Source organism: Triticum urartu, chromosome 5A (assembly GCF_056163025.1).
Source record: "Triticum urartu cultivar PI428250 chromosome 5A, HENAU_Tu73, whole genome shotgun sequence".
Lineage (NCBI taxonomy): Eukaryota > Viridiplantae > Streptophyta > Magnoliopsida > Poales > Poaceae > Triticum > Triticum urartu.
In genome coordinates this window covers 355,140,244-355,212,332 of record NC_141877.1, presented here as the reverse complement: position 1 = coordinate 355,212,332, position 72,089 = coordinate 355,140,244, and the positions used below count along the sequence as shown (strand labels likewise).

Genomic DNA, 72,089 nt, shown 5'->3' with positions numbered 1-72,089 from the left:
ATGTGGACCAAACTCGTAACTTAAATATTCTCCTCCACGATCAGATCGTAGAAACTTTATTTTCTTGTTACGATGATTTTTCCACTTCACTCTGAAATTCTTTGAACTTTTCAAATGTTTCAGACTTATGTTTCATTAAGTAGATATACCCATATCTGCTCAAATCATCTGTGAAGATGAGAAAATAACGATACCCGCCGCGAGCACTCAATATTCATCGGACCACATACATCAGTATGTATGATTTCCAACAAGTCTATTGCTCGCTCCATTGTTCCGGAGAACGACGTTTTAGTCATCTTGCCCATGAGGCATGGTTCGCAAGTACCAAGTGATTCATAATCAAGTGATTCCAGAAGTCCATCGGTATGGAGTTTCTTCATGCGCTTTACACCAATATGACCCAAACAGCAGTGCCACAAATAAGTTGCACTATCATTATCAACTCTACATCTTTTGGCTTCAACATTATGAATATGTGTATCACTACTATCGAGATTCAATACAAATAGACCACTCTTCAAGGGTGCATGACCATAAAAGATATTACTCATATAAATAGAACAACCATTATTCTCAGATTTAAATGAATAACCGTCTCGCATCAAACAAGATCCAGATATAATGTTCATGCTTAACACTTGCACCAAATAACATTATTTAAGTCTAAAACTAATCCCGAAGGTAGATGTAGAGGTAGCGTGCCGACGGCGATCACATCGACTTTGGAACCATTTCCCACGCGCATCGTCACCTCATCCTTAGCCAGTCTTCACTTAATCCGTAGTCCCTATTTCGAGTTGCAAATATTAGCAATAGAACCAGTATCAAATACCCAGGTGCTACTGCGAGCTCTAGTAAGGTACACATCAATAACATGTATATCACATATACCTTTGTTCACCTTGCCATCCTTCTTATCCGCCAAATACTTGGGGCAGTTCCGCTTCCAGTGACCAGTCCCTTTGCAGTAGAATCACTCAGTCTCAGGCTTAGGTCCAGACTTGGGTTTCTTCTCTTGAGCAGCAACTTGTTTGTCGTTCTTCTTGAAGTTCCCTTTCTTATTCCCTTTACCCTTTTTCTTGAAACTGGTGGTCTTGTTGACCATCAACACTTGATGCTCTTTCTTGATTTCTACCTCCGCAGCCTTTAGCATTGCGAAGAGCTCGGGAATCGTCTTATCCGTCCCTTGCATATTATAGTTCATCACGAAGCTCTTGTAGCTTGCTGGCAGTGATTGAAGAACTCTGTATGACACTATCAACCGGAAGATTAACTCCCAGTTGAGTCAAGTGATTATGGTACCCACACATTCTGAGCATATGTTTACTCACAGAACTATTCTCCTCCATCTTGCAGCTGTAGAACTTATTGGAGACTTCATATCTCTCAATCCGGGCATTTGCTTGAAATATTAACTTCAACTCCTGGAACATCTCATATGCTCCATGACGTTCAAAACATCGTTGAAGTCCCGGTTCTAAGCCGTAAAACATGGCACACTGAACTATTGAGTAGTCATCAGCTTTGCTCTGCCAGACGTTCATAACATTTGGCGTTGCTCCTGCAGCGGGTTTGGCACCCAGCGGTGCTTCCAGGACGTAATTCTTCTATGAATAAACGAGGATAATCCTCAAGTTACGGACCAGTCCGTGTATTTGCTACCATCATCTTTCAACTTTGCTTTCTCAAGGAACGCATTAAAATTCAACGGAACAACAGCACGTGCCATCTATCTACAATAACATAGACAAGCAAAAATACTATCAGGTACTAAGTTCATGATAAATTTAAGTTCAATCAATCATATTACTTAAGAACTCCCACTTAGATAGACATCCCTCTAATCATCTAAGTGATCACGTGATCCATATCAACTAAACCATAACCGATCATCACATGAAATGGAGTAGTTTTCAATGGTGAACATCACTATGTTGATCATATCTACTATATGATTCACGCTCGACCTTTCGGTCTTAGTGTTCCGAGGCCATATCTGCATATGCTAGGCTCGTCAAGTTTAACCTGAGTATTCTGCGTGTGCAAAACTATCTTACACCCGTTGTAGATGAACATTGAGCGTATCACACCCGATCATCACGTGGTGCCTCGGCACGACGAACTTTGGCAACGGTGCATACTTAGGGAGAACACTTTTATCTTGAAATTTAGTGAGAGTTCATCTTATAATGCTACCGTCAAACAAAGCAGAATAAGATGCATAAAGGATAAACATAACATGCAATCAATATAAGTGATATGATATGGCCATCATCACCTTGTGCCTTTGATCTCCATCTCCAAAGCACCGTCATGATCACCATCGTCACCGGTGCGACACCTTGATCTCCATCGTAGCATCATTGTCGTCTTGCCAACTATTGCTTCTACGACTATCGCTACCGCTTAGTGATAAAGTAAATCAATTGCATGGCGATTGCATTGCATACAATAAAAGCGACAACCATATGGCTCCTGCCGGTTGCCGATAACTCCGTTACAAAACATGATCATCTCATACAATAAATATAGCATCATGTCTTGACCATATCACATCACAACATGCCCTGCAAAAACAAGTTAGACGTCCTTTACTTTGTTGTTGCAAATTTTACGTGGCTGCTACGGGCTGAGCAAGAACCGTTCTTACCTACGCATCAAAACCACAACAATAGTTCGTCAAGTTAGTGTTGTTTTAGCCTTCTCAAGACCGGTCGTAGCCACACTCGGTTCAACTAAAGTTGGAGAAACTAACACCCCCAACCACCTGTGTGCAAAGCACGTCGGTAGAACCAGTCCCGCGTAAGCGTACGCGTAATGTCGGTCCGGGACGCTTCATCCAACAATACCGCCGAACCAAAGTATGACATGCTGGTAAGCAGTATGACTTGTATCGCCCACAACTCACTTGTGTTCTACTCGTGCATATAATATCTACGCATAAACCTGGCTCGGATGCCACTGTTGGGGAACATAGTAATTTCAAAAAAAATCCTACGCACACGCAAGATCATGGTGATGCATAGCAACGAGAGGGGAGTGTGTCGTCCACGTACCCTCGTAGACCGTTAAGCGTAAGCGTTATAACAACGCGGTTGATGTAGTCGTACGTCTTCACGATCGGCCGATCCTCAGCACCGAACATACGGCACCTCCGCGTTCAGCACACGTTTAGCTCGGTGACGTCCCGCGAACTCACGATCCAGTAGAGCTCGGGGAAGAGTTTCGTCAGCACGACAGCGTGGTGACGATGTCGATGAAGCTACCAATGCAGGGCTTCACCTAAGCACCGCTACGATATAACCAAGGTGGATTATGGTGGAGGGGGCACCGCACACGGCTAAGAGATCAACAGATCAATTGTTGTGTCTATGGGGTGCCCCTGCCTCCATATATAAAGGAGCTAGGAGGGAGGCGGCCAACCAAGGAGGAGGGCGTGCCAAGGGGGGAGTCCTACTCCCACCGGGAGTAGGATTCCCTCTTTTCCTAGTTGGAGTAGGAAAGGAGAAGGAAGGGAGAGAGGAAGAGAAGGAAAGGGGGGCGCCGCCCCCCTCCTTGTTCAATTCAGACTAGAGGGGGAGGGGGCTCGCGGCTGCCCTTGGCCGCCCCTCCTCTTCTCCCACTAAGGCCCATTAGGCCCAATAAACTCCCCTGGGGGTTCCGGTAACCCCCCGGTACTCCGGTAAATGTCCGAAACCTCCCGGAACCCTTCTGGTGTTCGAACATAGTCGTCCAATATATCGATCTTTACGTCTCGACCATTTCGTGACTCCTCGTCGTGTCCGTGTCATATATGAGACTCCGAACTACCTTCGATACATCAAAACACAAAAACTCATAATACCGATCGTCACAGAGCTTTAAGCGTGCAGACCCTATGGGTTCGAGAACTATGTAGACATGACCGAGACATGTCTCCGGTCAATAACCAATAGCGGAACCTAGATGCTCATACTGGTTCCTACATATTCTACGAAGATCTTTATCGGTCAAATCGCATAACAACATACGTTGTTCCCTTTGTCATCGGTATGTTACTTGCCCGAGATTCAATCGTCGATATCTCAATACCTAGTTCAATCTCGTTACCGGCAAGTCTCTTTACTCATTCCGTAATGCAACATCCCGCAACTAACTCATTAGTCACATTGCTTGCAAGGCTTATAGTGATGTGCATTACCGAGAGGGCTGAGAGATACCTCTCCGAAAATCGGAGTGACAAATCCTATTCTTGATCTATGCCAACTCCACGAACAACATTGGAGACACCTGTAGAGAACCTTTATAATCACCCAGTTACGTTGTGACGTTTGGTAGCACACAAAGTGTTCCTCCGATATTCAGGAGTTGCACAATCTCATAGTCATAGGATCATGTATAAGTCACGAAGAAAATAATATCAATAAACTAAAATGATCAAGTGCTAAGCTAACGAAATGGGTCAAGTCAATCACATCATTCTCCTAATGATGTGACCCCGTTGATCAAATGACAATTCATGTCTATGGCTAGGAAACTCAACCATCTTTGATCAATGAGCTAGTCAAGTAGAGGCATACTGGTGACACTATGTTTGTCTATGTATTCACATATGTATTATGTTTCCAGTTAATACAATTCTAGTATGAATAATAAACATTTATCATGACACGAGGAAAAAAATAATAACTTTATTATTGCTTCTAGGGCATATTTCCTTCATTCACGTAGTGCTTAGGCGAAGCTCTGCGTGGATCACTTCACCATCACCATCACCACACCGTCGTGCTGACGGAACTCTCCCTCGACAATTTGCTGGATCAAGAGTTCGAGGAATGTCATCGAGCTGAACGTGTGCAGAACTCGAAGGCGCCGTACGTTTGGTACTTGATCGGTCGGTGTAACATCCCAAATTTTCAATTTGGAATGTTATACATAGATCATCCATGCATATCATATTTTACTGCATTTCATTTCACGATCCTCGAAATCCTAAGCAACTCAAGGACCCTCGAAGAGAGTTGGGGATTTCCCTATTTTCATATTTGGGTTTTACCAAATATCGAAACGAGGATTTTTTTGGTTTTAATTATTTTTCTTTCCAAAAATATTTCATGTTAAAATATATGGAGGAGATAATATGACTTCTCCAAAATAAATGAGATATTGGAGGGAAAATATTAAAATCAAATATTTGGTTTTTATTTCGAGTTTATTGCTATTTTATTTGAATTAGAAAAATTGCATGTTTTTCAAAATTGCATTTTAGGGCCAACAAAATGTTCATCCTATTCTAAATATTTTATTTAGACGACGAAAATTTGTTTTGGCATTTTTAGATTTTTATTTTATTTTTTAGAATTTTTTTAGTTCGGCGGAATTATTTAAAAAAAAGTTCTAGCGCCCGACTGGGCCGAAGCCCAGCCGAGCCGGCCCAAGCCGCCGCGCCTCGTCTCCGCTTGGGAGACCGAGAGCGCCACCGCCGCCGCGAAGCGGAGTCCGGCCGGGACTCCCACGCCGCCTTGTCCCTTCCCCAAGTCGCCGCCCTCGCCCCCCTCCTTATAAGCCGTGTCTCGCCCCCCCCTTGGAGCCCGAGCCGCCCCGCCGCCGCAAGCCGCCGCCCCGCCGCCTCGCGCTGCCACCGCCGCCGCTGCCCCGCGCCGCCATTGCACCGCGTCGCCCCGCCCCGCTCGCCGGACCTCGCCAAAGGTATATCGCCGTTTGTTTTCTTATAAAATTCGATTCGGTTTTTGTTAGAAAGCCCTAGTTTTTTTGGATAGATCGGTTCGCCGATTTTCCCCCGGTTTAGTTACTTTGCGGACGTTCGTCCGTACCTTCGTTTTAACGAACAGAGTTCACTCGTTAGCCGCAGATAATGAACGCTCGTTTGTTAGCCTGTTCATCAGTTTTCTTTTTCTCGGATTTTCCGCGATTATTTTCAATCGCGATTTCTGATCCGATTTTCGTTTTAGTTTATCTTTTCGCTCGTTTGTCGGAATCAGGCGATTCAAGCACCTAGATCTTCGTCTCGAAACCCTCTTTCTGTTTAACCAACTTGAACAAGTTTTTGCTACTGTAAAATTTGACCTTAGTCCAGATTAGTAAACGGATCTTGTTTCTTTCGCAGTTTGAGTTTCGTTGCTCCGTTTGATTTGATTCTTTTCGCAAACTGGAGTTCTTAAGTTGAACTTTCTGGTTAGATCTTCTTATTTGAGATTTACCCATGTTTTCTTTGCTTGATTGCTTATGTATGCTATTGTTTGTTTGCGATAGAACACCCGGAGTGCGAAGCGTGCTACTACGAATCCCTAGGTTTTGCGGATCATCAGCAAGGCAAGTAACACTTTGATCATACCCCTTTACCACCCAGTTTTTATGCATTAGTTCCAATCCTCAAACATTGCATGATTAGGATGTGATTAACATGTGAGTTGGGAAGTAGTTGATGAGGTAGAACCTATTGCCCTGTTATATTCAAACCCTTGGGAGTTACTTGTACGAATTGCTTATATTGTTATGCTATGCTCGTAGACGTGGTTTGGGTGAGTGAAATCCATGACAGATGTGAGGTTGTTAATTAATGGTTCAACTTAAGGTGGCAACTTGAATACACATCTGGGTGGATTGTTTGTTGGGCACATGGAGAATCCAGTGTTGTCCTAGGATATCCCGGAGTACCCGTGTGATAATCCTATGGTCCGCCACCCAGGCTCAAAGGGATCTGAGATATTTTCATGCTAGAAACTTCTGTATGCCGTCACAAGCTGTTGGGGAACGTTGCAGAAAACAAAAAATTTCCTACTCGTTTCACCAAGATCATCTAGGAGTTCATCTAGCAACGAGTCATCGGATGCATCTACATACCTTTGTAGATGGCGCACGGAAGCGTTCAAAAGAACGGTGATGATGTAGTCGTACTCGACGTGATCCAAATCACCGATGACCAGCGCCGAACGGACGGCACCTCCGCGTTCAACACATGTACGGGACGGGAGACGTCTCCTCCTTCTTGATCCAGCAAGGGGGAGGAGAGGTTGATGAAGATCCAGCAGCACGACGGCGTGGTGGTGGATGCAGGGTGTCACAGAAGCAGGGCTTCGCCAAGACTACAAGGGAGAGACGTAACGGGGAGAGATGGAGGCGCCAGGGGCTGGTGTCAAATCCCTCCTCTCCCCCCACTATATATAGGGGTGCCATGGGGGGCGCCGGCCCTAGTAGATGAGATCTACTAGGGGGGCGCCGGCCAAGGGGAGGATTCCCTCCCCCCCAAGGCACCTAGGGGTGCCTTCCACCACATGGACTCTTCCATGGTGGAACCCTAGGCGCATGGGCCTATAGGGGCTGGCGCCCCAGCCCACTATGGGCTAGGTTCCATCCTATTTCAGCCCATGGGGCCCTCCGGGATAGGTGGCCCCACCCGGTGGACCCCCGGGACCCTTCCGGTGGTCCCGGTACAATACCGATAACCCCGAAACTTGTCCCGATGCCCGAAACAGCACTTCCTATATATAATTCTTTACCTCCGGACCATTCCGGAACTCCTCGTGACGTCCGGGATCTCATCCGGGACTCCGAACAACATTCGGGTTTCTGCATATACATATCTTCACAACCCTAGCATCACCGAACCTTAAGTGTGTAGACCCTACGGGTTCGGGAGACAAGCAGACATGACCGAGACGACTCTCCGGTCAATAACCAACAGCGGGATCTGGATACCCATGTTGGCTCCCACATGCTCCACGATGATTTCATCGGATGAACCACGATGTCGAGGATTCAATCAACCCCGTATGCAATTCCCTTTGTCAATCGATATGTTACTTGCCCGAGATTCGATCGTCGGTATCCCAATACCTCGTTCAATCTCGTTACCGGCAAGTCACTTTACTCGTACCGTAATGCATGATCCCGTGACCAGACACTTGGTCACTTTGAGCTCATTATGATGATGCATTACCGAGTGGGCCCAGTGATACCTCTCCGTCATACGGAGTGACAAATCCCAGTCTTGATCCATGTCAACCCAACAGACACTTTCGGAGATACCCGTAGTCTACCTTTATAGTCACCCAGTTACGTTGTGACGTTTGGCATACCCAAAGCACTCCTACGGTATCCGGGAGTTACACGATCTCATGGTCTAAGGAAAAGATACTTTGACATTGGAAAACTCTAGCAAACGAACTATACGATCTTGTGATATGTTTAGGATCGGGTCTTGTCCATCACATCATTCTCCTAATGATGTGATCTCGTTATCAATGACATCCAATGTCCATAGTCAGGAAACCATGACTATCTGTTGATCAACGAGCTAGTCAACTAGAGGCTTACTAGGAACATGTTGGTGTCTGTTATTCACACATGTATTACGAGTTTCGGATAACACAATTATAGCATGAATAAAGACAATTATCATGAACAAGGAAATATAATAATAATGCTTTTATTATTGCCTCTAGGGCATATTTCCAACAGTCTCCCACTTGCACTAGAGTCAATAATCTAGTTACATTGTGATGAATCGAACACCCATGGAATTCTGGTGTTGATCATGTTTTGCTCTAGGGAGAGGTTTAGTCAATGGATCTGCTATATTCAGGTCCGTATGTACTTTACAAATCTCTATGTCTCCATCTTGAACATTTTCACGAATGGAGTTGAAGCGACGCTTGATGTGCCTTGTCTTCTTGTGAAACCTGGGCTCCTTGGCAAGAGCAATAGCTCCAGTGTTGTCACAGAAGAGCTTGATCGGTCCCGACGCATTGGGTATGACTCCTAGGTCGGTGATGAACTCCTTCACCCACATTGCTTCATGTGCTGCCTCCGAGGCTGCCATGTACTCCGCTTCACATGTAGATCCCGCCACGACGCTTTGCTTGCAACTGCACCAGCTTACTGCCCCACCATTCAAAATATACACGTATCCGGTTTGTGACTTAGAGTCATCCAGATCTGTGTCGAAGCTAGCGTCGACGTAACCCTTTACGACGAGCTCTTCGTCACCTCCATAAACGAGAAACATTTCCTTAGTCCTTTTCAGGTACTTCAGGATATTCTTGACCGCTGTCCAGTGTTCCTTGCCGGGATTACTTTGGTACCTTCCTACCAAACTTACGGCAAGGTTTACATCAGGTCTGGTACACAGCATGGCATACATAATAGAACCTATGGCTGAGGCATAGGGGATGACACTCATCTCTTCTATTTCTTCTGCCGTGGTCGGACATTGAGCTGAGCTCAATTTCACACCTTGTAACAAAGGTAAGAACCCCTTCTTAGAATGATCCATATTGAACTTCTTCAATATCTTATCAAGGTATGTGCTTTGCGAAAGACCTATGAGGCGTCTCGATCTATCCCTATAGATTTTGATGCCTAATATATAAGCAGCTTCTCCAAGGTCCTTCATTGAAAAACTCTTATTCAAGTAGGCCTTGATGCTGTCCAAGAGTTCTATATCATTTCCCATCAAAAGTATGTCATCTACATATAATATGAGAAATGCTACAGAGCTCCCACTCACTTTCTTGTAAACGCAGGCTTCTCCATAAGTCTGTGTAAACCCAAACGCTTTGATCATCTCATCAAAGCGAATGTTCCAACTCCGAGATGCTTGCACCAGCCCATAAATCGAGCGTTGGAGCTTGCATACCTTGTCAGCATTCTTAGGATCAACAAAACCTTCCGGCTGCATCATATACAATTCTTCCTTAAGGAAACCATTAAGGAATGCCGTTTTGACGTCCATTTGCCATATTTCATAATCATAGAATGCGGCAATCGCTAACATGATTCGGACGGACTTCAGCTTTGCTACCGGTGAGAAAGTCTCATCGTAGTCAACCCCTTGAACTTGTCGATAACCCTTAGCGACAAGCCGAGCTTTATAGATGGTCACATTACCATCCGCGTCTGTCTTCTTCTTAAAGATCCATTTATTTTCTATGGCTCGCCGTTCAACGGGCAAGTCAGTCAAAGTCCATACTTCGTTTTCATACATGGATCCTATCTCGGATTTCATGGCTTCTAGCCATTTGTCGGAATCCGGGCCCGCCATCGCTTCTTCATAGTTCGAAGGTTCACCGTTGTCTAACAACATGATTTCCAAGACAGGGTTGCCGTACCACTCTGGTGCGGAACGTGTCCTTGTGGACCTTCGAATTTCAGTAGGAGCTTGATCAGAAGTATCTTGATCATTATCATTAACTTCCTCTCTAGTCGGTGCAGGCACCTCAGGAACATTTTCTTGAGTTGCGCCATTTTCCGGTTCAAGAGGTAATACTTCATCAAGATCTACTTTCCTCCCACTTACTTCTTTCGTGAGAAACTCTTTCTCTAGAAAGGACCCATTCTTGGCAACAAAGATCTTGCCTTCGGATCTGAGGTAGAAGGTGTACCCAACAGTTTCTTTTGGGTATCCTATGAAGACGCATTTTTCCGATTTGGGTTCGAGCTTTTCAGGTTGAAGTTTCTTGACATAAGCATCACATCCCCAAACTTTCAGAAACGACAACTTAGGTTTCTTACCAAACCATAATTCAAACGGTGTCGTCTCAACGGATTTCGACGGAGCCCTATTTAAAGTGAATGCGGCAGTCTCTAAAGCATAGCCCCAAAAAGATAGCGGTAAATCAGTAAGAGACATCATAGACCGCACCATATCCAATAGAGTGCGATTACGATGTTCGGACACACCGTTACGCTGAGGTGTTCCAGGCGGCGTGAGTTGTGAAACTATTCCACATTTTCTTAAGTGTGTGCCAAACTCGTGACTCAAGTATTCTCCTCCACGGTCTGATCGTAGAAACTTGATTTTCCTGTCACGTTGATTTTCAACCTCACTCTGAAATTCCTTGAACTTTTCAAAGGTTTCAGACTTGTGTTTCATTAAGTAGATATACCCATATCTACTTAAATCATCAGTGAGCGTGAGAACATAACGATAGCCACCGCGAGCCTCAACACTCATTGGACCGCACACATCAGTATGTATGATTTCCAATAAGTCGGTTGCTCGCTCCATTGTTCCTGAGAACGGAGTCTTGGTCATCTTACCCATGAGGCATGGTTCGCATGTGTCAAATGATTCATAATCAAGAGACTCTAAAAGTCCATCTGCATGGAGCTTCTTCATGCGTTTGACACCTATGTGACCAAGGCGGCAGTGCCACAAGTATGTGGTACTATCATTATCAACTTTACTCCTTTTGGTACTCACACTATGAATATGTGTAGCAATACGCTCGAGATTCATTAAGAATAAACCATTCACCATAGGAGCATGACCATAAAACATATCTCTCATATAAATGGAACAACCATTATTCTCAGATTTAAATGAGTAGCCATCTCGAATTAAACGAGATCCTGATACAATGTTCATGCTCAAAGCTGGCACTAAATAACAGTTATTGAGGTTTAAAACTAATCCCGTAGGTAAATGTAGAGGCAGCGTGCCGACGGCGATCACATCAACCTTGGAACCATTCCCGATGCGCATCGTCACCTCGTCCTTCGCCAGTCTCCGTTTATTCCGCAGCTCCTGCTGTGAGTTACAAATATGAGCAACGGCACCGGTATCAAATACCCAGGAGTCACTACGAGTACTGGTAAGGTACACATCAATTACATGTATATCAAATATACCTTTGGTGTTGCCGGCCTTCTTGTCCGCTAAGTATTTAGGGAGTTCCGCTTCCAGTGACCCTTCCCTTTGCAATAAAAGCACTCAGTCTCGGGCTTGGGTCCATTCTTTGGCTTCTTCCCGGCAGCTTTCTTGCCGGGCGCGGCAACCTCCTTGCCGTCCTTCTTGAAGTTCTTTTTACCCTTGCCTTTCTTGAACTTAGTGGTTTTATTGACCATCAACACTTGATGTTCCTTCTTGACTTCTACCTCCGCTGATTTCAGCATAGAGAACAACTCAGGAATGGTCTTTTGCATCCCCTGCATGTTGAAGTTCATCACAAAGCTCTTGTAGCTTGGTGGAAGCGACTGGAGGATTCTGTCAATGACCGCATCATCCGGGAGATTAACTCCCAGCTGAGACAAGCGGTTATGTAACCCAGACATAGTGAGTATGTGCTCACTGACATAACTATTTTCCTCCATCTTACAGCTGAAGAACTTATCGGAGACTTCATATCTCTCGATCCGGGCATGAGCTTGAAAAACCATTTTCAGCTCTTCGAACATCTCATATGCTCCATGTCTCTCAAAACGCTTTTGGAGCCCCGGCTCTAAGCTGTAAAGCATGCCGCACTGAACAAGGGAGTAGTCGTCAACACGTGTCTGCCAAGCGTTCATAACGTCTTGGTTCTGTGGGACGGGAGCTTCACCTAGCGGTGCTTGTAGGACATAATCTTTCTTGGCAGCTATGAGGATGATCCTCAGGTTCCGGACCCAGTCCGTATAGTTGCTGCCATCGTCTTTCAGCTTGGTTTTCTCTAGGAACGCGTTGAAGTTGAGGACTACGTTGGCCATTTGATCTACAAGACATATTGCAAAGATTTTAGACTAAGTTCATGATAATTAAGTTCATCTAATCAAATTATTAATGAACTCCCACTTAGATTAGACATCCCTCTAGTCATCTAAGTATTACATGATCCGAGTCAACTAGGCTGTGTCCGATCATCACGTGAGACGGACTAGCCAACATCGGTGAACATCTTCATGTTGATCGTATCTTCTATACGACTCATGCTCGACCTTTCGGTCTACTGTGTTCCGAGGCCATGTCTATACACATGCTAGGCTCGTCAAGTTAACCCTAAGTGTTTTGCATGTGTAAAACTGTCTTACACCCGTTGTATGTGAACGTAAGGATCCATCACACCCGATCATCACGGCGTGCTTAGAAACGACGAACTTTAGCAACGGTGCACAGTTAGGGGAGAACACTTCTTGATATTGTTATGAGGGATCATCTTATTTACTACCGTCGTTCTAAGTAAACAAGATGCAAAAACATGATAAACATCACATGCAATCAAATAATAAACGTGACATGATATGGCCAATATCACATAGCTCCTTTGATCTCCATCTTGGGGCTCCATGATCATCTTGTCACCGGCTTGACACCATGATCTCCATCATCATGATCTCCATCATCGTGTCTCCATGAAGTTGCTCGCCAACTATTACTTCTACTACTATGGCTAACGCGTTTAGCAATAAAGTAAAGTAATTTACATGGCGTCTCTCGATGACACGCAGGTCATATAAAAGAATAAAGACAACTCCTATGGCTCCTGCCGGTTGTCATACTCATCGACATGCAAGTCGTGATTCCTATTACAATAGCATGAACATCTCATACATCACATATAGATCATTCATCATTCATCACAACTTTGGCCATATCATATCACAAACCACTTGCTGCAAAAACAAGTTAGACGTTCTCTAATTGTTGTTGCAAGTTTTACGTGGCTGATTTAGGGTTCTAGCAAGAACGTCTTCTTACCTACGTTAAAGCCACAACGTGATTTGTCAACTTCTATTTACCCTTCATAAGGACCCTGTTCATCGAATCCGCTCCAACTAAAGTGGGAGAGACAGACACCCGCCAGCCACCTTATGCAACTAGTGCATGTTAGTCGGTGGAACCGGTCTCACGTAAGCGTACGTGTAAGGTTGGTCCGGGCCGCTTCATCCCACAATACTGCTGAAGCAAGAAAAGACTAGTAACAGCAAGAAAGTTGACAAATCTACGCCCACAACTAATTGTGTTCTACTCGCGCAAGAAGAACTACGCATAGACCTAGCTCATGATGCCACTGTTGGGGAACGTTGCAGAAAACAAAAAATTTCCTACTCGTTTCACCAAGATCATCTAGGAGTTCATCTAGCAACGAGTCATCGGATGCATCTACATACCTTTGTAGATGGCGCACGGAAGCGTTCAAAAGAATGGTGATGATGTAGTCGTACTCGACGTGATCCAAATCACCGATGACCAGCGCCGAACGGACGGCACCTCCGCGTTCAACACACGTACAGGACGGGAGACGTCTCCTCCTTCTTGATCCAGCAAGGGGGAGGAGAGGTTGATGAAGATCCAGCAGCACGACGGCGTGGTGGTGGATGCAGGGTGTCACAGAAGCAGGGCTTCGCCAAGACTACAAGGGAGAGACGTAACGGGGAGAGATGGAGGCGCCAGGGGCTGGTGTCAAATCCCTCCTCTCCCCCCCACTATATATAGGGGTGCCATGGGGGGGGGGCGCCGGCCCTAGTAGATGAGATCTACTAGGGGGGGCGCCGGCCAAGGGGAGGATTCCCTCCCCCCCAAGGCACCTAGGGGTGCCTTCCACCACATGGACTCTTCCATGGTGGAACCCTAGGCGCATGGGCCTATAGGGGCTGGCGCCCCAGCCCACTATGGGCTGGGTTCCATCCTATTTCAGCCCATGGGGCCCTCCGGGATAGGTGGCCCCACCCGGTGGACCCCCGGGACCCTTCCGGTGGTCCCGGTACAATACCGATAACCCCAAAACTTGTCCCGATGCCCGAAACAGCACTTCCTATATATAATTCTTTACCTCCGGACCATTCCGGAACTCCTCGTGACGTCCGGGATCTCATCCGGGACTCCGAACAACATTCGGGTTTCTGCATATACATATCTTCACAACCCTAGCGTCACCGAACCTTAAGTGTGTAGACCCTACGGGTTCGGGAGACAAGCAGACATGACCGAGACGACTCTCCGGTCAATAACCAACAGCGGGATCTGGATACCCATGTTGGCTCCCACATGCTCCACGATGATTTCATCGGATGAACCACGATGTCGAGGATTCAATCAACCCCGTATGCAATTCCCTTTGTCAATCGATATGTTACTTGCCCGAGATTCGATCGTCGGTATCCCAATACCTCGTTCAATCTCGTTACCGGCAAGTCACTTTACTCGTACCGTAATGCATGATCCCGTGACCAGACACTTGGTCACTTTGAGCTCATTATGATGATGCATTACCGAGTGGGCCCAGTGATACCTCTCCGTCATACGGAGTGACAAATCCCAGTCTTGATCCATGTCAACCCAACAGACACTTTCGGAGATACCCGTAGTCTACCTTTATAGTCACCCAGTTACGTTGTGACGTTTGGCATACCCAAAGCACTCCTACGGTATCCGGGAGTTACACGATCTCATGGTCTAAGGAAAAGATACTTTGACATTGGAAAACTCTAGCAAACGAACTATACGATCTTGTGCTATGTTTAGGATCGGGTCTTGTCCATCACATCATTCTCCTAATGATGTGATCTCGTTATCAATGACATCCAATGTCCATAGTCAGGAAACCATGACTATCTGTTGATCAACGAGCTAGTCAACTAGAGGCTTACTAGGGACATGTTGGTGTCTGTTATTCACACATGTATTACGAGTTCCGGATAACACAATTATAGCATGAATAAAGACAATTATCATGAACAAGGAAATATAATAATAATGCTTTTATTATTGCCTCTAGGGCATATTTCCAACACAAGCTATTATGGGCTCTAGCATAGTTGAGTAAGTTGCGTGAAGCTCCCGAAGGGGTGGATCAGCAGGTAGAGGGATATAGGTTGGTATGGTCTGCCCGGAGTAAGGGGTTAATGCTTCTGAAAGACTGTGTCTCGGTCATCCGTTTCTCAAACACCATGTAGTGCGAGAAATCCAACGGAGGAGATCGGGTCTTATGGGGAAAAGTGCGCAGACCTCTGCAGAATGTATAAACTAATTATGGTTAGCCGTGTCCCCGGTTATGGACATCTTGAGTATGTAGTACTTGGAGTATCATAAGTATCTCATCACTCTAAACTAATATTGTTGGGTTGTTAATTACTTTAATTGGGATTGAGTTGGAGGAACCTTCTCAATGATGTTTCAACTACCATGATAGTTAAATAAAATCTATTCCTTTGTTGCAGGGAAAAATTGACTTTTCGCAAAACTGTAACCATAGAGCTTTCCACCAGCCAAATATGCATGTAGCGATAGTATTATTCTGTTCTTGCTCTACTGTGTTACTTTGCCAGCATATTCCATGTGCTAACCTGTTTTCGGGCTGCAACGTATTATGTTGCAGACTTTTCAGACGAGGAGTAAGGTTCGTTAGGTCATTGCCGTGCAGCTCAGCTATGTCGTTGGAATTGATGGACTCACTTTATCTTCGAAGCCTTCCGATGTTATCGTATTAGATGGCCTTAAGCCATATTTATTGTAATAAGTTCTCTTTTGAGACATTCGATGTAATAAGTGTGTGATTGCTACACTGTTATAAATCCTCGAGTACTGTGTGTGTCAGCATTACCGATCCAGGGATGACACTGAAGCACAGAGACTTGACCGTTTGAGGTCGGGTCGCTACAGTCGGAACGAGAAGAAGTTCGACTACATCAACCGCGTTGTCAAACGCTTCCGCTTTCGGTCTATGAGGGTACATGGACACACTCTCCCCCTCTCATTGCTATGCATCTCCTAGATAGATCTTGCGTGAGCGTAGGAATTTTTTTGAAATTGCATACTACGTTCCCCAACAGATGCGTGTCCATGATGTATGAGCTTTATTTGCCTAGTGTATGTAATTTGCTGTTTGTATACGCTTTATTATCACTGGTGCCGAACTATAATGCTTAGTGGGTATAATCGGCTGTAATTTTTTATTGTATGGTGTAGGATTATTCTATATTTCTATGCATTAGTCTTTTTATTGTATAGTGTATGTTTTTTTAGAGGCGATAGTATAGAGTAGGATAAATCTTTGAATATGCTTTATCATTGAAACGGGGGCCAACACGCCCAAATATTTCCTACACGCCATACGAATGAACACGCATGTGTAGTCAAAGTGGGCCTTAATTGGGCTAGTCAAATTAATAGTTAGTGGATCGCAAATGATGTGGCCCACCATAACAACGGCTCTTAGCAGGCCGTCAACAAGCCAAAAGCTCGATAGGGCCGTATGAATGGAAATGGCCCGCGGGCCTCTAGCAGGCCGAAATAAAATGTCAATTTTTTCTCAGCTCTTTTACTTTACAGGCCAGTAAGAAGGTGAAAGTGTTATGGGCCAGAGGAGGCCCAATTTGTAAACTAGGCTTTTAACGGGCCGAAAGTCGCGTCGGGCTGAAATTTTGCCCTGCGGAACATGGGCCCTAATGGACCCAAAATTAGGTTGCACAGTCAAAGGCCCAATTATTGTGCGGGCCGTTAACAGGCTGAAAGACAAAAACGGCCTAGGATTTGGCCTATTTACTGAATGGGCCAAGGACAGGCCTAAAGTCACAACTGGTTAGAAGTTGGCCCAACTGTAGAATGGGCCAAGAAAAGGCCGAAAGATGTTCCGGGCCGTTAACGGGCTGGAACTGACGATGGGTTGCTAACAGGCCGAAAGAAGCTCGGGCCGTAATTGGGATCAAGACGTAGTAGTCCGTTAACGAGCTGAAACTGATGATGGGCTGGAAACTGACAAATCTAGAATGAACCTTTGGTGGGCCGATTATGTGTAACTTGTATGGGCCATGCTTGTGAATGGGTCTGACTCAAGTAGGCCGCTAATGGGCTGGCCCGCTTACTTTGATAGGCCCGGCCTTTTAATCTGAATGGGCCACTATTGGGCCGAGACACGTGTCGATGTATCATAGGCACGTCTCGTCCATTTGCCGGATGACAACTGTTCGAACGTCGGGCCGTCATGTGGATCTGCCGGTAAATGAGAATTTTACACGTGGAAAATCCCCATTGGTCTGGGTTATTAACGGGTTATCTGATCCAAATCGGAACCCGATAGCTTAACAACGACCCGTTACGATGGATGCCACATGTCGGTTACCCTTGACGAAAGCACTTCTATGACGCGCGATTTATCGGCATGGAAGTGGATACTTTCGTGATGATAATTTTGGTAATGTCATGAAACACTTCTATGACAACACATGCATGACTATCTTGATTCTATTATAAAATCGTCATGGATGTACATGCATAACACAAGATGTGACATACTATGACAAATACGTATCATCACGGATGTGTCTTTTTTTTGTAGTGAATGCTTCACTCGATACAAAAATATTTTGATCATACGATCGAAAATTATGGTTCCATCCCATTCTCACAATAAAAAGATGCTTCCATAGATAAAGAATAATGCTTCCATGCCACCTTAGTATATTGGGCTGCTCAGAAATATAGCTTCAGTAATAATTATTTTCTTGTATTTGTTTTTTATGAAAGCAAATCCCAACTTACCAGAAAAAGCAGAAAACAAATAGCTCCTAAAAAATATCCTAAATATTAATAATAATTCCAATCACATGGCAGAGAACCATTCTGATGCATCTGTTACATACTAGGAAGCAATCAAGGAAGCAAAGGGCCAAAGTCAGTGAAGGCGATAGACGTATTTAGCGGAAGTTGTTACAAGAAGCAATTAATTGACTAACCAAGCTAACAAATCATGTGTGGGTCATATTGGCAGATAGAACGACTACTATACTTCTCCGGACTAGTCTGATGGGAGATAAGGGATCCGTAGTCTGTTAATTCCGTCGCGCACGTACAAACCGTTATTTTTTCTGTCAATTCCCAATCCTCACATCAAGTATTAGGGGTCCCCTAGGAAGAGATCTTGGGTAGTTGGACCTCTTAATTCCCACCCTTCCCTCCTCAATTCCCATATCCCTGAGCCAATCAAAGGGTTTTAATTCTCATGTACCTTAAACTCTCATCTCCAATCTTTAACCCCCCAACCAAACATATTGAAAGAGAAATCATTATACAAATCTAAATGTGCCATTTGAGGCCAAACTGCATATATTTTTACCTTTACAATTACTTATCTTTTTGAGAACACTGGTTGTACTACCAAGCTAATCACAAACAAATCAAAAAACAACATTAGTTAGCACTGCTACTCTTTACTTCTACCAATCCTTGCAGTCAACATGCATGCACCTTTAATTTCTCCACGACAACATACAACCATCATCATGCCGCATAAACCACCTCTTCTTTCATGGGGTTTTATAACACTAGCTGCATAAATTGGAATGAGAAGAATAGATGCAGAAAAAGGAACTACATTGCACATGCTTGCACCTCATCTACTCGCGAGAATATATAGAATTGGAGCAAACAAATAAGTGCACCCAAGAGATAAAACATCAATGGAGATTCCTAATGTCTTGACTAATATATTGTCCTCCAGCTTGAGAAGTACCTACAAGGAAGGGTCAACATACAAAATCACGAGCCGCTCCAATTTATGACGCACACAACTTCATCTTCAACTTGTTAATGATACGTGAACCTCAACGTACCATGTGGTACTGTTGGAGACCATGATGACGTGGTGCACTTGTGACTCGCCAACGTTCTATCATGCACAACGCCTCCTGGAACGCCTTTGACATCACATGACAGAAGGTAGGAACACGTTAAGAGCAACCGAGGCAAAACAACGAACAAGTGGCGCCCGTCTTGTAGATATGTAACATTAATATCTTTTGTTATTAAATACAATAGGAGCCTCTCCTGTCGTTTCCTCCTAAAAACTAAAAGAATGTCGCAATTGAATGGTGGTACCACACAATCCAACTCTTCCCGTCAGCGAACTTCTTAATCTACATGGTCCTATTCTTATTCAAAAGGTTGTGCAATCAGGACCGGTTACTCCTACAATTTTGCCGTCGAGACACGATGGTCTCCGGTTAATGATGTTAGGTCAGTTGAAGGGTAAGGTCGCATGCCGGCGGGATGGTGGCGGCGACAACACACAATAGGGAGGGTGGCAATGGCACCATGGTAGGGCCAAGGTGGTGGCATGCTGGGTGGGAGGGTCTCGATGATCGCGTGGGGGCAGGAGCGTGGCGGCTTCTGCATGCAAGCGAGAGTTGTTGACCTAGCCAGCTCATGGGATCGGGAGGAGAAAAGAAACGAAAGGAGGTAGGAGATATTTTTCATACAAGAGGGTATCGGTCTGCCAAAACAAATTGATGGTGGGAGAGAGACTGCGCCATGGGAGGGGAGGAAAACCGGCTGTGTGTGTGGGGAGGGGGGCGTATGAACCTACAAATCCCAACTTTTTCATCATAGTAAAAAATAAATAAATCATTCCACCAGTTTCAGCGAGGCGAGTGCAGAAAAGGTCGTTCCACCACCCGGCCCAGCCCAATCCCGTGTGGTGCCTTTACCTCGTTCTCCGGCTCTCCGTCCCATTCCATCCACCGCGTCCAGACACAATCTTACCGGCGACGCCTCGCGACCTCCTCAGCTCCTCACCCCCTTCGCCGCCGCTGCCACCGCGGGGACCCGCTCTGATCCCGTCAGGTGAGATCCCTCGCCCCCATCTGCTCCGCCCCTTCTTCTCCCCGTCGTTAGATCTGCGGTCTGAGCCGGGTCGGCTCGCCCCCGTCGCCCTGGCCCGGCGCATCCGCTCCACTGTCCCGGTCCGGGTGTCGGAAATTAGAATCTGTACGGCGGCCTTCCGGCGTCGATCAAGCTTTTCCTTGTGTATCCGTGGTTCCTCCGCCCAGATCTGCGCCATTTCTGTGGGGTTGCGCTGATCTCGCCCAGATTGGGACGGATCTGGGCAGTCTGTCTGGGTAATTTGGATGTGGGATGATTTTTTTAGACAAGCAGGATGTGGGATGGTTGAGAGAGCTGATACGTTTGTGGCTTGTTGCTTGGATCGTTGTTTTGCCCTAGCTATGCGTCGTGGTTGTACCGCACTCTTTCGTTTCGCTTGGTCTCAGATGGTGCACTCGTACCAGGAAGTTCTAGAAATACACGATTTTTTCGTTATGCTCCCCCCCCCCCCCCCCCCCCCCCCACACACACACACACAAACATGCTGTGCTTACTATGTTGTATGTTTGTTAGAACGGCGACAATTTGAAAGCATCTAATGTAGAAACTGTACCGGATATTATGGAGATTTCTATAGTTTCATACGACTTGCTTTGGTCCACTGGCACAACCAACATAAGCTGTATGTTCTGATCCTTGCTTGTAGATCTGTTGATGGGAAAAGAATGATTGCAACCTTGGGAATGCTGCAAAGATTATGATTGTTTGCCCCTGAAACCATTTGTAGACAATAACTTGCATCTTTCTTTGACACTTGGGGAAAGTCAACAAGTAATTTATTAGGAAAACAATGCTTTTGCTGTTTAGGTTGTGTAAAGCATATGCTATTTGAAAGTCAACAAATAACTTGCATCTTTCTTTGACCTCTTAAATTTGTTGTGCTGTATGAGACTTTGATTTCTTTTCCTTCAGTGATCATGTCCAGCACGGCAATGAATCCACATTTACTGATCGTGCAAGTTAAATCAGTCACGTGTTTCAGTGTGCTGCCTTTCTAAACTTTGACCTCTGATATCAATGAAATCTTTGCAGTCATATTAAATAGTGATTGATTTCATGGAAGTGCCCCTGAAATTTTATGCGTCTTCTGTAATTCTCACTTTTGTATTAATATGTTGCTGTGAAACCAATGGTCGTATGTATTGGAGTTGTATGGATGTCTTGAAATTTGTCTATCTTGAAACTATGGTTGTAATAGGTTGACATATCTAAATCCTTTTAAGGGAGGAGATTTGGTTGATCTCTCATTGAAACACCACTCTGCCATTCTCACTTGCTCTTGCCTTTGATCATGCAACATATTTTGTACTACAGGACACATCTGTGTGTGCGCGTACTCAGTTCTAGTGGTCACACTGTCCTAATCTTCTGTCTTGATTTGCAGTTGTAGAAGTAACTGATTAGCCTGATGGCTATGGTCGATGAGCCTCTCTATCCAATTGCCGTGCTGATAGATGAGCTTAAAAATGAAGATATTCAATTGCGCCTGAACTCCATCAGAAGACTTTCCACTATTGCACGGGCACTTGGAGAAGAAAGAACCAGGAAGGAACTGATTCCTTTCCTCAGCGAAAACAATGATGATGAAGATGAGGTGCTTCTTGCAATGGCTGAAGAATTGGGTGTGTTCATTCCTTATGTTGGGGGTGTAGAGCATGCTCATGTTTTGCTCCCACCATTGGAGACATTGTCTACGGTGGAGGAAACTTGTGTCCGAGACAAAGCAGTTGAGTCGTTGTGCCGTATTGGTGCACAGATGAAAGAAAATGACATTGTTGACTATTTCATTGCAGTAGTAAAGGTAATGCATTTATACAGTGAGACATTCAATTGATTGTTGTCAAATATTTGTGGCACTCCTTGACCTCATCATTATATGCCTTCTGTAATATATATGTTTGCATGATATTTCTACTTCTTGCCTTTTAGGTAACTGCGTTTGCATTGTATTCTTCTGTATAGTGACTTGCTCCAACATATGGCTGTTAATTGGAAATACTGCTGTACTCTGTAAAGAAATATAAGACTTTTTAGATATATTTCTTTACAGAGAGAGTACTTAGATAAATGTAGCAATGCAGTTTTATTTTCTGTTGATATCTTTATGCCTGTTCGTTCAACCAGTCTTTACTCTTTTCAGAGGCTAGCGGCTGGTGAGTGGTTTACAGCTCGAGTATCATCCTGTGGTCTTTTCCATATAGCCTATCCAAGTGCCACCGATCCGTTGAAAACAGAACTGAGGACTATTTATGGCCAGTTATGCCAAGATGACATGCCTATGGTCAGAAGGGCAGCTGCATCAAATCTTGGGAAGTTTGCTGCCACTGTTGAACAGAGCCATTTGAAGACAGAAATCATGTCGATCTTTGATGATCTTACCCAAGATGGTACTTTCTTCTACATCTTTGACATACTGTTTAATGAAATAATTCTCTAGTTCAGGCAAATAGTTACCTGTTCAAAAAGTGGAATAGAACACATGTATTGTAGTTTCTGATGTTGCCATCAAACAGTTATTGTGTTCTCTGAATGATTGTGTTTGTAATCATGCGGTCTCCTCATTAATCTGCCGTGGAGATCTTTTATTGATTTGTCAGTGATTGTGCTTACTAGCGTAGTCAGTGATTGTTACATGTAGCTTATCTCTAGCTTTGTTGCAATTAATTTGACATATTTTTTCAAGTACCATTTAGTAGTTTATCTTTTTTGTATGGTGGTAGCGCATGTTCCTAATTTTCCGATTCTGCTTTATTATTGTTAATTTATATAGGGTCTCAAGTAGTCCTGTATGGCAGTGTGGTGTAGTACGGTTAGGTTCCTTGTGATTTGTTATGAATCCTTTAGGACTGAAACCAAAAGTATCCTGCTATATTTTATCTTCTTCATTCTGAACATGATATCAGTCTGCCTATGCTCCAAGATATCAAAATAAACTCTTAAAACTCTGGGACTATTCTTTTATACTTGAATGTACCAAAATATCAATATATGTATGAGCCATAAAACTAGCTCCTGGAACTTTCTTGTCGAACATTTTGTACAATGGTAAACGAGTCGAGAGTTTGAGACATTGATTACATGCTGTTATTGGCCTTCATTTGCAGATCAAGATTCAGTACGTTTATTGGCAGTTGAAGGCTGTGCCGCTCTTGGAAAATTGTTAGAACCCCAAGATTGTGTAGCCCATATCCTTCCAGTCATTGTTAATTTCTCCCAGGTACATTACTGACATAACTAATAGTCTTTGTATGGTATTGTTATATAACTTTGTGATTGCTACAGTTTCATGTTACCCAGAACTGCTTATTTGTTTAACTCTGTTGTTAAGTTCATCATCATGGTTGTGCTGCTACTAACACTTGTTCCATAACTCCTCTGTTAGGATAAATCTTGGCGTGTCCGTTATATGGTTGCAAACCAGTTGTATGAGCTCTGCGAGGCAGTTGGCCCCGAGCCTACAAGGTTAGTGACCTTCTTCATCAATTGTAACATACTTGAATTTTTAATATTTGTGAAGTGTATTTTGATTTCCACGGGCTAGTTGTTATATTACATGTAAATACATATATTTAATCTGATTGGTTGATGTGTTCATATATTTGTTAGAGCGGACCTGGTGCCTGCATATGTTCGCCTCCTCCGTGATAATGAGGCTGAAGTGCGGATAGCAGCTGCCGGAAAAGTTACTAAGTTCTGTAGGATATTAAGTCCACAGCTTGCAATTCAGCACATTCTGCCGTGTGTTAAGGTGCGGCCGGGGCAGTTACTGAGAATCATTTGTATTCTGCTGCTGTTATTGTCAATAGACTAACTCTTGCCAATTTCATCTGCAGGAATTGTCATCAGATTCGTCTCAGCATGTTCGCTCAGCTTTGGCTTCAGTCATCATGGGAATGGCCCCTGTCTTGGGGAAGGTGCGAGCAATGATGCATCCATAATTCTTGAATTGCCTTTCAGTTTTGCAAACATGTTTACAGACAAATTAATGCTCTTTTACATTTTAATGAATATCCATCTGGTGGCTCTAGACCTATGAATATATTTTATAAATACCTGTTTCCATTATCATTTTACTCTTGTGACCTGCCGTATGAAAGTAGTATTCGCCGTTTATACTGAAATTTTAGCGAGACATGGCGCATAATCACTTCTTTGAATTGTTGTTATCCTGGATTTCTCAGCATGTCAGCTAGAACAATGCAGATGTTTTTGGTTTGTGTTCCATATGCACTGGTCCATTTGCCAGTTACATGTACATGTGTTGTGACGGTATTTTGCATCAAGTATCCAAAGACTTGTCCTTTATTTACTCTTCTATTGCTAGTTGCTACAAATCAAATCTATTTATTTCGTATATCTGTGTGATACTACTATAATTTGTTGCCAATAGTTTCTGCTCTAAATGCAATTACTATCAACAATCCATCATCGTTGGAAACTGATCAGCTTCATCTTTTGCTTTCTGCAGGATGCTACCATTGAACAACTTCTTCCTATTTTTCTTTCTTTGCTGAAGGATGAATTTCCTGATGTTCGACTGAACATAATCAGCAAGCTTGATCAAGTTAATCAGGTCAGTACTATTTTTGTTTCTTGCTTCTCTTGCAATTAATAGCTGGTTTGTTTGTGAATCTTTGGTACGCTTCCAGCATGATATTCTTTGCTTTACCCCAGTGTAACTGAGATTGATCTTACCACTTTGTTTACCCCAAATACAAGGGACATGTGCAAAAGTTGGCTACTATACAACTGAGATGACTCGGTGTTAACCCACTTGCCCTAGGTCTTTATCTGCAACCCCATGGGTCGTAACACTTTGCACTTCCCAATATAATAAGTTTGCGATAAATACATGTCATCTGGCACCAAAATACGTTTCTGAGCGAAGGTCGTACTACCATTCAAAGCCATTTTTACACCAATTCCCCCTTTCACTCCCCCCACCTCCCTTTGGCTATTGCAATTGCCATTAATCAGTATGGACTAAAGTAACACTCGCCGTTAAATGTATCATGTGGTATAATAAAGATGAGTAATGCCATATTTTGCCTGTATTATGGTGAGTGTAACGTTCTGAGACGACGTACATACGAAAACAGAAGGAGTAGCAGCTATCCCCTTAATCAAGTCTGTTTCTCCTATTGACTGATATTTGCTGTATTTTTCCCTTGGCCATTTCACATTTTCTGATGCTTTTGCAATCTTTCAGGTCATTGGAATTGACTTGCTGTCGCAATCTCTATTGCCGGCTATTGTAGAACTTGCGGAGGATAGGCACTGGAGGGTTCGCCTTGCAATAATTGAGTACATCCCTCTGCTGGCTAGTCAGTTAGGTGTTGGGTTTTTTGATGACAAGCTGGGGGCACTTTGCATGCAATGGTTGGAAGATAAGGTATACACTATTCTGATATCTAAGCACATGTTTGGTTCAAGGTTGATTTTCCCACAGCTAAGGTTAGGCAATGTGTGTATTCCTATAAATGTGGCCAATAAATTAGATTCCAGGAATGGCAAAAGATGGGAAAATTTTGTATTGACACATGGGCCATATGTGACACATGGGCCATATGTATAATAAATTGTGCCAACTAACAAAACACACATCTAAGAAACTGTTGTGCTCCTAAGGTTTTAGGTGTGGCAAAGCCCCTTTGTTTCTTTGATTTTTTTTTGAAATAAACAAAGCAGTACACTGCTGCAATTTTGGCATATGACCTCAAACATTTTGTTCCAGCGTATAGCAGTACATTGCTGCGATTTTGGCATATGACCTCAAACATTTTGTTCCAGCGTATAGCAGTACACTGCTGTGATTTTGGCATATGACCTCAAACATTTTGTTCCAGCGTATAGCAGTACATTGCATGAGGAGCACATGTGATATTTAACAACTTTCACATGTGATTTTCCCCTCATTTACCAGTAATTGACTGAACTCGGTGTTCAGTTTTAGTGAAATTCGATGCACTTTGCCGGTTGGCTTGCATATTTTCTGTAGTCATAAACAAAATGCGGCTTACATCTTTTCTCTGGTTAAGATTGATATACACTCCCTCTGTTCACTATTATATTCTAACTTTATGCTGAATCGGATGTATATAGATACATTTTAGTGTGTTTGTTCACTCATTTCAGTCCGTATGTAGTCCATACCGAAATATCCAAAACATCTTATAATAGTGAACGGAGGGAGTAATAAACAAGAGGCTGTCACTCTACCTATAAATGCAGGAATGGTTAACCAGAGTTTGAATTTCAGGTTTTCTCGATCAGAGAAGCTGCCGCAAACAACTTGAAGCGCCTGGCGGAGGAGTTCGGTCCAGAGTGGGCTATGCAACACATAATTCCTCAGGTTCTTTATGTACTATCTAAACACTAGGCATACTTTAAACATGCACTAAAGCTAGCACACCCGCAGCTAAGCAGGCATCTTGTTGTGGGGTTTCATATTTAAGTCTGAACAGGTTCAATCATTGCTTAGTGAAAAATATTAAAAGTACCTTTTGCATTAATGATGTTTTGATACAGGCTAGAAAATCTGTACTTTTTTTTACTCTGCATACTGGACTAGACCATCTGTCTTGAAAGCTTACATGTTCTATTTTCTAGGTGTTGGAGAAGATAAACAACCCACATTATCTGTATCGCATGACCATCCTGCAAGCTATCTCATTGCTAGCCCCTGTCATGGGTGCAGAAATAACATGCCAAAAGCTGCTCCCTGTCGTCATTAATTCCTCGAAGGACAGGTGAGCGGCAACTAACATAATTGGCAGAACTCAATAGTTTTAGTGCTTTGCTGACATACTTCTGAACTTTCAGAGTGCCGAACATCAAGTTCAATGTTGCGAAAGTTCTGCAGTCGCTTGTACCAATCCTTGATCAATCTGTGAGTTCTTCAGTTTCTTCTGCATGATCCCATTTTTGCAGTATAGTTCGGTTTATGGATTATTGGGGAATATCATGAATACTAACTTTGCAGGTTGCTGAGAAGACTGTGAAGCCATGCCTCGTCGAGCTGAGCGAGGACCCTGATGTGGATGTACGATACTATGCAAACCAGGCCCTTCAGGCATGTGACCAGATCATGATGTCTAGCTAACAAAGCTACTGTCGTCACGTTCTTTAGAAGCTATTCTTAGTCCAGCTTGGAGTACATGTAATTTACCCTTAAGAGTCTGAGAGTTCTTTCTAGCCCAGTAATTTACCTATACTTCCATGCTGATAATGGATGGGCTCTGTTCTCCTTTTGTTGTTATTAATGTTGTATAATTGAGCAACGAGACACGTTGTTTTGATGGTGTGCTTAAATTGATAGTTTGAACTTGATTTCTGTCATTCCATGTGTTGGGTGTGCTTTTACCGAATGCAACCATTGTCCGTTGTTTCTGACTGTACTTTTGTATTTTTAAATTTCTGCTATTATCTTGGAGGTGGATGGAATGCCCATGAATCAACTGGTAACGTGCAAGTACTATTTAATTCAACTTTGTTAATAGCCCATAGTTAAGGTTTCAACAGCTTGACTGTTTTTAGAGCATCTCCAATAGAAAAGATGCAAATTGGAGATGTAAAACAGGAGATGTAAAAATTTACATCTTCAAAAAGTGGCTTTTGCATCTTCAAAGAAGGGCGGACTTCAACAGAAGATGCAAAACGAATATAAAAGAGTAACTCCAATAGAAGATGCAAACTAGAGATGTAAAACCGGCGTGTGACTGCTGTTAAGCTGCCGCCAGCCGCATTTGCACATTGAATTTTCATAATTCTATACACTGAAGTGCATCATCGACCATAATTTTAAATACAAGTAAAAGTCAATTGTCTCAAACGAAATTGTTGGCCCAACAAATGAAAATGCACACACATTACTCAATTTGCGTCCTCTTTGTTGCCACTAGTGCCATTGTCGAGGGTGGTATGATCATCATCAATGGCTTCTTTCTCGACGTTTTCTTGTATTGAAGTCTTGTTGCCGCGAACTCCACCATAAGCACATTCATTGCCATCTTCCATGCCGCTCATGTTGGCATCGAAGCCACATCCCATGCCACTCATCATGTTGCCGCTGAAGCCACCTTCCGTGCCAGTCATGTTGCCGCTGAAGCCACTTCCCATTCCACCTCCCATTACTCTGAAGCCACCATCCATGTTACCACCAAAGCCACCTTCCATGTTTCCACCAAATGCACCATTCATGGCACCACCCATCATGTTCATGTACCCTCCCATTCCACCTCCCATGGCACCTTCCATTCCTCCTCCTATTCCTCCTCCCATCATGCTTCTCATGAGCATTTGCTTTTTCATGAGCATTTCATCGCGACAAAGTTCGGCATACGCCTTTGCCTTGGCATCAAGAGTTGATGTGTCCATGAACATAAACTCGAGTGCCTTCTCCTTGACTATCTTCATCTCCTCGGCCGTCGCCTTTCTCTCCTCAACCTCAACCTTTCCCTCCTTGGTTGCCGCCAACCTCTCTTCGGCCGCCGCCCTCTTCTCCTCGGCCGTCGCCCTCTTCTCCTCGGTCGTCGCCCTCCATCGCTAGGCTTCACTCCTCTCCTCAATTTCTTTGAGCTTCAACATTTTTTTTCTTCCGCATACTCTTTCCTAGCCGTGACAATGGCACCAAATCCATCCTTGAGATCATTGTCTCCGGCCTTGGATCCCTTCACTTTCTTAGTTCCATCGGGCCTATATGATTTAGTCACCGAGTGAGGAGTGGGTCTCCTTCTCTCCTCACCCGGGCCATCTTCTTCATCCTCCACCACCACACTTTTCTTCTTCGAAGCATCAAAAACTTCTCTAATTTGCACTTCTCCTCATCCTTGAGCTCTTTGAAGCAATGATGGAAAGTGAAAACTTCTCCTTTCTTCTTCCTCTTCTCTCCATGGTCGTTCCTCTCTCTAAATAATCCTTGCACAATCATTTTCTACAAGAAAACAATCAAGATGTCATCTTCAAATTAGTGAACATTTCAATATTTGCGGAAAGTAGAGAAAGCACACATGAATAGCAAATGATTATTACCAAGTCACCTTCACCGCAACCACTTGGGTTCATGCGATCAACATTTGCCAAGCAATCCTCCCACTTTTCACATTCGGCATTGATGGCGCCCCAACGTTGACGAAGGGAGTCACTTGAGCGATAGTGGCCGCTAGTGTTATGCGCATCCAAGAAATCCTTGATGTGTTGCCAATATGTGACAACAGATTGGTCGATCCCAATGGTTGCATCTTGAGAGACTTTCTTTCAAGCGATGCAAATCAACACATCTTCGGTGCCGGTATAATTTGCGGTTCTTCCCTTCAAAACAAAGCCCTCATCATCCATGTCAAGATTTTCATCACCATATTGTGACGTTTCATATTCTTGTGATGTACACTCATGTGAATAATCATCATTTGTCACATTTGTGGCGTGCATGAAAGCTTCATCATCGAGACTACAAATGGACGTACACAGAATCAACTACACATTCTATTGGAATCGACAATTGGAACAATAGATAATTGCACAAGATATTTTTTACCTTTGCGACATATCATCGAACATGTTGGATGCCCTTGCCGTCGGCATGGACACATCTTTCTTCATGGCCGGTGGCGGCGGTAGAGGAGGTGGATGAGGAGCACCGTGGCCGGATGAAGACGCTATGGTCGGCGACAGCTGCAAATCTCCCGTCGAAGCCGTGTCCGGCTTCGAGATTTTTGCCGGCCGAGGTTGGTTCCCCGCCGGGTTGCGGCCCCGCGCCACCGGCCGCTTCACGCCTCTACCGCGAGGCTTGGCGCTCCCCCCGCTTCTGAAGGAAATATGCCCTAGAGGCAATAATAAAGTTGTTATTTCATATTACCTTATATCATGATAAATGTTTATTATTCATGCTAGAATTGTATTAACCGCAAACTTGATACATGTGTGGATACATAGACAAAACACCGTGTCCCTAGTAAGCCTCTACTAGACTAGCTCGTTAATCAAAGATGGTTAAGTTTCCTAACCATAGACATGTGTTGTCATTTGATGAATGGGATCACATCATTAGGAGAATGATGTGATGGACAAGACCCATCCTTTAGCTTAGCATGTTGATCTTTTAGTTTTATTGCTATTGCTTTCTTCATGTCAAATACATATTCCTTCGACTATGAGATTATGCAACTCCCGGATATCGGAGGAATACCTTGTGTGCTATCAAACGTCAGAACGTAACTGGGTGATCATAAAGATGCTCTACAGGTATCTCTGAAGGTGTTTGTTGAGTTGGCATAGATCGAGATTAGGATTTGTCACTTCGAGCATCGGAGAGGTATCTCTGGGCCCTCTCGGTAATACACATCATAAGATTGCAAGCAAACGACTAAGGAGTTAGTCACGAGGTGATGTATAACGGAACGAGTAAAGAGACTTGCCGGTAAAGATATTGAACTAGGTATGAAGATACCGATGATCGAATCTCGGGCAAGTAACATACGTATGTTGTCATAACGGTTCGACCGATAAAGATCTTCGTAGAATATGTAGGAGCCAATATGAGCATCCAGGTTCCGCTATTGGTTATTGACCGTAGAGATGTCTCGGTTATGTCTTCATAGTTCTCGAACCCGTAGGGTCAGCACGCTTAACGTTCGTTGACGATATATTATTATATGAGTTATGTGATTAGGTGAACGAATGTTGTTCGGAGTCCCGAATGAGATCACGTACATGACGATAAGTCTCGAAATGGTCGAGAGGTTAAGATTGATATATAGGACGATGGTATTTGGACACCATAAGTGTCCCGGAGGGTACCGGGTACTTATCGGGTCGCCGGAATGGAGTTTCGGGCACCCCCGACAAAGATATGGGCCTTATGGGCCAAGTGAGGGAACACACCAGCCCTGGTGCGCCCCTACAGAGGCCAGCCCTATGAGGAGGAGAAGGAAAGAGGGGATGGCAAGGAAAGTGCGGATTAGGATCCCTACTTTCTTCCCTCTCCCCCTCTTTCCTCCCCCCTCGATTATATATGGCAGGGGGCGCGCGCGGCTTGGGAGGGACTCCAAGTAGGATTCCTCCTACTTGGGAGCCTCCTATGGCTGCTCCTCCCTCCCTCCCACCTATATATATATATATATATATTAGGAGGGGGGCGCCTAGCATACACCAATAATTGTTAGCCGTGTGCGGCGCCCCCCCTCCACAGTTTACGCCTCCGGTCATATCTTCGTAGTGCTTAGGCGAAGCCCTGCGCGGATCACTTCACCATCACCGTCACCACACTGTCGTGCTGACAGAACTCATCTACTTCCTTGACACTTTTTTGGATCAAGAGTTTGAGGGATGTCATCGAGCTGAACGTGTGCAGAACTCGGAGGTACCATACGTTCGGTGCTTGATCGGTCGGAACGAGAAGAAGTTCGACTACATCAACCGTGTTGTCAAACGCTTCCGCTTCCGGTCTACGAGGGAACATGGACACACTCTCCCCCTCTCATTGCTATGCATCTCCTAGATAGATCTTGCGTGAGCATAGGGATTTTTTTTGAAATTACATGCTACGTTCCCTAACAGTGGCGTCCGAGCCAGGTCTATGCGTAGATGATATGCACAAGTAGAACACAAAGAGTTGTGGGCGGTGATCATCATACTGCTTACCACCGATGTCTTATTTTGATTCGGCAAAATTGTTGGATGAAGCGGCTCGGACCAACTTTGCATGACCACGTTCATAAGACCGATTGCACCGACAGACATGCAACTAAGTTTTGCATAAAGGTGGCTGGCGGGTGTCTGTTTCTACAACTTTAGTTGAATCAAATTTGACTGCGGCCGGTCCTTGTTGAAGGTTAAAACAACAAACTTGATAAATCATCATTGTGGTTTTGATGCGTATGTAAGAACGGTTCTTGCTAGAAGCCCATAGCAGCCACGTAAAACTTGCAACAACGAAGTAGAGGACGTTTAACTTGTTTTTGCAGGGCATGTTGTGATGTGATATGGTCAAGACATGATGTGATATACGTTATTGTATGAGATAAAAGTTACTGCCAACCGGCAGGAGCCTTATTGTTGTCTTTTTATTGTATGAAATGCAAACGCCATGTAATTGCTTTACTTTATCACTATGCGTTAGCGATAGTTGTAGAAGCAATAGTTGGCGAGACGACCACGACGCTACGATGGAGATCAAGATGTCAAGCCAGTGACGATGGAGATCATAACGGTGCTTTGGAGATGGAGATCAAAGGCACAAGATGATGATGGCCATATCATGTCACATATTTTGATTGCATGTGATGTTTATCTTTTATGCACCTTATTTTGCTCAGTACAGCGGTAGCATTATAAGATGACCCCTTACTAAAATTTCAAGGTATAAGTGTTCTCCCTGAGTATGCACCGTTGCAACAGTTTGTCATGCTGAGACACCATGTGATGATCGGGTGTGATAAGCTCTATGTTCACATACAACGTGTGCAAGACAGTTTTGCACCTGCAGAGTACTCGGGTTAAACTTGACGAGCCTAGCATGTACAAACATGGCCTCGGAACACTGGAGACCGAAAGGTCGAACATGAATCATATAATGGATATGATCAACATAGAGATGTTCACCATTGAAGACTACTCCATCTCACGTGATGATCGGACATGGTTTAGTTGATTTGGATCACGTAATCATTTAGATGACTCGAGGGATGTCTATCTAAGTGGGAGTTCTTAAGTAATATGATTACTTGAACTTAATTTATCATGAACTTACTCCTGATAGTATTTGCATATCTTGTTGTAGATCAATAGCTCGCGTATAGCTCCCCTGTTTAATTTTTGATATGTTCCTAGAGAAAACTAAGTTGAAAGATGATAGTAGCAATGATGCGGACTGGGTCCATAATCTGAGGATTATCCTCATTGCTGCACAGAAGAATTATGTCCTTAATGCACCACTAGGTGACGAACCTGTTGCAGGAGCAGATGCAGATGTTATGAACATTTTGCAAGCTCGGTATGATGACTACTTGATAGTTTAGTGCACCATGCTTTATGGCTTAGAACTGGGACTTAAAAATGTTTTGAACGCCATGGAGCATATGAGATGTTCCAAGAAGATGAAAATGATATTTCAGACTCATGCCCGTGTTAAGAGGTATGAGACCTCTGACAAGTACTTTGCCTACAAGATGGAGGAGAATAGCTCGGCTAGTGAGCATGTGCTTAGAATGTCTGGGTACTACAATCGCTTGAATCAAGTGGGAGTTAATCTTCCAGATAAGATAATGATTGACAGAGTTCTCTAGTCACTATCACCAAGTTACTAGAACTTTGTGATGAACTATAATATGCAAGGGATGATGAAAACGATTTCCAAGCTCTTCGCGATGCTGAAATCAGCGAAGGTAGAAATCAAGAAATAGCATCAAGTGTTGATGGATAACAAGACCACTAGTTTCAAGAAAAAGGGCAAGGGAAAGAAAGGGAAACTTAAAAAAGAATGGCAAGAAAGTTGCCACTCCCATGAAGAAGCCCAAAGCTAGACCCAAGCCTGAAACTGAGTGCTTCTACTGCAAAGGCAATGGTCACTGGAAGTGGAACTGCCCTAGATACTTGGCGTATAAGAAGGATGGCAAAGTGAACGAAGGTATATTTGATATACATGTTACTCATGTGTACTTTACTAGTGTTTATAGCAACCCCTCGGTATTTGATACTGGTTTAGTTGCTAAGAATAGTAACTCGAAACAGGAGTTGCAAAATAAACAGAGACTATTTAAGGACGAGGTGTCGATGTGTGTTGGAAGTAATTCCAAGGTTGATACGATCACCATCACACACTCCCTCTACCATTGGGATTAGAATTGAACCTAAATAAATGTTATTTGGTGTTTGCGTTGAGCATTAATATGATTAGATCATGTTTATTGCAATATGGTTATTCATTTAAGTCAGAGAATAATTGTTGTTATGTTTATATGAATAAAACCTCCTATGGTCATACACCCAATGTGAATGGTTTATTGAATCTCGATCGTAGTGATACACATATTCATAATATTGATGCCAAAAGATGCAAAGTTGATAATGATCGTGCAACATATTTGTGGCACTGCTGTTTAGGTCATATTGGTGTAAAACGCATGAAGAAACTCCATGCAGATGCAATTTTGGAATCACTTGATTATGAATCATTTGATACTTGCGAACCATGCCTCATGGGCAAGATGACTAAAACTCCGTTCTCCAGAATGATGGAGCGAGCTAATGACTTATTGGAAATAATACATACCGATGTATGTGGTCCGATGAGTGTTGAAGCTCACGGCGGGTATCGTTATTTTCTAATCTTCATAGATGATTTAAGTAGATATGGGTATATCTACTTAATGAAACACAAGCCTGAAATGTTTGAAAAGTTTAAAGAATTTCAGAGTGAAGTGGAGAATCATCGTAACAAGAAAATAAAGTTTCTACGATCTGATCGTGGAGGCGAATATTTGAGTTACGAGTTTGGCCTTCATTTAAAACAATATGGAATAGTTTCACAACTCACACCACCTGAAACACCATAGCGTAATGGTGTGTCCGAACGTCGTAACCATACTTTATTAGATATGGTACGATCTATGATGTCTCTTACCAATTTACCACTATCGTTTTGGGGTTATGCATTAGAGACAGTTGCATTCACGTTAAATAGGGCAGCATCTAAATACATTGAGACGACACCGTATGAACTACGGTTTGGCAAGAAACCAAAGCTGTCATTTCTTAAAGTTTGGGGTTGCGATGCTTATGTGAAAAAGCTTCAACGTGATAAGCTCGAACCCAAATCGGAGAAATGCGTCTTCATAGGATACCCAAAAGAAACTGTTGGGTACACCTTCTATCACAGATCCGAAGGCAAGATTTTTGTTGCTAAGAATGGTTCCTTTCTAGAGAAGGAGTTTCTCTCGAAAGAAGTGAGTGGGAGGAAAGTATAACTTGATGAGGTAATTGTACCTTCTCTCGAATTGGAGAGTAGTTCATCACAGAAAACCGTTCCCATGATGACTACACCAACTAGAGAGGAAGCTAATGATAATGATCATGAAACTTCAGATCAAGTTACTACTGAACCTCGTAGGTCAACCAGAGCACGTTATGCACCAGAGTGGTACAGTAATCCTGTTCTGGAAGTCATGTTACTAGACCATGACGAACCTACGAACTATGAAGAAGCTATGATGAGCCCATATTCCGACAGATGGCTTGAGACCATGAAATCTGAGATAGGATCCATGTATGAGAACAAATTGTGGACTTTAATGGACTTGCCCAATGATCGGCAAGCCATTGAGAATAAATGGATCTTTAAGAGGAAGACATACACTAATGGTAGTGCTACTATCTACAAAGCTCGACTTGTCGCAAAAGGTTTTCAACAAGTTCAAGGTGTTGACTACGATGAGATTTTCTCACTCGCAGCGATGATTAAGTCTATCCGAATCATGTTAGCAATTGCTGCATTTTATGAAATATGGCAAATGGATGTCAAAACTGCACTCCTTAATGGATTTCTTAAAGAAGAGTTGTATATGATGCAACCAAAAGGTTTTGTCGATCCTAAAGGTGCTAACAAAGTGTGCAAGCTCCAGCAATCCATTTATGGACTGGTGCAAGCTTCTCAGAGTTGGAATATACGCTTTGATAAGGTGATCAAAGCATATGGTTTTATAAAGATCTTCGTAGTATATGTAGGATCCAATATGAGCATCCATGTTCCGCTATTGACTATTGACCGGAGAGGTGTCTCGGTCATCTCTACATAGTTCTCGAACCCGTAGGGTCCGCACGCTTAACGTTCGATGACGATATTGTATTATAGGAGTTATGTAATTTGGTGATCGAATGTTGTTCGGAGTCCCAGATGAGATCACGGACATGCCGAGGAGTCTCGAAATGGTTGAGAGTTAAAGATTGATATATAGGACGATAGTATTCGTACATCGGAAGTGTTCCGGAGGGTACCGAGTACATATCGGGTCACCGGAAGGGGTTCCGGGCACCCCGACAAAAGATATGGGCCTAATGGGCCAAGAGGGGGAACACACCAGCCACCAGAGGCTGGTACGCCCCCCATATGGGCCAAACCAGAGGAGAAGGAAAGCGGGAAAGGGAGAAGGAAAGGGGAGGGATCCTGCCTCCGCCTTCCTTCCCTCCTTCCTCCTCTTTCCTCCCCCCTTCGACACATAAGGAGGGGGGGGGGGCATGGGGAGACCCCAAATAGGATTCGACCTACTTGGGCGCCTCCTTGGCTGCCTCCCCTCTCCCTCCCACCTATATATATGTGGGGGCTGCCCCTAGCACACCCCGGACAATTGTTAGCCGTGTGCAGCGCCCCCCTACACCGTTTACTCCGACGGTCATAGTTTCGTAGTGCTTAGGCGAAGCCCTACGAGGATCACTTCACCATCACCATCACCACACCGTCGTGTTGACGGAACTCATCTACTACCTCGAAGTCTTGCTGGATCAAGAAGACGAGGGACGTCACCGAGCTGAACGTGTGCAGAACGCGAAGGTGCCGTGCGTTTGGTACTTGATCGGTTGAAGCACGAAGAAGTTCGACTACATCAACCACGTTAAGAAACGGTTCTGCTTACGGTCTACGAGGGTACGTAGACACACTCTCCCCCTCATTGCTATGCATATCCATGTATAGATCATTGCGTGTGTGTAGAATTTTTTTGTTTTCATGCAACGTTTCCCAACAGTGGCATCATGAGCCAGGTCTATGCGTAGATGATTGATGTCTACTATGCAACTTTATTCTTGTAGACACGTCTTGGGCCTCCAAGCGCAGAGTTTTGTAGGACAGTAGCAATTTTCCCTCAAGTGGATGACCTAAGGTTTATCAATCCGTGGGAGGCATAGGATGAAGACGGTCTATCTCAAACAACCATGCAACCAAATAATAAAAAGTCTCTTGTGTCCCCAACACACCAAATACAATGGTAATTTGTATAGGTGCACTAGTTCGATGAAGAGATGGTGATACAAGTGTAATATGGACAGTAGATATTGATTTTTTTAATAAGAATAAAAAACAGCAAGGTAGCAATTGATAAAACGGAGCACAAATGGTATTTGCAATGCTTTAAAATGAGGCCTAGGGTTCATACTTTCACTAGTGAAATCCCTCAACAATGCTAATATAATTGGATCATATAACCACCCCTCAACGTGCAATGAAGAATCACTCCGAAGTTCCTATCTAGCGGAGAACATAAGAAGAAATTGTTTGTAGGGTATGGAACCACCTCGAAGCTATTCTTTCCGATCGATCTATCCAAGAGTTCGTACTAAAATAACACCAAATAATTTCAGATTCATAATACTCAATCCAACACAAAGAACCTCAAAGAGTGCCCCAATATTTCTACCGGAGAAACAAAGACAAGAACGTGCATCAACCCCTATGCGTAGATTACCCCAATGTCACCTCGGGAATCCCCGAGTTGAGTGCCAAAACATATATCAAGTGAATAAAAATAATACCCCACTGTCACCATGGGTATTCATATGCAAGACATATATCAAGTGCTCTCAAATCCATAAAAGTATTCAATCCGATAAAACGAAATCTCAAAGGGAAAACTCAATTCATCACAACAAGATAGAGAGGGGAAAACACCATATGATCCAACTATACTAACAAAGTCCCCGATACATCAAGGTCGTGCCATCAAGAACACTAGAGAGAGAGAGAGAGAGATTAAACACATAGCTACTGTCCCTCAGCCCCGAGGGTGGACTACTCCCTCCGCATCATGGTGGCCGCCTGGATGATGAAGATGGCCACCGGTGATGATTTCCCCCTCCGGCGGAGTGCCGTAACGGGGTCTAGATTGGTTTATCATGGCTATAGAGGCTTGCGGCTACAGAAGTTCTGATCTAGGGTAACCCTGAGGGTTTTTGGAATATTTGGCAATTTATAGGGCGAAGAGGCGGTGCGGGAGGCCACCGAGGTGGGCACAACCCACCGGGGCGCGTGGGTTGTGCCCCCTCGCCCCCAGGTGCTGCTCTGGCCCATTGGATGTCTTCTGGTCCATAAAAAATCCAAAAAAAGTTTCGCGGTGTTTGGACTCCGTTTGATATTGATTTCCTGTGATGTAAAAAACAAGCAAAAAAGAGCAACCGACACTGGGCACTGGGTCAATAGGTTAGTCCCAAAAAATGATATAAAGTTGCTCTAAAATGATTATAAAACATCCAGGAATGATAATATAACAACATGAATACTTTATAAATTATAGATACGTTGAAGACGTATCAGCGTCCCCAAGCTTAATTCCTACTCGTCCTCGAGTAGGTAAATGATAAAAGAAATAATTTATGAAGTGTGAATGCTAGCAAATCGCACAAGTTTGATCAATGACAATTTCAATCACTTTTCCTAGCATCATAACAACAATTCTTTCTTATAAAACTTCTCATGTTAAAGTAGCAACCAATTCACATGTTAAGGTTCAAACAATGAATTCTCTTGAAACTCAACAACCTATGTTCTCAGCCACCAAGCAATTGCAATTCAACTTATTCAACAAAGTCTAAGTAAGAGCTCCACATACTCAACCATCATATAGTCTTCTATTATTGCTAACACTCACCGCATACACATGAGGAAAACATTTCAACCGGACACATAGAAAGATAGGGGATTATAATTTCGCGTCCCAATGTATTCACCTCAAGGGCGATGTCAACAATAATAACTCATGCTACCCATATCCAACTAGATATATGTGACTAGAGCTTTCCTCACCACATGATGCTTGCCAAAAGAGAAAAATAAAAAGGAATAGAGGGAAAAACTTTGACTCTTGCATTAAAGTAAATACATAAAAGTAAAAGGTAGGCCCTTCGCAGAGGGAAGGAGAGGTTGCAATGCACTTTTTGTTTGTATGCTCAATCCCTTAGCGCAAAAGAACAACATGTTATATCGCCCCTTATGATAGCAACCTTTATTATGCAGTCTGTCGCTTTTATTCTTTGCCATCACAAGTTCGTACAACGCTCAATTTTCTCTTACACTAAATGATCTAACACTTTTAGAAGCAATTTTTATTGCCTTATTGCACCGATGACAACTTACTTGAAGGATCTTACCCAATCCTTAGGTAGGTATGGTGGACTCTTGAAAATAAGATTTGGGTTTAAGGGTTTTTGGATGCACAAGTAGTATCTCTACTTGGTGCATAATTTTTGGCTAGCAAAGATGGGGGGCAAGCACCACATGTTGAAGGATCTATGACAATATAACTTCTACGTGAATATGAACAAACATAAATCATTACGTTGTCTTCCTTGTCCAACATCAACAATTTTGGCATATAATATTTTGATGGGGGCTCACAATCAAAAAAGATTTCCAAGATAGTGTATTTGCATGTGAAAGTTCTCTTCCTTCTACTAATCATTCATGAATTGCTTGTATGACTAATATTGTGATTTTCAAGCTTCAAAAGATTTCACTTTCTAAACCCAATGTGAAGCTACCACTAGGCATGATATGAACATATAATTTCAGCTTCACTATATTCAATTTATTCAACAATTTACTCATAGGATATAAGTGAAGCACAAGAGTAAATGACAAGCTACTCCAAAAAGATATAAGTGAAGATCAAACGAGTAGTTAAGTAAATGGGTAGCTATTTGGGGACTCTCTTATTTGAAAACTTTCAGATCTAAGTATTTTATTAAAACAGCAAGCAAAACAAAACAAAATGACATTCCAAGAATAGCACAACTCATGTGAAGAAGCAAAAACTTAGGCGCAACCGAGGCTAACCGATAATTGTTGACGAAGAAAGGTGGGATGCCTACCGGGGCATCCCCAAGCTTAGATGTTTGAGACTTCTTGGAATATTAACTTGGGATGCCTTGGGCATACCCAATCTTTAGCTCTTGTGTCTTCTTCATTCTTCTCATAACACGGTTTCCCTAATTATTAAAACTTCATCCACACAAAACTCAACAAGAACCCGTGAGATAAGTTAGTATAAACCAATGCAAAACCCTTATCATTCTCTACTATAGCAAATCACTAAAATTATCATTAAACATTGCATACTAAATGCCTCTACATATTTAATAGTTCTATCCTCAAATAGAATCATTAAACAAGAAAACATATGCAAACAATGCAACCATAACAGCAATCTACCAAAACAGTATAGTCTGTAAAGAATGCAAGAACAATCATACTTCTGTAACTCCAAAAATTATGAAAATTTACCACACCATAGAAAATTTTGCATATCTTATTGTTCAAAAAGTTTCAACATTTAATCACATTCTGACTTTTCTAGAGAATTTTTGCAACAACGATGAACTTTCTGTTTTCAAACAGCAACATGTAGACTTGTAAAATAAGCATAGTAAAGGCTATCATTGCCACTTTTATTGAAATAAAACATGCAAATAATTACTCTAAATAACAGAAAGAAAACACTAAGAAAAATAAAATGACACTCCAAGTAAAACTCATATCATGTGACAAATGAAAATATAGCCCCAAGTGAGGTTACCGATATTGTTGGAGACGAAAGAGGGGATGCCTTCCGGGGCATCCCCAAGCTTAGTTGCTTGGATCTTCCTTGAATATTACCTTTGGGGTGCCTTGGGAATCCCCAAGCTTAGGGTCTTGTCACTCCTTGTTCTCCTCATATCGATATCTCACCCAAAACTTGAAAACTTCAATCACACAAAACTTAACGGAACTTCGTGAGATAGGTTAGTATGATAAAGAGCAAACCATTCACTTTTGGTACTGTCAAAGACAAGATTCATAATTGTTCTCACGCAATGCCTACTGTATCATATCATTTCCACAATTTATATTGAGCAATATAAGCCAAAGAAACTAGAAAACAAGCAAACAATGCATTGAAAACAAAATCTGTCAAAAACAGAACAGTCTGTAGTAATCTGTACTCCAACCATACTTCTGCTACTCCAAAAATTCTGAAAAATTAGGAAAACCCGGGAAATTTATCTATTAATATTCTACAAAAAGAATCAGTATTTTACCACGCTTCTGTTAAAAATTAGAATTATTTTCCCGAGCACAAAAGTTTCTGTTTTTCAGCAAGATCAAATCAACTATCACCATAGACCATCCCAAAGGTCTTACTTTGCACTTTATCGAAACAAAAGCAATAAAAAATATATTACTACAGTAGCCTAGTCATACGAACACACAAAACAGTAGGTAAAAGTGTTGGGTTGTCTCCCAACAAGCGCTTTTCTTTAATGCCTTTTAGCTAGGCATGATGATTTCAATGATGCTCGCATAAAAGATAAGAATTGAAACATAAAGAGAGCATCATGAATCATAAGTTCCTCTCTCATAATAATTTTCAGTAGCATCATGAATAGGTTCATCAATATAACCATCACATAAATCATTCTTTTTATGATCCAAAAGCATAGAAAATTTATTACTCCCCATATAAGCAATTTTATTCTCATTCACAACAGTGGGAGTATCATATGAAACTCGAATACTAAAAATTGTTTCCACATTAAAAGAGCAATGTTCAGGAAAAGGGCAATCACAACTATGACCATAATTATCACTATTTTTTATAACATAAGTATCATCACAATAATCATCATAAGTAGCAACTTCGTTCTCATAATAGATAGGAGGCATGCAATCATCATAGCAAGTTTGATCATTCAAAGTAGGGGGACTAAAAAGATCATATTCATTAACGTAGCATCCCCAAGCTTGGGACAAACATTAACCGCAGCAAATAAATTTTCAAACATGTCATTCTCATCAAACATAGCATCCCCAAGCTTGTGGCTTGGCATATCATAAGCATAATCATTCTCATCATTAGTAGTATGAATAGCACCAACGGTATAACAATTGCTATCATCATAATTTCCCAAGTTGGTGCCAAAAAGATTTCCAAGATTATAAGAAGTATCATTATCTTCTCAATCATAATCATCACAACAAGCAATAGGCCTAACAAAATCATCATCAATAGTGCTCTCGGACATTGTGCCATAAGACATGTCATGGATATCATGCTCTACTTGTCCGCGGGAAGGATATACCCCTGAATTATATATTTAAACACATTTTCCTTTACATTGTTCTGTTTAATCCGATGATCACATTTTCCTTTCCATTGTTTGGTTTAACCTTTCTTGTGATCTATATGAAGCAGTAATATTCTCCTGCTCATGTAAACACCTCGGCGTACAATTCTGTCAGCAAGACCCTGTTACTATTGTTGATGACATTCTGGTAGCCACCGATGGACGAGAACTTTGCCTATTGGTCCGCCTCGTTCAACGAGCAGGAAAATGGTTCTCTTCGTCCCCCGCCCTTGGTACCAATGTTGTTGCCAACATAACTGACATGCCTTGCTATCATGACTATGCAGGATGTTAGCGCCCTCTCTACCTTTAACCCACATGGTGGTCCCATAAACCACTGTTCCACGGGATCGAAACCTAACTCTCCTATACACCCCCTGTTTCCAAAGTTATTCCTCAGGTGAGGCCCCGTATGTAATTCACGAGCCACCCTCCGAGATATCATCAATTCTGGTATCAAACACAATACTTATTCCCATTGCTCTGGACCCCTTTCACAATTTGTCTCAGACATCGAACGATTGAATATCCATTTGAAACTTCATATTGTACCTTCTTACTTTGCTCTCGATGTGTTTTATTTGTTCAACTCGAGAGATGGTCATGTGATCATTCACGAGACAAGCCCCAGATGATTACCCCTTATAGCATCCTATCGTTGTCAAGCTACCCCTTACCTATTCATAAGTATGATGGAATTCCCAAAAAAAGGATGACGACTTCATCATGAAGACCTGAAGCAGAGAAAGGAAGACATCAACGTAATGGATCAACTTCTTCGGGAAGAGCAACCAAGACCAAGGACACTCGTTAGAATTTTGTAACAAATTCTTTTCCCCTTACTCCCCCTCTTAAATCTTGGGACGAGATTTCTTGTAGTGGAGGAGATTTTTAACACCCCGAGAGTCATGCTACAGTTGAGGGAGTCCAGGACTAAGGGGTCCTCGGGCGTCCAACCTATTGGATATGGGCCGGATTGATGGGCCGCGAAGATACGAAGACTGGAGACTCTACCCGTGTCCGGATGGGACTCTCCTTGGCATGGAAGGCAAGCTTGGCGATCAAATATGAAGTTTCCTTTCTCTATAACCGACCTTATGTAACCCTAGATCCCTCCTGTGTCTATATAAACCGGAGGGCTAGGTCCGTAGACACAGCCTCATAATCATAGTCAGACAGGCTAGACTTTAGGGTTTAGCCATTACGATCTCGTGGTAGATCAACTCTTGTAATACTAATATTCATCAAGATCATCAAGCAGGAAGTAGGATATTACCTCCATAGAGAGGGCCCGAACCTGGGTAAACATTGTGTCCCCCGTCTCTTGTTACCATCGACCTTAGACGCACAGTTCGGGACCCCCTACCTGAGATCCGCCGGTTTTGACATCGACATTGGTGCTTTCATTGAGAGTTCCACTGTGCCGTCAAAAGATAGGATCGATGGCTCGCCTTGTTCTCAAGGACAACGTCACCTCCGGAGGAACACTGGCCTCAGGTCAAACCCTCCGGCTGGGCGGCTTCATCATGACCGCCCGTTCGGCCGTTAAGCCGACGATGACTCCTAGGAGGATCAAAAATCCCCTCCACGTTGACTCCAAATACTCCAAGCAGGTGGATCCGGTGGATTTGTCGTCTTTAAACAAGCTCCTAGATCGCATCGCCGCCCTGGGATCGCCACAGACTATGATCAGATTGGGCTTAAACCCGACCAAAGAGAAATTAAAACTCCGCCGATCACCCATCAAGTAGCGGTAGTAGAGGAGCAAGACAACAACTCTTCCTATAAATTGAGGATGAACTACGTCCGGATCTCCAAACTTGAAGAGCCGGACACCTACCTGCAGAAAGACATGTCCGGTTCCCCGAACATAGAATCGGACGACAAGCCCAAAAAATCAGCTGACATTCGGGAGCCCGAGCTACTAAGTCCGGAGGTTCTTCAAACTCCGGATCCTAAATTGGGTCAGGGTTCGGATTTCAAGCCACCCACCCACCCAGATATAAGCGCTCTCATGGGCATACATTAGCAGTATCAGGAAACGGTTCACCACTTCTGGGCCAGATTCCTCCTTGTCAAAGATAATATTGAAGATTGCCACGACGAAGACGCGATCTCAGTGTTCTATAGCAATTGCACGGATGAGGGAATCCTCAACGCCATCAACCATCGTCGCATATCACGCTTCACAGACTTGACAACCATAGTATACAAGTACTACGCAATGGAAAGCGCCTGGAAAACTCAGGCAGCTTGCTGGGAACCGCCGGTTTCCACCCAATCCCTCATTCAGGTGAAAAGGACGCACCCTAGTGGCACGCCCGACCCAATGATAAAGAAATATAAGCCCATTACGGGACGCGGAACCGTTCTGGAGGGATGGCTCAATGGACCATGCAAGTTACACACAACACCAGATACTATATCAACCCACAACCTTAGAGCATGTTGGATACTCCGGCAGGTGGCCAAGAGCGGCGAGGATATCCTCACCAAGAATAACCCGGAGCAATATCCCCCAGAAGACGACGACCTCAGAGTACTGACGGTCTTCGAGACTTTTGCTTCAAACAATAAGCGTAAAAGGGCACTCCGCAACCTTGCCGAAGTCTACCAAATCGCAGCAACAAACCCTTGGAACGACACGACCATAACTTTCAATGCCAATGACGAACCAAAATTTAGGACAATCCGGGTACCAGCCGCCTTGGTCCTCAGTCTGATCGTGGATGGCTTTCGGCTCACCAAGGTTCTCATGGACGGCGGCAGCGGACTAAACCTCATTTACGAGGATACACTGTGTAAAATGGAAATAGATAGGAGCCGCATCAAGCAAAGTAGCACGACCTTCCGGGGAATTATTCCTAGTCGGGAGGCGCGATGCGCGGGAAAAATCACACTCAATGTGGTATTCGGCACACGGAGAACTATTGGACCGAAGAACTAACCTTCCAAGTGGCCCCTTTTAACAACGGATATCACGCCCTATTGGGGCGAGATGCATTTACACGCTTCCAGGCTATACCTCACTATGGGTATATGAAGCTCAAGATGCCTGGGCCCAACGGCATAATCACTCTCGCTAGTGATCCGGACATAGCACTCCGCGCCGAAAACAAAACCGCATCCCTGGCCCTTGTGTTGGGGAACGTTGCAGAAAACAAAAATTTTCCTACGGTTTCACCAAGATCCATCTAGGAGTTCACCTAGCAACGAGTGATCGGATTGCATCTACATACCTTTGTAGATCACGCGCGGAAGCGTTCAAAGAACGGGGATGAGGAAGGCGTACTCGACGTGATCCAAATCACCGGAGATCCTAGCGCCGAACGGACGGCACCTCCGCGTTCAACACACGTACGGTCAGCGTAACGTCTCCTTCTTCTTGATCCAGCAAGGGGGAAGGAGAGGTTGAGGAAGATGGCTCCAGCAGCAGCACGACGTCTTGGTGGTGGTGGAGCTGCAGTACTCCGGCAGGGCTTCGCCAAGCACTATGGAGGAGGAGGATGTGTTGGAGAGGGAGAGGGAGGCACCAAAGGCGTGTTGTGAGAGGCCCTCCTTCCCCACTATATATAGGGAGTCCAAGGGGGGGGGCGCCAGCCCTAGGAGATCCAATCTCCTAGGGCGGGTGCGGCCAAGGGAGGAATCCCTCCTCCCCAAGGCACCTAGGAGGTGCCTTCCCCCTTTGGGACTCTTCCCCTCCTTGAACCCTAGGTGCATGGGCCTCTTGGGGCTGGTGCCCTTGGCCCATATAGGCCAAGGCGCACCCCCTACAGCCCATGTGGCCCCCCGGGGAAGGTGGCCCCACCCGGTGGACCCCCGGGACCCTTCCGGTGGTCCCGGTACAATACCGGTGACCCTGAAACTTGTCCCGATGCCCGAAATAGCACTTCCTATATATAATTCTTTACCTACGGACCATTCCGGAACTCCTCGTGACGTCCGGGATCTCATCCGGGACTCCGAACAACATTCGGGTTACTGCATATACATATCCCTACAACCCTAGCATCACCGAACCTTAAGTGTGTAGACCCTACGGGTTCGGGAGACATGTAGACATGACCGAGATCGCTCTCCGGTCAATAACCAACAGCAGGATCTGGATACTCATGTTGGATCCCACATGCTCCTCGATGATCTCATCGGATGAACCACGATGTCGAGGATTCAAGCAACCCCGTATACAATTCCCTTCGTCAATCGGTATGTTACTTGCCCGAGATTCGATCATCGGTATCCCAATACCTCGTTCAATCTCGTTACCGGCAAGTTACTTTACTCGTACCGTAATGCATGATCCCATGACCAGACACTTGGTCACTTTGAGCTCATTATGATGATGCATTACCGAGTGGGCCCAGTGATACCTCTCCGTCATACGGAGTGACAAATCCCAGTCTTGATCCGTGTCAACCCAACAGACACTTTCAGAGATACCCGTAGTATACCTTTATAGTCACCCAGTTACATTGTGACGTTTGGTACACCCAAAGCACTCCTACGGTATCCGGGAGTTACACGATCTCATGGTCTAAGGAAAAGATACTTGACATTGGAAAACTCTAGCAAACGAACTATACGATCTTGTGCTATGTTTAGGATTGGGTCTTGTCCATCACATCATTCTTCTAATGATGTGATCTCGTTATCAATGACATCCAATGTCCATAGTCAGGAAACCATGACTATCTGTTGATCAACGAGCTAGTCAACTAGAGGCTTACTAGGGACATGTTGGTGTCTATTATTCACACATGCATTACGATTTCCGGATAACACAATTATAGCATGAATAAAGACAATTATCATGAACAAGGAAATATAATAATAATGCTTTTATTATTATTGCCTCTAGGGCATATTTCCAACACCTTGAGGCATTATCTGAAGCCCTCGCAACCGAAGAATTAACCGCATTACGCTCCACAGTGGATAGGGATGACGTAATTGTTGGGGAACGTAGCAATAATTCAAAATTTTCCTACGTGTCACCAAGATCAATCTAGGAGATACTAGCAACGAGAGAGAGGGAGTGCATCTTCATACCCTTGAAGATCGCTAAGCGGAAGCATTACAAGAACGTGGTTGGTGGAGTCGTACACGCAGCGATTCAGATCGCGGTCGATTCCGATCTAAGCGCCGAACAACGGCGCCTCCGCATTCAACACACGTACAGACCGGGGACGTCTCCTCCTTCTTGATCCAGCAAGGGGAGAGGAGAAGTTGAGTGAGAACTCCTACAACACGACGACGTGGTGGTGATGGAGCTCATGGTTCTCCGGCAGGGCTTTGCCAAGCGCTACGGAGGAGGAGGAGGTGTAGGAGAGGGGGAGGGGCTGCGCCAGGGGAAGGGTGCGGCCGCCCTCTCTCTCCCTCACTATATATAGGGGGAAGGGGGGAGGAGGAGGTGCCCTAGGGTTTCCCTAGGGTAGGGGCGGCGGCCATAGGGGAAACCCTAGATGGGTTTGGGCGCCCCCACCCCTAGGAAACTTGCCCCCCAAGCCGGGAGGGGTGGCTGCCCTAGGGGAGGCGCCCCCACCTCTCCAAGTTACGTGAGATGGGGTGGGAGGGGTGCTCAGCCCCTTAGTGGGCTGATGTGCCCCCTGGCCCATAAGGCCCTCCAACGCTTGCCGGGGCCTCCAAAACCCCTTTCGGACACGCTGGTCGTCACCCGGTACCCCCGGAACAATTCCGGACTCCAATACCCTTCGTCCAATATATCGATCTTCACCTCCGGACCATTCCGGAACTCCTCGTCATGTCCGGGATCTCATCCGGGACTCCCAACAACCTTCGGTGACCACATACTATTTCCCATAACAACTCTAGCGTCACCAAATGTAACACCCACGTTGCGGCTATATCTCCCACGTGTCGGGGCACGACTTAGAGGCATAACCGCATGGTAGGCATGTCGCAAGAGGGGTAATCTTTACACATCCCATGTACTAAATAAGAAAGGGATAAAGAGTCGGCTTACAATCGCCACTTCACACAATACATAAATATATCATACATCATCCAAGGTACAATCAAAGGTCCGACTACGGAACCAAAATAAAGAAAGACAACCCCAAATGCTAGATCCCCGATCGCCCCAACTGGGCTCCACTACTGATCAACATGAAACGAAACAAAACAACGATCAAGTTCTTCATCGAGCTTCCACTTGAGCTAGGTTGCATCATCTGCACTGGTATCATCGGCACCTGCAACTGTTTGGAAGTATCTGTGAGTCACGGGGACTCAGCAATCTCACACCCTCGCGATCAAGACTATTTAAGCTTAAGGGTAGGAAAGGGGTAGTGAGGTGGAGCTGCAGCAAGCACTAGTATATATGGTGGCTAACTTACGCAAAAGAGAGCGAGAAGACAAGCAAATCACGGTCGAGAAGCTAATAGTGATCAAGAAGTGATCCTGAAGCTACTTACGTTCAAGCATAACACGAGACCGTGTTCTCTTCCCGGACTCCGCCGAAAAGAGACCATCACGGCTACACACGCGGTTGATTCATTTAAGTTAAGTTAAGTGTCAAGTTCTCTACAACAGGACATTAACAAATTCCCATCTGCCCATAACCGTGGGCACGACTTTCGAAAGTACAAACCCTGTAGGGGTGTCCCAACTTAGCCCATCACAAGCTCTCACGGTCAACGAAGGATATTCCTTCTCCCAGGAAGACCCGATCAGACTCGGAATCCCGGTTACAAGACATTTTGATAATGGTAAAACAAGACCAGCAAAGCCGCCCGATGCGCCGACATCCCGATAGGAGCTGCACATATCTCGTTCTCAGGGCAACCCCGGATGAGACAGGCTACGAGTAAAACCAACCCTCAAGTTTCCCCGAGGTGGCCCCGCAGGCGGCTCGGTTCGGACCAACACTTAGAGAAGCATTGGCCCGGGGGGGGGGGGGTTAAATAAAGATGACCCTTGAGTCTGCAGAACCCAAGGGAAGGTGATAGGTTGTTAGGCAAATGTAAAACCAAGGTTTGGCCTTGCTGGAGGAGTTTTATTCAAAGCGAATTGTCAAGGGGTTCCCATAACACCCAACCGCGTAAGGAACGCAAAATCAAGGAACATAACACCAGTATGACGGAAACTAGGCAGCAAGAGTGGAACAAAACACCAGGCATAAGGCCGAGCCTTCCACCCTTTACCAAGTATATAGGTGCATTAAAGTAAATAAGATATAATAATGATATCCCAACAATATCCATGTCCCAACATGGAACAAACTTCATCTTCACCTGCAACTAGCAACGCTATAAGAGGGGCTGAGCAAAGCGGTAACATAGCCAAACAACGGTTTGCTAGGAAAGGTGGGTTAGAGGCTTGACATGGCAATTTGGGAGGCATGATATAGCAAGTGGTAGGTAGCGCGGCATAGCAATAGAGCGAGCAACTAGCAAGCAAAGATAGAAGTGATTTCGAGGGTATGGTCATCTTGCCTGCAAAGTTCTCAGAGTTGACGAAAGCTTGATCTTCGTTAGCGTACTCAACAGGTTCCTCGATCACGTACTCATCTCCCGGCTCTACCCAAGGCAAGAACACAAGCAAAGGAACAACAATCAACTACGGTGCAATGCGCAAGCAATATGATGCAAAACATGGCATGATATGCGATATGTGATATGCAATGCATATGCATGCTTCGGAAGGGAAAGAATGAACAAGGCATCAACTTGGCAAACCAAGTGTGCCACTGTAAATATGAGATGATTTCGGTGTAAATCGATATAAAGATCACCGGAATCGGATGCACGGTTTGCAAATGGCAAGCAAAACAAGAATGGCACAATTATGTGATTAACAGCACGATGCCATCTAGAATGCAATGAGAAACTAAGCTACTACACTCCAACATATCAACAAAGCACATGGAAGTGATCTACTCAAGATGCTTGACAAAACATGAACACTGAGCTACGGCTAAATCACACTAGAATAGGTTAAAACAAGCATGGCAAAAGTTCAAAAGATATCAGCATCACAGACTTAGTGAAAATACTAACATGTCAGGAAATAACATCAAGAAGCAATGTTTAGAGCAAGCAAACAACATGCTACATAAACATATCATAGCAAAATAAGGCATGGCATGAATCTACTCAAAGCATAGAACAAAAGTCCCTTACTGATCATGAGCCAAAAATGCACATAAGATATGATGGGACCCATGTAAACATAGCAAGTTTTATTAACAGTTTCAGACTTAGTAGAAAACTGAGCATGGCATAAACAGAAATATGAAGGCAACTTTGTGAGCTCAAATCACTCACCATAAGGCATTGCATGACAAGATAAGAATAGCATCAGCAAGATGACATGTTCATGAAGCTAACCATGGCAAGAGCAAGTTCATAGCATGCATGGATCAACTACAACAACCATGGTAAAATTGATCAACACGTAACCAATCTGCCAGGAACATATTATGGCAAAAGTAGAGCAAGATTAAGACATGCTAGAGCACTCCATAATTGCAAACAGGGGCATGTATGGATAGAGCACACCCATATGTCCAAATCATCCTTACTGAAGTTCCTCAAAGCAAGCATAGATCTCACTGTAGCATCATGGTTACATGGTATAAAAATAGCAGTAGGACAATGACTTAGTAAAATCATAAGTCCCTGAAATCAGCAATATCACGAAGGCTACTTTGCATGCTTGTGCTAGTCACCACATTGATCACAAAAATACATGGAAAACACCCCTGTAAAGATGGCATGGCATAGTCCAAAACACATGTAGAGCTCATGCCCATATGATGCACACAACAAATGTGACAAAAATGACAAATCAACATAATCTACCAAGTAACAGCAGGAAACATTTTATAGCACTCTTGCATCAACGATTTGGGCATCAAGATGGACTCAAACAAGCATGCCACAATGGAATGAAAAGAAGAGCATCTCCTAACGAACATTGTGACATATGATACACTCCAATCAGACACCCATGCACAAAGTTACAGCAGTTCAAACATGAGTACAAGATGTAGAAAACTTAGGACTTGGCAGAAATTACAGCGAGCGACAAATAGATGCGCACGGGCGGCTTTAGAGGGGTAGCTCACCATGGGCCTGGCCCGGGACGGTGGGGGAACGAGGCGGGCCGGTGGAGCGGTGCTGGGCCTGGCATGGGGATGGGACACAGGGAGGCCGGCCCAGAGGGACATGGGAGCCGGTCGATCCTCCTCGTGCCCGCACGAGAGGATGGCAGGGGCAGTGACGCAGGCGATGCCGCAGCGGCGGCGAGGCCTGCGGTGGCCGAGGTGAGCCGGGGAGGGCAGATCCGGCCGACCGGTGCCAGATCCGGGCATCGGCGAGCCGGACGGAGCTCGGGCAGGGCGCTGCGCCGGGAGACGGCGACGGGCGGCGCTTGGCGGCAGCGGCGGCTCGACGGAGGAAGGCGAGGTATGGCGCGGCGGCGGGGAGGCGCGCGGCGGCGGAGTCCGGTGCGAGGCGGAGCAAGGAGGCGCGGGGTTCTCGCGGGCGGCGGCGGAGATCCGGGTCCGGGTGGGCCAGATCCGGGTCCTGGCGGGCCCGTGTGGTGGAGACGGCGGCGTGGGCGACGTGGCGATGCGGGATTTGCCCGGGGTGGCGGTGCGGACATGTCCGGCGCGGGAAGATCTGTCCGGCGGCGCGAGGTGGAAGGGGGTTAGGGTTTCATCCGCGAAAATTCAGAGGGGGTCACATATTTATAGCTAGGAGGAGGTAGGAGTGTCCAAATGAGGTGTAGTTTTTGACCACGCGATCGTGATCCGACGACGGAGGACATGGAGATGGTTTGGAAAGGTTATTGGGCCATTTTGGAGGTGTGTTGGGCTGCAACACACAAGAGGCCTTTCCGGTTACCCGGTTAACCGTTGGAGTATCAAACGGACTCCAAATGGCATGAAATTTGACATGCGGTCTACCGGTGGTGTACCAAGGACACTTGGAAAATGTCGGTCCATTCTAAGAACGTTTAACACCCGCTCACGAAAAGAGACAAGAGGGGTGCGCCGGGGCAAGTAGGAGTGTCGGATAGCGAAACGGACAACGGGGAAAATGCTCGGATGCATGAGACGAACATGAATGCAAATGCGATGCACATGATGACATGATATGAAATGCATGACACAAACAAAATGCAAAACGAAACAAAACCCAACCACGAAGGGAATCTCATATCGCAACTCCGGAAAAGGCAATAGTCGGAGTTACAAACATGGAAAGTTGTATCCGGGGCGTTACACCAAACCTTATGTGTGTAGACCCTACGGGTTCGGGAACCATGTAGACATGACCGAGACATCTCTCCGGCCAATAACCAATAGCGGGATCTAGATACCCATATTGGCTCCCACATGTTCCACGATGATCTCATCGGATGAACCGCGATGTCGGGGATTCAATCAATCCCGTATACAATTCCCTTTGTCTATCGGTATGTTACTTGCTCGAGATTCGATCGTCGGTATCCCCATACCTCGTTCAATCTTATTACTGGCAAGTCTCTTTACTCGTTCCGTAACACATGATCCCGTGGCTAACTCCTTAGTCACATTGAGCTCATTATGATGATGCATTACCGAGTGGGCCCAGAGATACCTCTCCATCATACGGAGTGATAAATCCCAATCTCGATTCGTGCCAACCCAACAGACACTTTCGGAGATACCTGTAGTGCACCTTTATAGCCACCCATTTACGTTGTGACATTTGGTACACCCAAAGCATTCCTACGGTATCCGGGAGTTGCACAATCTCATGGTCTAAGGAAATGATACTTGACATTAGAAAAGCTTTAGCAAACGAACTACACGATCTTGTGCTACGCTTAAGATTGGGTCTTATCCATCATATCATTCTCCTAATGATGTGATCCCGTTATCAACGACATCCAATGTCCATGGTCAGGAAACCATGACCATCTATTGATCAACGAGCTAGTCAACTAGAGGCTTACTAGGGACACATTACGATCTATTCACACATGTATTACGGTTTCCGGTTAATACAATTATAGCATGAACAATAGACAATTATCATGAATAAGGAAATATAATAATAACCATTTTATTATTGCCTCTAGGACATATTTCCAACAGTAATCTTGGACAAACGACCCAAATCCACCTCCTTCAAACCAGCAGAAGAAATAGTCAAATTCCAAGTCCATCCAACGGACTCTAAGAAGACAGCATCTATCGGGGCACAACTAGACACAACGGTCGACACCACGCTATGAGAATTTCTGCGCGAGAACTGGGATATATTTTCCTGGCACCCTTCTGATATGCCAGGAATCCCATGCACATTGGCCGAACACAGCCTCAACATATCGAAGGGATACACTATAAAAAAAGACACATCCGTGACATTTTGGGCCGAACGATTTTTTTCCTGTCATACCTATGACACTTCTATGACGATAATTGTGACAAAACCCGGTATCATCATAGATGTGGTGGGGTCCTACTTCTATGACAAAAAATTATGACAGAAAATGGGCTTTTCGTCTTGGGCGGGCCGGAGACGCAGCTGCATGACATTATTTGGGCCATCCATGACGGAAAAAACCGTGGTAGAAGCGAGGGCGAGGAAAATATCAGGGTGTTCCCGGTTACGGTGGGTGGTCGGGGCCGAGCGATGTGCGTTTCTCTCATACACGCTCGCGCGTGGGTGCGAGGCATTGGGCTCTAACTGAACCCGAGCAATTGCACTGCAAGCTACACGTTACTGAACCCGAGCGATCGATCGATGGCTGTTAACCGAACCTGATCGAGCGATTCCTTCGCTACTGCTGCTAACTGAAGCCGATCGATGCTGCTTCTTGATGAACAGTGAGCGTTGCTGGGGGGGGTTGGATGAACAGTTCTTAGTGGGGGTGGATGAACAGGACCCCGTGGTGTTGCCTCTGGATGAACAGGACCCCGATCGATCCAGTTGGGGCTGGATGAACAGGACCCCATGGAGGGCAGGATGAACAGTAGACGATGGAGGGCAGGATGAACAGTAGCCCGTGGAGGGGTGGTTGAATAGGAGCCCATGGAGAGGGCTGGTTGAACAGGAGCCGGTGGAGTAGCGCGCGGTGGAGGCTGGATGAACAGGAGCCCGTGGATGAACAGTCGCAGGTGGAGGCTGGAGGAGGTCGACGGTGGATGAACAGTAGCCCGTGGAGGCTGGAGGGGGTCGACAGTGGAGATGAACAGTATCCCGTGGAGTCCCGTTTTGCGGTATGCCACACCCCTCCCGATGAACAAGACCCCCGTTTCGACCGTAACACTCCAACACAAGTCCGTTTCCTCCGTTTTGTGGTATGCCACACCCCTCCCGATCAACAGGACCCCCGTTTCGACCGTAGGAGGTCCGTTTCCTCCGTTTTGTGGTACGCCAGACCCCTCCCGATGAACAGGATCCCGTTTCGAACGTGGCCGGTCGAACACAAGGCCCTTTCCTCCGTTCTGCGGTACGCCAGGCCTCGTTTCCATCGACTGTTCTGTCCAAGCCCTCCCGATGAACACGACGACGCATTCCGTTCCGACCCAGCCGGTTGGCTCCCTATGAACACGACGACGACGCTGTTTCTCCGTTCCGACCCAGCCATGTACACGAGCCCTGGCCGTACGTATGCGCGAGTAGGCGTTCGAGACCCTGCCCGTATGTACGTATGTGGCCATATTTTCTTTCTTGCACACTGGCCGCTGTACGTACGTGTACATGCTACGTGTGCGCCTCTACTACGACACATGCGCGCCTCTACATCGACCAGTATGTACGTACACGTTCACGACCAGAATGACAACACTACGTACACTTCGACCATGTGGGTCCCGACTGTCAGGCACTTCCTTCTGTGCGAAGATGTAGCTGATGGGTCCCAGCAGTCAGGGGGCAAATCATTTTTTTTGCCCGGACGCACTTCCTTGCGTGCGAAGATGTAATTGGTGGGTCCCAGCAGTCAGGGGGAAAAGTTTTTTTCGTGAAATACGGTGGCCCGTCTGGTGGGTCCCCGCTATCAGGTGGAGGAATAATTATTTTGCACGTAATAAGGAGGCACTTCCTTGCTGCGGCCATGGACCTAGCTGTCAGCCTCTCCACGTACAGTCCACGTCCGATGGAAGCCGTTCCATGACCACGTTGACCATGCTGCGCCGAGAGCACCGGGGCGGTGGACGATGCCGCCGCCTAGGAAGGGGACGACGCAGAGCCGGGGAAGACACGGCAGTGGATGCCCACGCGTAGAGGAGTATGAGGGTTCATTGGTTCGCTGCGGTGTGAGGCTGCCGTCACCACAAAATAACAGGGGGTGTGTGTGAGTAGAGGGATGGCCTGGCCAGCGGTGGGAGTAGTAGGGGGCGGTGAGGCCTCCGCCACATCGCAGCCGGCCACAGGAGGCAGGAACGTGAGGCACGACCGGCGCTGGTTTGGGCGGCTGGAGCAAGAAGACCAGAGGTTGAAGAAGCACTACGGCCGTTGGATGGACATCGTACGGTCAGTGGAGCTAGAATCGTGCATATTGACTAAGTTGACAAAGCCCTCCGTCCCCGTCGACTTAGTAGGCCCACAAGTCAGCCTGCAACTATACCGGGTCCCAGCTAGAAGGGGGAGTATTCAATTTTTTTTGTGCGTAATAAGGAGGCACTTCCTTGCGTGCGAAGATATAGCTGGTGGGTCCAAGCTATCAGCGGCGGTAACATTTTTTTCGCAAAATACAGATGCCCTTTTGGTGGGTCCCAGATGTCAGCTGGAGGAATCATTATTTTACGCATAATAAGGAGGCATTTCCTTGCGTGCGGCCGTGGAACCAGTTGTCAGCCTCTCTACGTACAGTCCACTTCAGATGCATGTCGGTCGTTGACCACGTTGACTAGGCCGCGCCGAGAGCACCAGGGCGGTGGACGACAGCGAGGCCTAGGAAGGGAATGACATAGAGGCAGGGAAGACTCGGCAGTTGTTTCCCACGCGGAGGGGAGTATGACTGTACGAGGGTTTACTGGTTCGTCTGTCGTCGCCGAAGAATAACATCAGGTGTGGGTGAGTAGAGGGATGGCTAGGCCAGTGATGGGAGTACGGTGGGGCGGTGAGGCCTGCGGGGTAGCACATCCGGCTGCAGGGAGGAGGGAGCAGGCAGTCACGTCGGCGCTTATTTGAGCGACTGGAGCAGGAAGAGCAGAGATTGAAGAAGCACGACGGCCGTTGGATGGAAATCCAACAGTCACTGCTTGTGCGTCAACCTTTTTTTAGGAAAGCCTCAAATCTATGGAAAATAGCATACAGCCCATCTGCCATTATTTCTAATAATTTACTGCCCATTTTCTAATTCTTAAGGTTTTTTTGGAGCCCATATTCTTTTTGTTAGCATTACATCCCATATTGTGGCCACGGTTTAAAAATTATACGAAAATTTGCATATTTCGGTGCGGTCCGAACTGTTTTTAATCCCGAAATTTCGAGTCACATTCAAACTGATTTTAAAAATAAATGTATATCAATATAAAATCCAACAAATTGTCCATGCATAAAAATCAATGCAATTAAAAATCTCGAAATGAAAAAAATAAATTTGAAACTAATTGCCGGTTTGATGTGTTTTAAAAATGTACAACCCATTTCTCATTACTGATAGGCCATTTTCTCGACCAGCCGAATGAAGCTCTCCCCATCTTGAAAGATTTGGAGCCCAATAGGCCTGACAAAGCGACTAACTTGGCAAATCACAAAAAACTGGGCTGTGGCCGTGGACCCAGCTGTCAGCCTCTCCACGTACAGTACTCTTCCGATGGAAGTCGGTCGTTGACCACATTGACCACGCCGCGCCGAGAGCACCAAGGCAGTGGACGACGGCGAGGCCTAGGAAGGGGACGACGCGGAGCCGGGGAAGATGCAGCAGTTGATGCCCACGCGGAGAGGAGTACAAGGGTTCACTGGTTCGGCTGCGGTGTGAGGCTGCCGTCGCCGCAGAATAACAGGGGGTGTGGGTGAGTGGAGGGATGGCCTGGCTAGCGGTGGGAGTAGTATGGGAGTGGTGAGGCCTCCGCGGCAGCACAGCCGGCCACGGGAGGCAGGAGCAGGCGGCACGACCGGCGCTGCTTTGGGTGGCTGGAGCAAGAAGACCAGAGGTTGAAGATGCACTATGGCCGTTGGATGGACATCGTACGGTCACTGGAGCTAGAATCGTTCATATTCACTAAGTTGACAAAGCCCTCTGTCCCCATCAACTTAGTAGGCCCACAAGTTAGCCACCCACTATGGTGGGTCCCAGCTAGCAGGGGGTATTCATTTTTTTGTGCGTCATAAGGAGGCACTTCCTTGCGTGCGAAGATATAGCTGGTGGGTCCGACCTGTCAGCGGGGGGAACATTTTTTCCGTGAAATATAGAAGCCCTTACCGTGGGTCCTAGCTATCAGGTGGAGGAATCATTATTTTGCGCGTAATAAGGAGGCATTTCCTTGCGTGCGGCCATGGACCCAACTGTCAGCCTCTCCACGTACAGTCCACTTCTGATGGATGTTGTTCATTGACCACGTTGACCAGGCCGCCCCGAGAGCACTAGGGCGGTGGATGACAGCGAGGCCTAGGAAGGGAACGGCACGAAGGCAGGGAAGACTTGGCAGTTGTTTCCCACGCAGAGGGGGGTACGACTGTACGAGAGTTTACTGGTTCGTCTGCCACCGCCGGAGAATAACAGCAGGTGTAGGTGAGTAGAGGGATGGCTAGGCCAGCGATGGGAGTATGGTGGGGCGGTGAGGCCTGCACGGCAGCATAGAAGACCACGGGAGGAGGGAGCAGGCAGTCCCGTCGGCGCTTGTTTGAGCGGCTGGAGCAGGAAAAGCAGAGATTGAAGAAGCACGACAGCCATTGGATGGACATCCAATAGTCACTGCTCTCATGTGCATTATTTCTAATAATGTACAACCCATCTGCTAATTCTTAAGAATTTTTTTGGATCCCATCTTCTTTTTGTTAGCATTACACCCCATATTGTGGCCACGGTTAAAAAGTATACGATTTTTTTTGCATATTTCGGTGCGGTCAACTGTTTTTAATCCCGAAATATCGATTCATATTCAAACTATTTTGAAAAATAATTTATATAAATATAAAATCCAAATAATTGTCCACGCATAAAAATCAATGGAATTTAAAATCTTGTAATGAAAAAATTGAAACTAATTCTCGGTTTGATGTGTTTTAGAATTGTACAACCCATTTCTGGGCAAACCGAATGAAACTCTCCTCGTCTAGAAAGATTTGCAGCCCAGTAGGGCTGATAAAGCAAGTAGGCCTCGTTTGGGTATTTCTTAAAAAAAAGAACCGGGCTAGCCATTTTCAGCAAGAAAAAAACACAACTTGGCTCATGATGTGGTAAACATAAATAAAACCCTGGCTAGACGGGCCACAGCCCCCACACAGCCCCATCGTTACCCTGATCCGTCGCTAAAACTAGTATAAATAACAACTGCTTGTTCCTAAAAAAACTGCGTGACCTGCTGGGTCCCTGGTGTCAGCCGCTCGTAGTGTAATTCTCTCATTTATTGACTACGTTGACAATGGCGTGAGCCCCAGATGTCCAACCATTAGGAGGAACCATATTTTTGGGCTTGTAATACAGAGGCACTTGCTTACGTACTGCCATGACGCTGGTGGGTCCCTACTGTCATCCTCTCCACGTACAGTCATCTCCTTGTTCCTCTTGGTTGTTGACGACCTTGACAACGCAAGAGGGCGGCGCACCGCGCACGGCGAGCGAACCAAGGCCGCAAGGCAGAGGACGACGATGAGGCCTCGGACGGAACGGACATGAGCCATGGAAGATGCGCCGGTCCAGTCGCAGGCAGAGGGGAGTATGAGGGTTGACTGGTTCGAGTGCGGATGCGTGTTGGGCCTGACGTCGCCGGAGAATAACATGACGTGTGGGGGAATAGAGGGAGGGACTAGCCAACATTGGAGGGTACGTATGGTAGGGCGGCGAAGGCGCAGCCAGCCATGGGAGGCGGGAGCAGGCGGAGCCGACGGGGTGGTTTGGTTTGGGTGGCTGGAGGAAGAAGAAGACAAGAGATAGAAGATACACGACAGATGTTGGATGTCAATCCAACGACTGGTAGGCAGAATCGTTTGTTGACTGGCTAGTAAGTCGACACCACCTTGGATAGTGTATTTCCTCGCGGGTCCCAAATGTCAGGATCCAAATCTGTCATGGTCATGCAGCCCTTCCTATGAAAATTTACAGCCCATTTGATGTGCTAGTTGGAAATAAGTTTGTGGGTGCTGGTGGGGGCTAATCACTTGGCTTCTGTAATGCACAGTGAGCCCAAGCAGCCGACGAGAGTGATGTTATTTCCCTTGGTTGGGATTTGTTAGTTGTTACAATATTCACTCTAAATTAAATGACTGGCAAGCCATTTGCCTTGCTTCAAAGAAAATATGACAGTCACAACCGAGTTGAAAAGGGCAAGAACATCTAACTCCAGCTTACAAACTGTACAAAAGCACGAGGGTTAATTGTTCATCAAGTTTACAAAAAAACCAGGTTGAAAAGGGCAACAACATCTAACTCCAGCACTGTTTTTGGCAGTCACAGTCAAATGGATCGGTCATGTCCATAGAATGAACAGCCTGGGTCATAAAATTTACTGGATTATGACCACAATATGTTGTAAATAGAAGCCCGACACGTTCAGAAGCTCTTTTGCCCACCTGAAACTCCTTTTTTTGCTCTTCCACATACCCATTCGTCAAAACCATGCTGCTGATAAACTTAAGCTTGATGGACAATAGTAACCTCACATTCAGCAGGAAGAATGTGACAAATCTAGTGTTTGCACAGTTGGCTACATATCATTCTAGCATTATTGTCTTCAATCGAATCTCATGAGAAGTGAGAAAATCCCGATGCTTACGAATGCACCGATTGGTTATAACTTTCTTACCCCGTCCTGTTGCCTAAATAGACGTGAAGATTGAAAACAGTTAAGGTCTAAAAAAAGGAGTGTCGAAAGAGCAACATCTGAACGGTTAATTCTAGTACACTATATGTGGGCTTCCAATGTGCGTGAAATTATCACCTTTATATACAACTTCTCCAGACATGGAAAGCGTTGCATCAAGCCAATAATCTTGTTCAGATCAAAACTATTCATTTGGATATATAAGATCTTGACAGAATCCAGCACCATTGATAGGCCATCCATGGAGAAACTCTTCATTGAGCATAGAACATAATATTAGTACAAAATGTGTACTCCAAGATGACATATAACTTATGCGCAGAAATTTAAAATGCAGCTTATGGTTACAAGTGTAGATGATAATGTAAAGTACCCGAAGAACTATGGAGCCAAGCACCATATTGAAATGAGCATAGAGATCATGTATTACACCCAAGGTCTCCAGTTTAGGCGCAGAGAGGACGGTTATTTGCAACGATGAATAACTAGAATCAATGATCAACCTTTGAAGTGAAGCGGCACATTGGATGTTGAGCTGCCTTTCGTCCAAACAAATTCTAATTCTTACAAGGTTAGGCGACTTTCTTTGGAGATAACCGATTCTAACTGTGAAAACAAGCACCAAACACTCCAGGGCAGGGCAACTGGAGTGGATGATGCTGTGCAATGAGGCCTCCGATATATGAACCCGCACAAGTGAAAGTTTCTTCAGAAATGGGAGTCGAAGGTTTAGTACCAGATTGTCTGGTAGGTCGCATAGCGCAAAGGTGGCAGTGTGGAGAGAGGAGGAAAACCGCGAGATGGACATCGGTGCTGAGGGCACAGGTAGATGGCGTTCGGTATCTGGTAGGTGATTTCCAGGGGAATAGTAGAACTCAAGCAGCTGTAGTTCCCCCCCCCCAATATAAATGAAAAGAGTTACATTAGGGTTTTACCCTACTGTGTTTGCTAAAAAAAGCAGCTGTAGTTCTGTGAATTCAGGGGATTTCAGCCAGGCATCCACCGTGCAGGGCATGGTATGCTTGCTCAGGTAGCATGACGGGATGCACAGGCTTTGAACGGAGCCCTGGTGGGAGGAGATGATGGCTCTGGGTATTTCAAAATCATTGAAGAGAGATAGCTGACGACAGTCGAGGTTAAGGGGCACGTCGCGCCATAGAGGGCGCCACCGAATTGAGAGGACTTGGGTGTGGCAGCAATCCTTGGTGGGAAGAAGCGAGATGATCTCCCCAAGGACGGCGTCTGGGAGATCGCTGATGCGGTCCACCCAAGATTCTACGGGTTCCTGGGATCCGGTGGGGGAGGGGTCGTCGCTTCTCCCCGCGCTGCCAGGTGCGGGATCTACAACAGGCGTCGCCGCTGACGGGAGCCTCATCTTCTTGGCGCTGGGGTCAGCCGAATCCATTTTCCTCGAGGGCATCGCTTCGCGCTCATGGATTTGAGCAGAGTAACGAATGATGAGCCTAGTTGTAGTGTGAGCGAAGAAGAAGGGGAGCTGGGGTTTTTCTGTAGTAGTGAGGAAGAAGGGGAGCTGGGGTTTTCTGTAGGAGTGAGGTAAGGAATTTGGGGGTACGAGTGGAGCGAGCTGACGCGAGGTGGGTGGGAGTGAGGAGGAAGAAGGACACCCCATTTTTTTTTGGGGGGGGGGGCGGTGTGCTGGGTGTGGGTAGCGCGTCTCATTCAGTAAATATATGGACTTTTGAATTGATTTTAATATTTACTAGGGTGGATGGGCTGTTTTGTCTTGGGTCCAGAGAAACAATTACTACTAGTACAGTGGAGACACTCTACAGCTACCCAGAAAAACAATTACTACTAGTACAGTGGATACAATACCCCTTCTGGCTCCTCCTAGGTCATCGAAACGTCTCCCTCTACTGAATGCCGTTATACTTTTGTTCACCGACATGCGGGCCATGCAGCGCGCGGGCCCAAATGCCATCCACCAAATTAGAAGGCAGTATGCAGGCGGAGAGTCACCCCGGTCGTAGCGCAGCAATAACGAGCCGTCGTATCACAAAACCCCACCTCCCCGCAGTCTAAGTTTGACAGACAAAGCAACCATCATTTCACTCTTTGCTGAATCCCCTTCTCCCTCACCGTCTTCAAGAAAGGCAACACTCACATCTGCCACTGTTCTTCTCTCCTAACGAAGGGAAGGTAAGCGGATCCGTGATGTTGGTATATTTTCATTCAGAGAAAAAAAGAACTTTTGCAAAGCAGTAACTGATCCTCACTCTCTTTTTTGTTTCATTGTCATTGAGATTGTGTTTTCCCTAGTATTCGTCAGTTTCATAATGGACCAAGGAGAACCAGGCAAAGATCTGCCGATATTGGAGCAGACGCGGGAGGCTGATCCCCACGAGACACAGAGCTCCAAGAATATGGAGGCAGCCACCGAGCCAACCCCAGATACGCTCACGACCACTACTGAGATGGTCAACGCCCCGTTTGAGGTTACAACCCCCGTGGCACTGCAGGAGCAATTTTCCCCCTTCGAGGATGTGTCCCCCCTCCCCACTGAGCTGCCCAAGGTGATTTTCTTCTTTGCCGATCTCGATTGTGGTTTTTCATCTAAGTATGTGGTGATGAATAATGCAAAATTTTATTAGCTTCGATGCCTTGCTATACATGGTGGTTTAAAAACTTGTGTTTCTTATACTGGAAAGTAATTCAGAATTTGTTTCTGTTTCAATTAGAGCCCTGGTGCAGACAAGGATTGTGTGGTTGTACATGTCACTCGCTATGAGGCGGATGACCTGAATATACGCACTGGGAAAATAGAGTTTTTAGGCTGTTGGATCCTGGAAGCCATTTGCGCTTATACCAATGAAGAGTTGTATTCTAGCCTCACTATTGTCAGGCGTGTTGTCTAGGGTGTACTGAAGCACAAGAAGTTCAAAGCTACTCCTTTGTTTGTGAGGCATACTGTTCTTGTGAAGCTTACACAGGAAGATGACATGGCATGCCTCCACAAACAAGTTTATGAGTGGTAAGGCCACAAGGTTTTCTTCATGAAGGTTCACAAGATTGAGCTGCCGCCGGACGTCCTCGATGATGTTCATGGCAAGGTCCGTCTTGTGTCCAGCCCAAATTAGATCGAGGCATGAAATACTTGCCCCAGCTAGTGTTTAATAGTAGTTTGGATTCTGTCTAATTATCCGAAGCTTGCCTGTTATCGAGCCCTCTGGGGCTAGTACACTATTTGAATCCGTCTATGGGAACTACTGCTACTTTTGTGTTCCCGTGAATCATCATAATTGTTGCCGAAACAGATGCGTCCTCACTAGTTTTATCATACGAGCAGTGTGTGTTTTGATGAAATAGAGTACTCGTTTGAGAACTGTGCGCTGACGTATACATAAGTACTTGTAAACACTGTTGGTGCTACCTCACTTGTAAGCAGTTGTGCAAAACACGACACATTGTCTCAGCTTGCTTCAACACTAGGCTATCGACTAGCTAACAATCAACAATCTACTATCTGACATATAAGCAACCATGTACTTGTTACAGTGGTTCATGTAGTTAACTGAGGCCACAATGTAAATTCCAAACGTTCACACGCTAGTCCAGCGTTCATGTGGAACACTCACATTAAACTCGGCTTCATAAAAAACTTGAAAAGCATAAGTTAAGCAATTTTATACATCTCAATGATTCATAGAACATAACAAACATATACTAGTTCACAACAAAAGAAAAAGTTGTGAGAAGGTTTACAAATCAGGAAAAAACAAGCAAGGCTTCTCTGAGCAAAGGGCCTCCCGGCAGGCTTAAATTTCCTGGAGTTCACTCTGGTTTTTTCTTGTTGCCACCATCCAAGGTTAGGTTCTCTCATTCCAGAATAACCAATTATAATTGTGTTCTCAGCTGGAATGCTGAACTGAACCATGTAGTGTACCGACCAGCTAAAATTCTTGTGCATTGCACTTAATTTAAGCACCGCTATTTGTGGAAATAAGCAGACCACAATGCCTCTTGTCCGCGCACCTATCCAAAAAACCGCCGTGCAGCTGTGCCAGCTAGTCCTCGGTCCATGGATGAACTGGTAGAAAGTGCATTCAGGACTAGGATGCAGTTGTTTTCGCTCGTCCCTGCACTGCAATAAGGAAGTAAAACGTACGAATCAACTTCTTTTATATTGCGTTGGTCATTCTACCTAGTAACTACCAATGTAGGAATACTTGGAAGACGGGTGGTTAGACAACGACAACGAGGGATAGCCATCTCATTTTGCACAGTTCTACTAAAACTGAGGTGTGTGCTTTTGATTGCGCGGATATAAATGATACGGAGACAGACATCCCGAAACGATATGGAGACAGACATCCCTGTTTGCGCAAATACGAAATACGGTTATTTAAATAGTGACAGATATTTGTAGTGGCGTATGATTAACAACAACATCTATTGTGTTATAATTGGCACTAGATTGACAATATGAAAGTGTCCTTACGTAAGTAGCATCACATCACATCAACACTACCACTAGATTAACATGCAGAACAATAGCATTAGTATTACTGTCATGAGAGTAGCACATGGTCAGTAAATGTGCAGTCAAATTTGTGCAGTTCCACTGGGATGAAGCAATGTTAGCGGTGTGAGATTTAAGTGGTGAGGCATATGTGGTTGCCGAGAGCGGCAAACACTCAGGCATCATGTCTGCATTTGTCCCATGTTTTATCTCCTGGGTGACATTTTCCTATGTGAGCACAGGAAATCTAGACCTGCTCAATCTCATTTGCGTTGTCCCCCCAAACCTGTCACTTTCTTTCCTTTTTCAACCAAGAGATAGGTCCACTTCCCCCATCCTTCGCCATCACCATGCTTTCTTCGTCTTTTCAACCAAGAGACCAGTTGGGTAGCCAGTATCTACTACTTTCCCCCGTTTCCTCTTAGAACCAAGTCCTAGATTCATGCTACAACTTTCCCACTTTCTTCCCTGTTTGAACCAACTCTTAGAGTCGACTATATGAACTAGCTTTACCTCTAATAATAGTAAAATTCTAGGTGGCTTTGGAATAGCGGACGGAAGTAGAAAAAGATCCACACGAAGCTAAGTGGGGAGCTGGGGCAGTAGAGCAAGGCAGGTTTTGAAGGAATATATACCTGAGGGTCGTTGGCATGTGGCAAAGACGACGTCGGGAGGCCGCATCTTGGCCACAATACCGCAGGGAGGAAGAAGGGGTCGGAGGCCCTCTGGAGCCGGCGCTCTCTCGGAGAGAACGACACGGCCGCCGATCGGGACACGCGGGCAGCCGTTGGTCTCCTCCCTCGCCGCCGACGACAGCATGAACGATGCACCTACACCCCTGTCCCGGTCGAGGTTGTCCGACTGGATTTGTGACCAGCCGTGAGCTGAGAGAGTGTGGCCACCTATATCTTACTTAGATCTGGAGAGTATGAGAGAGTGAACGAGAGGAACCCTAGTAAAGCAAGCGCTAAGGCTCCTGCTTATATATATAGTGGAGTGATTTTATTGTACCAGCTTCAAAAAAATGCGCTCCTACGTGTACCTGCGAGTGGGTGTGAGAGAACTAGTGCGTGTGTGCACCACTTATCTTCATGAGAGTACAATATACTATGCCCAAAGAACGTTCGCGACAAGGGTAATAGTATAAGTGTGTGACGTGTGAGCTAAAATAAAATGTGCGCGACGTCTTTTGTTTTTAGAAGTTCTGAGGGTAGGGTGTGAAGAGCACATATGTGTGTGACGTCTACCTGCAGATAGACGGTGGGTGCGAGAGGACTTGGGAGGGTGCGTGTGCGTGAGAGAGAGGGGGGCATGTATCAATGCAATGCATGTGTCCGTAAATCATTATCCGACAAACGTTCGCTGTCGATGTCAAAACCGGCGGATCTCGGGTAGGGGGTCCCGAACTGTGCATCTAGGATCGATGGTAATAGGAGATAGGGGACACGATGTTTACCCAGGTTCGGGCCCTCTCTATGGAGGTAATACCCTACTTCCTGCTTGATTGATCTTGATGAATATGAGTATTACAAGAGTTGATCTACCACGAGATCATAATGGCTAAACCCTAGAAGTCTAGCCTATGAATATGGTAATGAGTATATGTGGTGTCCTTTCCGGACTATCCCCTTCGGTTTATATAGACACCGAGGAGATCTAGGGTTTACATGGAGTCAGTTACATAAAAAGGAATCTTCGGTCGCCAAGCTTGCCTTCCACGCCAAGTAGAGTCCAATCCGGACATGGTGTAGTCTTCGATCTTCATGTCTTCACAGCCCATCAGTCTGGCCGATGGATAATAGGCCGGATGTCTGACGACCCCTTAGTCCAGGACTCCCTCAGTAGCCCCTGAACCTGGCTTCAATGACGAGGAGTCCGACGCGCAGATTTGTCTTCAGCATTGCAAGGCGGGTTCCCCTTCCTCCGGACTCCAAGATAGTATTCAGATGCGACGATAGTATCCGAACCTGCCATATACCACACACAACCGTAGAAAGAATATATATATATATATTCACACGAGTTCCGTCCGCTGACAGCTCTTCACAACACGACATTACGTCTGTCTGGTCACAACCTTGAACCGCTCTTTGTCTGCCGCTCCACGTTTTGAGACGCGGTTGCTATTGGCACGTCCTGTCAAAGCAGAGATCATGTCCCCTTATCACGGGATTCTCATCAATGCGGGCATGGGTAACCCAATCGTGCTGTTTATACAGCCCTTGGGAATAGGCGAGTTTTTAGGTCGAGTGGGGAGGCGCTCGATATTCATGGCCTTTATAAAGGGATAAGGACACTCTCCCTTTACCCTCACCCTTCTTCATATTTAGTCCTTTTGTCCTCGAGCTCTAGCGCCCAAGTTTTAGCTTTCCCTCGTTCGAGAAAGCACTCTAGTCATGTCCAGATCTGGAGCTGGAGGCAAGTGGATGGCCTCCTCCGTTGAGGAGAAGGACATCATGGAGCTCTGGGAGGCCGGCTACTTAGCCAAGGAGATTGCTCATCGACTCCCTGCAAAAGGGCAAATCGTCCCTACCCCCGAGCCCTAAGAGAGGGTCGTGTTTCTCACACACTTCGTCCGTGGGTTGGGATTCCCTCTTCATCCATTTGTCCGCGGATTGATGTTTTACTATGGGTTGGAATTCCACGATCTGGCTCCCAATTTTATCCTCAATATCTCAGCATTTATAGTTGTGTGCGAAGCCTTTCTCCGCATCCCACCTCACTTTGGCCTATGGCTGAAGACTTATAATGTAAAGCCAAAGGTGGTGCGCGGCCAACAAGCCGAGTACGGAGGTGCCATGGTGGGCAAAATGCCCAATATCACCTGGCTCAAAGGCTCTTTTGTGGAGATGGTGAAGGGATGGCAATCAGGGTGGTTCTACATCACCGAGCCACGTGACGCCAACTGGGCGGCGGCTCCTGAATTCCGATCTGGAGCCCTGATGCGGCTTACCTCTTGGCAAGAGAAGGGCCTGACCTGGGGATCTTTGGAAGAGATCACGGGGCTCCAAACTTGCCTCTAGAATATGATAACCCAGAAGATCAAGCTCGTGGATGTGATCCAGGTCATGCTTGTACGTCGGATCCTTCCCTGTCAGCGCCGGACCTGTTATTTGTGGGAGTTCGATTCGGCCAAGCACTAGACACTGCTAAGGCTCTTCGGCACGATGCACGGAGACATCTGGAGGGTGCTCTTCAAGGGCAGCGAGACACCTCCATCCTTGACCAAAGATAGCGGGCTCAACTTCAAGCGTCAGGTTAATTCGGTAAGCCATCAAGGTATAATCTTTAAGGACATACTTCGAGGAAGGATACTAAGCCTTCTCACCAATTTCTTTTTGAGGCATGGGTCGACCTAGTGAGACGGATTAATAGTCCGGCGCCACTGCCCGAAGGCGGGGGAACCATGCTCCTTACGAAGATGCTATTTCTGGCGCTTTACGACGTGCCAGAGAAGAAGGTCAAAACCACGGCCAAGGGGACCAGGAGTGGGCTTCGCCGAAGGAACACCTTGGTCGTCTCATCTGACGATGAGACAGGCCCCTCAGCCACCGACGATGGCGACAAGGAGGGAGGTGACTCCCCTCCCGCGGGAGGGAGGAAGAAAAGGGAGGCCTCCGCGAGTTTGGAGGTGGAGGCGCCCAAGAGGGGGAGAGGCTCCCACACGGATAACTCCATGTGGGATGTTGATAGCAGCCTGGAGCGACCTCGCCGGACCAAGCCACGGGCCGCCTCGTAAGTACTAGAATCCGAAAACGTCTGGCGTTTCTTGTTTGTAGTATTGATGTGCCTTAAACTTTGTCATAGCAGTCCGGCATGTGATGACTCCCCGCGATCCTCAACAGAGGAATCGCTGGACTCAAAGGAGATGGCTAGCATGTCTCCGCCGCCTGCTCATTCCATCTCTCCCAAGGGTGATGACGAGGTGGTGTCGCAAAAGACCTTCCCCGACCATGGGGAGGTTCCGGAGATCATCGAGGTGGCGCTCCAGGACGATTCCTCAGTCGGCGGACACATGGGGGAAAAAATCCCTTGTGGGGACTGATGACGGGGGCCAAGTTCCCCTTGGTCCTGAGCAGGACACTACTCTGGAGACCCATGTGGCTATAGAGTCCGGCGAACGGCATTCCCCGAAAGAAGGGAGTGTGCCAGTCCCACCGGTGACCTCTGTCCAACCAGAGGCACCGAACAATCTACTGGAGGTGCTACGAGGCGCCTCTATTGTGGATGAACACTGTGCTCTTATGGGCACGGTAATAGAGAAGGTTCAGTTCGTCAAAAACGGACTGACCGAAGCCTGCACTAGCCTTCTATCAGGCTTTGAGGTAAGTAATGCAGTTGTAGGAAGAATGTCACAGTATAGACAGTAGCCCCTGATGCTCTGTTTGGTGTTCGCTAGGAAAGAGCCAAACAGAGGATCGAGAAAAAAAATATCGCATGCGTCTCACATAAGTTGTCTTTTGTGAATAAGCAGGTATCGCTGCAGGCTGCCACTGCTCATGCTGCGGAGGTTTCCGAACTAAAGCGGAAACTGAAGCGGGCCGAGGAGGAACTTGGCCTCGTGAAAAAGCAGCTGGAGGATAGCCAAGGTATGTAGTGACCTGCGGGTATATTTTAAGAAAAAATGAATAGTCCGTCCAGATTAAAGTGTCATAATCTTTATTAGGGGCCACGACCAAGGTGGCCGCCCTCAAGAAGGCGTTAGCCGAGGCCGAGGATAAAGCAGCCAAGGAACGCGCCTCGTGCGAGAAGCACGAGGCCCGGGTTGACGAGGCGCAACAGCAGCTCCAAGGCGTGATCGAGAGATTTGAGTCCTTGGAGCGCAATTCTAAGGTGCAAGAGTCCGAACTAGAGAAGGCCCGTCAGAGCGCACAGGACGCACGAGCCGAAGCCCAGAACGCCCTCCAGGAGATTCAGGCGGTCAAGAACATTGTGGCGGGTGAGTCTTTCGCCATGCAAAGCAAGTATGTAAAAGAAACGTTCCCTGTACTTATCCAGATTTGGGTTTTCCAGGGGTGTTTACGGATCTGCTGCGCAATGTATCAGATGCTGCCGAGCATTATAGAGCCGAAGAGGGGATGTCTACGGAGAAGCTGTTCTGGTCCCAATATCTTTGACCCGAACATCCGGTGCCCTTCAGCGACCAGCTGAAGCAGTTGGTCGAGCTGCACAAGTCGGCAGAGCTAGCCATGAAGGACCTAATAGTCCGGCTGTGGCCTGCCGAGCCTATACCTAGCAGCTACTTCGGGCTTGTTCAGCGGCTTGTAAGTGCCTGTTCGCGGCTCGAAACCGTGAAGCGGTCGGTCTGTATTGAAGGTGCTCGTATGGCGTTTGCCCGCGTCAAGACACATTGGGCGAAGTTAGATGCCAAGAAGCTAATGACCGAGGGGCCGCCGGAGGGCAAGGAGCATCGTCGGCCCGAGCACTATTTTGATGGTGTCCTGGAGGGGTCCCGCCTTGTGGCGGAGCAATGTTCAAAGGATATCATATTCCCATGAGAACATGTGTATTACCTTGCCCTGTAATATGGAACAATGGTGTAATGTAATATAGTGCTTATGATTTAAATTTACCTCCTGTGCGGCCGTTTATTAACTCTGAGGGTTGATCAGTCGTCGGCTTCTGCCCCCATGTAGATAGTACGGGGGTGTTCGGGATAAATCTAAACACTCTTTACTCCACATTCTGGTCCTTAAAGGAGGTGGTTAGCGCAACGAACAAGGCAATTAGACTATGCGGCCTTTACCGCCCTCACTTAGCCATAGGAGTTTGACAAATAGGAAAGTTGGCGAAGCCCCTGGTATTCAGAAGACCGAACTAGGGGCGCTATGCACGCCTAATCAGGGGAACTGATTCTTCGCAAGAAGTGAAAAAATCTCCAACGATTTGTAACCTCTCGAACAGCTGACCGGCTCTCGCCGCATCATGACAGTCAGTTTTCGGCTTTCTCTACTGAGGTGCTCATCCAGAAGAACCGGGACACAATCGCAGTAGTTCTCCCTTTACTACCCTAGCCGATATAGAGGAACGTAAGGTAGTAAGCACAGGAGCCGGGCAACCCAACTATTGACCAAAGACATGATTCAGAGCCGATGCATATAATGCTATAAGTTCGGGGTGCTGAACTATACTATAGAAGTGTTCAGACTTTTTATTGCCGTGGTGTTGGGTGTAATGAAGCCCCTGGCGTAGTAATACGTACCATGGTGTACGTTTGTGGTGGGTAATTAATACCGAGGTGAGTAAACAGAAAAATGAAATAATAGGCTAACGCTACCGTGTATTCACCATCAAGGCATGCTTTGTACAAGCGATGTGAAAAGCATGTAGGGCTATTTAACATGCCTTAACCAAGGGCGAGCTACGTGCGGGTATAAAAATCAAGTATGGTGATCGTTTAATAGAGATCACCTGTTTAATAGAGATCACCTGGGGATTCCCTTCTAAGACGGAGCTCCTTGCCTCCTTGGTGTGTTTTGCAAGCGGGTTGTCCGTATAGACCTTCAAAAGAGAAGAAAAAACCCACAGAAAAGAAAAAGTAAAAGCATGCGAATCCCAGGGTCGGTCGAGTCGTACAGTGGATCGCGAACAAGTTATGCCTCCGTCAATTCCCATGGGGTTTTGAGTGCGTAATTTATATACGCGCAGTATTAGTGCCATTGCCTCCTCGGGGCCGGGACGGAGGCCAAATTCCTAATTCGGCTCCTGATGAGCCGAGCTGTCTTGCTGCAGTGTGGTACAGACCCTCTTGATGATGTACAGGGGCTCGACAGCCAGATTATAATGCTGCTTGAGAAGGCCGCTCTGTACTTCTGTTGCTAGGGTGGCAGTGTGTTCCTCTGTACGGAGGGAGCGTTCCGTGTTTCCATTTACTATAATGATGCCATGTGGACCGGGCATTTTGAGCTTGAGATAAGCGTAATGTGGCACCACATTGAATCTAGCAAATGCGTTCCGTCCGAGCAGGGCGTGATAGCCGCTGCGAAATGGGACGATATCGAAGATTAGTTTTTCGCTTCGGAAGTTATCCGGGGAACCGAATACTACTTCCAGCGTTATTGAGCCCGTACAATGGGCCTCTACACCTGGTATGGCTCCTTTAAAGGTAGTCTTCGTGGGCTTGACCCGTGAGGGGTCGATGCGCATTTTACGTACTCTAT

The 72,089-nt window shown here is 45.6% G+C and overlaps 1 protein-coding gene and 1 pseudogene across 2 annotated transcripts; one reads left to right on the top strand and one right to left on the bottom strand.

The window, feature by feature from the left end:
• The first annotated feature begins 20,115 nt into the window (after positions 1 to 20,115).
• On the top strand, positions 20,116 to 27,694 carry LOC125508904 (uncharacterized). 2 transcript variants are annotated; one of them, XM_048673704.2, is made up of 13 exons: positions 20,116 to 20,317; positions 21,741 to 22,157; positions 22,497 to 22,743; positions 23,461 to 23,573; positions 23,739 to 23,818; positions 23,963 to 24,104; positions 24,190 to 24,270; positions 24,825 to 24,929; positions 25,566 to 25,748; positions 26,616 to 26,708; positions 26,966 to 27,105; positions 27,179 to 27,245; positions 27,351 to 27,694. In XM_048673704.2, the coding sequence occupies exons 2-13, from the start codon at positions 21,765 to 21,767 to the stop codon at positions 27,456 to 27,458; spliced, it is 1,752 nt and encodes a 583-aa protein (XP_048529661.1). In that variant the 5' UTR covers positions 20,116 to 20,317; positions 21,741 to 21,764; the 3' UTR covers positions 27,459 to 27,694. The 2 variants fall into 2 exon arrangements, with proteins under 2 accessions (XP_048529661.1, XP_048529660.1); XM_048673703.2 differs by having other exon boundaries at positions 27,339 to 27,694.
• Positions 27,509 to 28,942, bottom strand: LOC147971373 (uncharacterized; annotated as a pseudogene).
• Between the last annotated feature and the right edge of the window lie 43,147 nt (positions 28,943 to 72,089).

Coding starts and splice junctions, on each gene's coding strand:
- LOC125508904 (XM_048673703.2), top strand. CDS start 21,765: ATGGCTATGGTCGATGAGCCTCTCTATCCAATTGCCGTGCTGATAGAT. Junction 23,819..23,962: donor GTTGGCCCCGAGCCTACAAG/GTTAGTGACCTT, acceptor TATATTTGTTAG/AGCGGACCTGGTGCCTGCAT. Junction 24,105..24,189: donor ACATTCTGCCGTGTGTTAAG/GTGCGGCCGGGG, acceptor TTTCATCTGCAG/GAATTGTCATCAGATTCGTC.